Below are 72,089 nucleotides of genomic sequence, written 5' to 3' on the forward strand. Positions count from 1 at the left end.
AGGGGTAAGGTCAGCCTTGATGTCATGAGCTCAGGTAGTCCAAGGGGGGAAACATTAAAAAGAAAGAAATCTGAACCAAACTTATCAAATATTAATGAGTTGGGTAGAACTGAATTTTTTTCATAGAATTTATTGCGCTAACGTTGGCAGGCTGAAAGTCAGTTTCTGATTTCTTTCTTTCCTGTTACAGACCTTAATTTGATTCAGGCAAACTATTTTGCAAACTACCCAGCATTTCTATGTTTTCAAAGTGAAATTAATCATCCTTTCCACCTGCCCATCCTTAGGCTATCACTGTACTAAGGACACTGGTCAAGGAGTGCTTTTACAAATCCCCGAGTCAGGTGTGGCTACATGTGTGCAGTAGAGATCAGTGAGGAAAAAATTAATGGCCGGAGGAGAATATGACATCGTCATCATTAGGAAAATGTTGGTCAAATAACCTATTTTGTCTTTACATAACCAGCTGCTTTGCATAATTAGATAGCATCTTAAAATACATATTACGTGAAAAGATTATTTTGATAAATTTATAAAAGTCTGGATCTGATCCTTTTACCTCACTGATCTGAATGCTTCGTAAACTAAGCCCAGCTTCCATTCTCAGCCTCACCTCTGGACACAATTTAGTCATACTTATTTATTTGAGTCCATGCTTCTCAAATGAGGTGCAATGGCATAAACTCTGAGGTAGTAGTTTATGAGGTAGCCAGGACAACACAAAATTTATGAAGTAACCAGGACACACACAAAACCCAAGGGACGCACTTGATACATCTTCCCAGAGCTTCAAATATTCCTCAAGAAAACATTGATTCACGTGGCAAGCAATTTTAAAACATTATTTATAAACAAATACAGGTGAAGTTTGGACTAGAATTCCAGATACTAATCTTTACTAATTTTTAAAATAAAGCAAAAAACGTCAAAGAAATTCTACTTTGGTAAGATTATTTCCATCCTGACCCTAATCTTGCATAAAAACTTTCACTCTATTCTTTAGGGGTATTTAGGAACAGATATCTGAGAAGTACTTCATTAGCTCCACCAGATTATTCACAGGTTCCAGAGCATTCCAGACACTTGCTTGCCTCTGTACCTTTGCTCTAAGTAAGTTCCTTATTCTAAATAAGTTCCTTCTATTTAGAACCCTTGCCCCATCTCATTTCTCTTAAGAATCCTTACTAAAGCATTAAGTCTGGATCAAAAAAGTTTTCTTTTTTTTTTTTTTTAACGTTCCTTGAATACATCCCATCCTAATTTACAAAATAAACCTTTCTAACCCCTTAGCATTTTAATGGACAACTATTATTATATATATATATTATACTGTATTATAGTTACATATTTAACTTTCTTTCCTTAGACTTGAGAGAATTTTAAGAGAAAGGACCATGACTTTCTGGTTCCTTAGATCTTTTATAGTTATCTGTGTCAAGCATATATCAGGTGTTTCTTTTTTTTTTTTTTTTTTCCTTTGCGGCATGCGGGCCTCCCACCGCTGTGGCCTCTCCCGCTGTGGAGCACAGGCTCCGGACGCACAGGCTCAGCGGCCATGGCTCACAGGCCCAGCCACTCCGCGGCATGTGGGATCCTCCCGGACCGGGGCACGAACCCGCGTCCCCTGAATCGGCAGGCGGGCCCTCAACCACTGTGCGACCAGGGAAGCCCTCAGGTGTTTCTTGAATGAATAATGAATTTTATTAATCTAATAACAGTGACATATATATTGGCTCTCACACATGGTGGCTTCTGTGAGACTTCAGTTAATGTATTTAAAGATAGCAAATATTTTGAAATCAGGCCTGGGTTTGAATCTCAGCTCTGCTAGTTCTTATTTGTGTGAATTTGGGAAACCATTTAATTTATCTAAACCTCAGTTTCTTCATGTTCAAAATGGGGATAATAATAACTCCCTCAAGGTGTGGTTGTATGGATTCTGAAATGATCCATGCAAAATGTCTGGCACCTAGTAGGTGCTAAGCATTGTTTCCTCCTCTAGACCTATCAATCCCTGCCTACGTGATATAATTTGAAGAGTGATGAATAAACTCCTAGCTCTATAATCACCCAATCCCATTGAGTCGGAGTCTCAGAAACCATGGTCAGGAGAGGGAGTGGGCTGGTTGAGTCAAAGACTGAGCAACTGGGACAAAGGGATGAAGTAAATGAAATATCGTGTCTACAGTGGAATGTAAAACGTAGGCACAGCTCCAAAGCTGAAGTCCTACGAGTGAGCATCCTGACTGACTATAGATCCTAAACAGGACGGAATGCGTTGAATGGAGGAGCAGGTCTGCAGGCGCCCTGTGAAGCGTCAGTAGGGGTAGGGGGTCAACTTTGCTTGGAGCAGCTTTGACTGACCCCACAAGAAGAGAGAGGGTCTGTTAAAGCTTTTGAGATATTTAAAGACTTACCCAAAATACATCCCCAAAGCTTTGAATCTCCACCCATCGTATGTCCTCCTGGGGTGATTTGTGGAAATGGCCATTTTTTAGCCTGAATTAGTCAAATCTGGCGGAAGAGCAACTTGGCATTTGATCAGAGATTGTTGCATCAGATTTAAAGACATGACAACAATGCCTGCTGTCAGTCAAGCAGAAAGCAGAAGCTTGATGGGGTAAGAAAGAGAATGGGTAAATTTTGAGAGAAAAGGAAGTTGGGGAATAATTAAAAATGGGACATTGGATTCCGTTGGAATATTATCCAGCTATGAGATACACAGTGACTACCCGGAGGAGCTAAAAGGAGAGGGCTGTAGGATTGGGCAACTGCAGACAGGTGCTGGGAACATTGCGTCACGTCATATCACATCAGAGGGCCTCGTCAAGGCCCTCTCACTTCCTGCAAGCCCTTGTGAGGCTGGGAGCCTCTGCTTGGACCCCAGTCCACCATTCATCTGGTTGAAAATAAGAGGACTCGTTTATCCACTCAGTGGAAGTGGATTAAAAGAGTCCATAGTGGGTTTCTGAAGGATCATTCCCACACGTTATTGTCCTTTCTCTCTACTGTCCGTCAGATAAAGCCACGCTGTAGCCAGTTTGGTGTAATCCTGTGTCTGCCCTTCTCCTCTCTCTGCTCTTTCATTCACATCCTGTTTTCCCTCCATCTCCCTCCTGCCTCACAACAGTGCCACACAGACAGCACAGCAAGATGAACCTGTGTTTTCCAAATGTCAGGGCCTGAAATGGTATGTAGAGCAGCAGTTCTCTTTTCAGACTTTCCCTTGCCCTAACTTCACACCCTGAGTTCCTCTTCGTCCTCTACCCATTTACACTAATCCCGTGGTTTTAATAGAAGGTTCACTGACATCTGATATTTAAATGTTCCTTCTTGAAAATATGTAAACTTCAACTGATTAATGTAATTAAAGTAAAGCTCATGGGCACCACTTTGGAACTGGATAAAAATATTATTATCCAACAGAATAAGGATAAACTTGCTTGTTAACCACCAGTTCTCTTAGGAACATGTTCCCGCATGGGATCTCTGTAACTGGTATGGTTCTTCTGGTTTGAGGCAGAGATGCTTTAAGGTATCATGTTGAGCCACGAAGGATCAGTTACCCAGAAGAACTAAGGGGAATATACGGTGTCTTTGTTATTGACACCCAGGCTAAAGTCAGGGAACAATTCAATAAAACTAATTAATGCTGATTTGATTCCACCTACAAATGTCACTGGCATAGCATTTGCGGTCATCTTAAGAAAATGTAGTCATTCCAAGCATGGAAAAGCAAAATAGAGTACTTGTGAATTAAATAGCAAAGTAATTTAATAAGATACGATTCTTGAAAACACATTTGCTGAAAAATTCCATAATGTTACATAGAATTTAGTCATAACTCGGCACGATTCTAAACAATCACTGACTTATTAGCTTCGAAAGACGTTTATGGGGTCATCTAATTGAACTTCTCTTCAGCCACAGACGTACCCAAGATAGCTCATTTTCTAGCATTCTGCTAAGCATATTTGAGACCAGAGATTTTGCAGTTTTCCTCCAGTAAAACAGTGTGAGGTGGCTGAGTCATCCCCTGACTTTACTGAATAGCAGTGGCTCTGCACCACAGAGGTTGGAAGCGATCTGCTCCCTCCCAGCCGCAGAAAATAGCAGGAAGGAGAATGAGCTGCAGAAAGGAGAAGGCCAGGTGGGGCCAGCCCTGTGGAAAAGGCTGAGTGTGACTTGAGTTGCTGAAGTTTATTACTTGGGAGAGTTAGGAACATGCTTGGCATTTATCAGGGATCGCTTGATCTGATTTAAATATATGAGCACTGCCACCCACTGTTACTACTACCCACTGTCATTGGGGGATGTGGTTCCACACCCCGGCAGCTCATGCCTGTTGTTTATAATTTCGTGAAATTACTGAAACTTGCGATTTGGATCACTGGGTCTTTACTGGTAGCTTGAAATTCTTCCTGCAAGGGGATCTTGGTTCAGTTTGTGTGACCGTGACCTCCAGGTGTCCCACGACAGCCTCAATACTGTACAACAAGGCTTCATAGTCCTTTTTGGAGCAGAGCCTCCTCGTGAAGATGAGGAACACTGTATATATATATGTACAGGATACACGGAAAACTATGCAGACAGTTCCAGGAGGTTTGCAGACCCCTTGGTATCAGCCCGTTGGTCAATATCTGAGTCACCTGGGGCCACTGACATTACAGAAAGTAGCAAGTGCAACTGGCCAGACTGAAGACCTCACATTTTCTTTCTCTTTCTCTCTTTCTTTTTTTCTTTCTTTCTCTGATTTTAGAAACAGCACCACCAGGAGCAGGGACTTTCACATATACAGTAAAAATGTACAGTATCTTCAATGCAAAGTTGGACAGGTGCCAACCCCCTCCCCCTCCCCACCCAGAAGCATCTTCATTTGAATTTAAAGGGGTGGATGAGTGACAGCAAGACTCTGTTCTCCTTCTGACAGGGCTTTGGCAGATCATTGGTTGTCATCAAACCTATTCCATTTCTTGCTCCCTGCCAGGAATTCCACCTACATGCCTGATGGCAATTAGTCCCTCGTAGGTGCTAATGAATAAAACGCAGCACGTAGACTTCACGAGGATGAAAAAGCCTACGATCCAGATCCAGAGAGTCACTCCAAGTATCAGTCCCCCACGCTGGTCCCCCGTCAGCTGTCGCTCTCACCCTGTCCAGCACGTGCTGTGCCAGGGGCGGCAAGCCCGCCCCTCCTCTGCGCACTTGGGCACAGGGAGTAGAAGGGAGCTGTCCGATGAGGACACAACTCAGCAGAAAGCACGATTTTAGAACCTCAAGTGTTAACCTGTTTTTCTGTTGCTGTCACAGGCCATGATGCTACCAGTTTAGGACAGTCTGTGTTGGGGCATGCGAGCTGAATCTCCAAACCAAAAATGCTTTAGAAGAAGCATTTAGAGACCTCGTCAGAGAGCATTCTGCACTGGGTGGGTTTCGGGGCTTGTATTATCAGTGGTTCCCAAGACTGGCTGATAATCAGCCATCTCTAAGCAGCCTTTAAAAGTACAGATTCCTTGGTCCTGTCTCTGGAGAGTCTCTGCCGGGAGGTCTAGGATAGAGCCTGAGAATCTAACTTTTTAAAAAATCTTCCCAGGTGAATCTGATACTCATGCCGGGATCAATACTCTGGGATTAGTTGAGCTCCTGTATCCCGTCTAACTGGAAAACTCCAGGACTAGGTGTTGACTGAAAGATTCTCAAAGATTGTGCTCACTATTCATCTGCACCTTTACTATGTTTTGGTGTTTAAAACGAGCAAAACAGTTCTCTTTTGTAATGTGACCACCTATCAGATATAAATCAATGTTCAAAAATTATTTTTAAATGAAGCTGTAGGTGATTTTTAATTTTTTAATACTTTTCTTATAATTTCTAAATTTTATAACTTTACTGAAAAATGAACATGTATTTTTTTAATAATAAAAGCTCAAAAAATGTTATTTTTAAAGAGCTTTCTGCATCCCAACAGAAGCTAATTTGTTCACAGAGAAAACTATATTTTAGTACTGTTGACGTCTTTTAAATCCTATGTGTTTTGACTTATGCATTTAAAAATATTGCTTAGAAAAGGGGATTATAGACCTCACCAGACTGTCACTTAGATAGTCCAACTTAAAAACAAATGTTAAGGACCCCGATACACCAAAGACCAGTTTGTTATTCATATTTCGCATGTACACAAACATTGTCTTTCTAGGATCTCAAAATATGTTATCAAACAATTGCAGCTAAAAAGCCTTGGAGTGACACACATGCTTGCAGTTTGGTCTCTTCTGATGGTAGCAAACCAAAGAAAGTGATGAGAAAGAAATTTTTCTTCTAGTTTTCATGGGCTCCAAAAGTTAAGATAGTTTGAATAGGATTCCCTGGAGCATTTAAACTCCATCATGTTTATCAGAAAGAGAACTTAATCCAAACCCTTTGAGGTTTGTTCTTCTCTAGTCAATATCTATTACAGCAAAACAATCATGGTTCTAAAGTATAACAGTGAAGCGAGGAAGAAAAGAGAGATTTTTCTTTCTGATAGTGAAATGGGCAGGTGCAGTTGAAACTGAAAGGCCATAATTAAAACATTGTTCAGCGGAGGCATGGTAGAGGTTCATGCAAGACTGCACAAATCCTCCCCTGCCCCACACGGACGAGTTCAAGGTTTTGGCAGGAAAGGAAGCCGAAGGTGCACTGCCATTCAAGAAACAGAGTCCTGGAGCCTGAACTTTAGTACCCTTGAGGGACACATGGAAGAAATTCTACACTGCTGGACCTACAAAATTGGCTTGTTTAAATCCATACATTTTGAACCACCTAAGAAAGGAAAGGAAAACAAACATTTTTAATTGAACATATAGTTATGTGGCAGGACTTATGCATATAGTAGGTTTTCAAAGCTCTAATGGAATAAGTATTATTATTTCTATCATATAGATGGGAAATTAAGCCTAGTTGTATAACCTGTCCAATGTCAGAATCAGATATATTTTATTTTTTACTGGCTGAATTATAGGATGGCCATTGACTACATCTGTATATGATCAGATTAGAACATGCAGACTGAGAAAAGTGATGAGAACAGCGTTGGAAAATTCCTGGCACATCCTCTCAACTCATACCTGAGGCAGATCTTGTAAATCGATCACTGCGTTTTTTTTCCTTTCTGGCCCAGAAACGTGCCCAATGAAACATTCAAGGAAATCACTACAGATCAACTAGAGTTAGCACATGGGTAACACCTAACACCAGGGCAGCCAGGAGCGGCAGGCAGGGTGAGACCCTAGAGAAGGTAGTCAGGGGCTGGTTGATGGAGCCCCGATTTCTAACCTTTTCCCCGGGCTCCATGGAGGGGCAATTCCATAGCAACTCTGTACACTCCTTAAAAGATCACCTAAGTAACTGAGAAGATATTATCCTCTGATAATAGTTTATTGTGTTAGCTGTTCCACTGAATCATTTACAGGCTCTACATTCAAAGGAAATAGATTGCTTTAACACAAAGGATTTAGTCTCTGTGGAAGAAGTGACTTACTCCTTGACTAGAGGTTAAGGCAGCTTTCTTTCTTTCCTTTTATTTTTTATTATTATTTTTTAAAATTTGGTGGAGCATTCCCACATCCCTCGTGGGTAGCTGCCTCCTCTGCATATGTGTAAACCAGCTGTCCTTTGTTATGACACAGGCCCTCACAGTGTCATGGGTTAAGACTGGTGGGAGTTGACTGAGAACTTTGAACAGCGATGACGGGTGGAGGCTACTAGTAGTTCTGGGCCAGGTAATATTTTGCCAGGGTTCAAAGCCAGAAGGCCAAGACTTTTGACCTGGACCACCATCTTTCAGGCTGCAGGCCAAGGATTGCTGAGGCCTAATATAGGCAGGGAGTCAATCAGGAGAACTTAAGAGGGAAAAAAAAAAAAAGATTCTGCCTTTGCTTAGTTCTCCAGATTGGCTCTCCAGATGGCCCTCTTTTCTCTGGTAAATTATGCAACAAGCTGCTTCAGCCGAGTTTTGCAGACCTGGATGATCTTGAACTGATTTCAACAAACGGGCGGACTTGTGGGGTTGCAGGGCTTTCTCCTAGTCCTTTCATCTGAGGAAGAACACTGGGGAAAGAAAGCCAGACAATTTCTGGCACCAGTCATAGAAATAGAGCAATAAACATACATAAGCACCATTGCTTTATGTCCGCCTTCATAAAAGAAATGATTTTGAAGAAGCTAAGAGGCTGTCTCATTAGGCAAGGTTAGAGTTCATCATGATTACTCCACAAAGAGGAATTTGGCCTTGCAAATTCTCACTAATTAAATGCCAGAATCGTTCTCCAGTAATATTGCTGGAATTGGAAATGAAGAAGGGTTGCTTTTCAACATAAAGAGGTATGAGGGTCTCACTCTCTGCTGTTATTAACATGTCCTGGAACCAAAATCAATAGTGCATGCAAATGAGCCTCTGATTATTTCTTTGATTCGGAGAATGTCTCCTCCCACCGAACCCTCCTGATTGAGGCAAAACGGATTAAGCTCCTCAAGCCCTGGGACTGCTCTGAGTGCTGAGGAAGACGAGGTGGGGAGAGGCCACTCTGTGCCTTCCCACCCCCAGAAGCAGAATCGCAGCCCTGACACAGCTTCTTCCGGTCCCTGCACTGGAAAGTAGAGGCACTGGGACCAGATTTGCCACTGAGCAGGGAGGAAGGCAGAGTGAGAACAGGAGGGAGAGTCAACAGACCAGGTGGCAGGGGGAGCAGATGGGTAGGTGGTGGCTGAGCTCAAACTACAAAGTGAAGAGTCTTAGGAAAGAGGAACAACCCACTAAGAGCAACTTGGGAACTAAAATGAAAGAGGAAACAAATAGAAGATTCCATGGCAAAATTTTGAGATGATGAAAGTGTATAAAAGCCAAATTACAATCCACCCAGTCATCCATTCAAAGCTTGTTGGCAGCTTTCAGACCCTGCACTGTGTGTTGGAACGCAAATAGGAACAAGATATGGCCCCTGCTCATAGTCTTGGTACATAGGTAAGACCTTTAAAGGAGAATTAAAATATGATGTGATAAACTGCCTAAAGAGAAGCATCAGGTGATAGAGGGACACAGAGGGAAGAGTGACTCAATGGGTGAAGGTTACAGGAAACGCGACAGAAGAGGAGTTGCTTGAGTTGGATCATGAAGTTGATCAGGGTTTCCCAGATGACAAGGGGGAGAGAGCATTCTCAGCAAAGGGAGCGGCAAGGCAACGGCATGGATGAAGGGGTGGAGGACCCCACTCGAGGGTGAGACAGTGGTACTTCTGAGACAGTGATACTGCCTGAGAACAGGCTGTGGAGACAGGAAGTGGTCATCCAAGAATATGGAAGCAGGCTAGTACCAGCCTTACATGTCATGCTAGGAACTTTGGATTTTTCTTTGATAGTACAGCACATTTGGAAGAGTTGGAAAGATAAAGTGATAAGTTTACTTAGTAGAGGGTAAGATAAGGTAGGAAGGGAAAGGATTAATGAGTGTTTAAATTCTGGTTCCCCAAACCAGAGTGTCCTTAGTTTCCCTTCAAGCTGAAAGCCAATAAATACCTAGTAGAGTGGGGCCTGATCAATTTACTGACTCCAAATATAACTCACAGCTGATTTCATTATTAGTTATGCTTTTGAGAAGGACCACTGTAACCAAAGGGTGAAGAGAATGCTAGTGTGAATAATTACTATTTATTTATTCAAACACTATTCCTAGGAACACATTCTACAGGCCAAGCACTGTGCCTGGCACTGGTTAAATGATGAAGAACATTTTTACAATTGTGTTCTGTGACCTCTTGAAGCTTTTGTTGACAAGGGAAAAACAGTAAACATATAAGCAAATACATAATTATAAATCATGATACATCAAATGAAGGAAAAGACCAGAAAACCAAAAGAGAAAATAACAGGGTAGAGGGAGAGGACCAGTTTTACATGATATGTGAGTAGGAGTTTCATGAAAAGGGTAAGGTTGTAGGAGGTGGAAGGAGAAGGGTGTGTGATAGAATGAGTGAGATGACGTTGGAGAAATAGTGAGAACCAAAGTAGGCATGGACTTGTAGGCAGCTTAAGGGGATAGTCTATTATTCTCCATGGAATTGAAAACCATTAAATGGGATGCTTTAATTTTTTTAAAGATCACTCTGGCAGTGGTGTAAATGGATCAGAGGAAGGAAAGATTAGAGGTGGACAACACCAGCTAGAGGGCAGTGGTCTAGGGAAGAGAAAACAATAGCTTAGAAAAGAGTTGCTCACGGAGATCAGAAAAGCAGATGAGTATGAGTGTTTCCAAGGATCCAGTTAGAAGAAGCAACTAGAAAGCACTCTAAAGTAGAGGAAATGTAATCTATGGAGTTGCTTGTCAGGCAATGGAAGATAGGAAGCCAACAGGGGAGAGTGAGACAACCTTGAGCTTAAACAAGACACTTTCATCCCTCTCAGCGAGAGGGACCAGGAGAGAAGGTGGAACCACTGGAGCTCCTGGGCTAGAATCACCTGCTTGAAAGTTGGAGCCATTGCAAAGATGCCACCTATCATGGGGTGGAGGAAGAAATACCCTTTTCTCTCCCTTCTTCCTGTTCTCCATTATCCTATCAATGCCCTCCATTTATGCAACACAGCCAGAAGCCATCTGGCATGGGAGCCTGGAAACATAATTTTCAGGGTTAAATCCCCTATAGTACAGAACAGAGAAGATAAAAGGTAAAGAGGGACTCTGAGTACAAATAGACCCAGGACTGGTATGATATGATACTTGTATTTTAAGGTAGAATTGACATGACTTGGTGATGAGTAAGGAGTAGGGAGATGAGCAGGGAAGAAATGTCAAGAATGGTCGCTAGGTTTTTGGCTTGAGCTGCTGGTACCATATGCAGAACGAGGAAGATGTGGGACAGAAGTAGATTTGGTGAGGAAGAGTATAAAAAAAAATTCAGTTTGGGAGGGGTCAAGTGTAAGATGCCCATTAGATGTATATTCAAGAAGCCATTTAAATCAGGAAGTTGAATTTATAGATCTTGAGCTCAAAAGAGAAGTCAGAGCTTTTGGTTTCAAAGTCGTCAACATTTAGGTTGTATTTACGGCCATGAAAATCAATGAGGTCACCAAGGAAGAGAATTTAAAGTAAAAAGATGGGGGCTTCCCTGGTGGCTCAGTGGTTGAGAGTCCTCCTGCCGATGCAGGGGACACGGGTTCGTGCCCCGGTCCAGGAGGATCCCACATGCCGCGGAGCAGCTGGGCCTGTGAGCCATGGCCGCTGAGCCTGTGCGTCCGGAGCCTGTGCTCCGCAACGGGAGAGGCCAAAACAGTGAGAGGCCCTCGTACCACAAAAAAATAATAATAATAAAATAAAATAAAAAGATGGCTAGGACTTACCTCCATGAAGCCCACCATTTAGAGGGCAGACAAAGGAGGAGGAATAGAAAAGGAGATGGGGAAGCCCATGTTACCAAAACAAACAAAAAAACCCTACCACTCTTTTTTTTTTTTCCCAAGAGCAAATATATTTATTTTATGATAACATAAGAATGTAAGACAGGTCACTTTACAGTTATATTTTATAATAAGAACAATAAACTAGAACTTAAGTTAAATGAAATTCTTAATATGAAATAATTCTGAGAATTACCATAAACCTTTCTTCATAAAGTCTTCTGTAAAGAGTATGATACTAAAATTTCATGTGTAGCTTCATCTTTCCAAGGAATAGTTTGTAGAAGGAAATACTGAGAATAGCATACATGTATTCAGTACATTACTATTTTCAAAGCACTTAAGATTTTTTTAATTGATGTAAACAATAGTCCAGTGAGATATTTTTACCTCTCATTTTATAGATGATAAAGTTCAAGAGTGATAATATGTGGAGAATCACCATAATTTACTACTCTTTTCCGTTTTAATTGACCTGAATATTTTATTTATTTGCATTTTAATATTATGCTGCAGTCTTATAAGCAGATAAATATCCATTCACTCTGATAAACAGTAAAGAATAAAGGTTGCATAGGTAGTATTCCTTGGGAGAATGACAGAATTATAAAGAACCTTAATGAGCTAATTCAGTTTTTGATCTCTGTTTATGGGACTGTTCTAAATAGCAGTTTTTCCATGTATGCAAGGTAATTTAGCTTATAATCAAAGATAAAAAAGTAAGCTGCATTTTCCCCATTATTTCAGATAGCAAATAATATTGAGAACATTCAGTGTAAGGTAAAATAGAGCTGAGGCACATTAAATGAGAAGGTAGGTATTTTCATTTAGTCAATCAACTGAATCAACCTTCAAAGCAGGTGAAATTGTACTATATGAAATCAACCCCTACCACCCTTGACAGCAAAATGCCTTCTGGCTACAAGCTACTTTTCTGCTCCCTTTTTAAGCAGAACTTCTGATTCAGTTGTCTTTACTCACTATCTCCAATCCTTCTACTCACGTTCTATCCTGAGCTCTCTCTGCCCAGGCTCTTACCCCCATGGCCTCCACCGCAACTGATTATGTCGAAGTCGTTAACAACTTTCACATTTCTAAGTATGAATCAATCCTCAGTTGATCTTACTTGACCTACCATTTGGCTGACCACTTCACTTATAAGAATGAAAGGTGGTACTATTAATAACTATGCGAAGACAACAGGCATGATAGAAGACTGTGCTGGGCAAATCACGACCTGTAGTCTTCCTGTCTATCAGCAGCAGTAAACACAGGTTTTCACTCCCTGCCTGATGCATGTGTCTTACTTGGCTTTCAGTGTGCCACATCTAGTTTTCTTCCTGCGCCACTGTCAGTTGTTCTCAGTCTCCTGTGATGTTTCTCTCGTCCACCAAACCACTTTGGAGGGCACTCCAAAGTGGCCCCAGACTTCTTTTCTTCTCTATCAAAGCCCATTTTCTTGGTGATCTCATCCAATAGCCTTGCTTTCAGATCTACCCGTGTACTAGTGTCTCTCGAATGTATGTCTCTAGTTTGAAAATCTCTCCAAACACAGATATTCAATTACACTGGTATCCCATCTCTACAACCAAAAACTCTGAACGTCCTCCCCAAACTTGTTTTGTGATCCTTCCCATTTCAGCTAATGCAACTCTGTGCTGTTTTTGTACATGTCAAAAAGCTTGGAGTCATCCTTCTCTCTCTCTCTTGCTCACAGCCACATCTAACCCATCAAGAAATTCCAGCATCTGCACCTCCAGGTATTTTCAGAATCCAGATGCTTCTTACCACATCTACCATAACCACCCTGGTCCAATGACTGAACAATGGTATCCACCTCCTTGCTCCTGTCCCTGTCCCAGGTACTCTTCTCAGCTGGCTTTTGCCAGAGTGATTCTGCAAAACAGGTTGAATCGTGTCACTTATATGCTCAAAATAACCCAGATTTCGATGTCACTTAGAATACAAAGCCAAAGTCCTAACAAAAAGCCTACCAAGCCCCCAAATAACGTTTCTTCTCACCACCTTGTCCTCATGCCTGCCATTGCCTTCTTCTCCTTGCTGGTCCTCGACAAGCCGGGAGTGCTTCTGACACTGGGCATCTGCTCTGGCTGTTCCCTCGGCCTGAACAGGTCTCCCACCATTTACTCACGTGGCCCTTCCTGCAACTTTTTTGCTCAAATATCACTTCAGTGAGGTCTTCCCTAATCTCCCTTCTCGAAATTGAACCCCTTCATACCTCTTCCTAGTTTTTTCTCTTTTACCCTTATCATTATCTAATATACTGTACATTTTTGTATCTATTTTATCGTTTGTCTCCCCACACTGGAATACAAGCTCTGTGAGGTTGGAGTTTTTATCAATGTTGTTTACTGCTATATCCTAGCTCTTGGAATATAATGTAGAGTATAAACTCGATAAATATTTGTTAAATAATGATGAATAAGAGGAGCGGGTCATAGAAAGAAAGAAAACCAGGAGGGGATAGTGTTACAAAAGCCAAGAGAAGGGAGTGTTTCACAAAGAATAGAGTGATCAATGGCATCTAGTGCTGTTGAGACATCTCCTGACATGAGATTTGACATCATGTAGGTCCCCAGTTGTCAGTGTATCGGAGAGAGAAGTTTCAGTGAAAAGGTGGAGGAAGAATACAGGCTGGAGGGAGATACAGACTGGAGGTTGTGCCGATTGAGTGGGAGATGATGAAGGGGATATACTTCAGCACACACAGCCAAGAAGCCTGGCAGTGACAGAGCAAGGGAGGGGGATGAAGATGAGGCAAATCAATGCCGTCACCAAAACCCAATTAGCCAAGTTCCAAAACAAAGAAACAAAGAACCAATCATAAAGTCCTAACAACTGCATCTCAATTCAATTTAATTCCATTTCAGTTGTTAGAAAGACCTCTCAATCCTACTCTTTCTTTCTGTTGTCATAGTTCCAGCTCTTATTTTAACAGTATTTCAATGGATTCCTTACCATCAGTAAGTGAGCTAGCCTCAGGCTCATCACATTTTTGGAGTTCCCCTTAGGGGAATTAAATAGGCTATGATCACAAGATTAACAGAAGTAAGAACTGAAGATAATGGACCAGAATAGCAGGGCTAATCTTCGAGCTCTTACTCCATCAACCCAACAGTCCAAAACCATGTACAAAGAGGTGCATCAAATTTAGGCTCAACCCTTACCTAGATCAATAATCAGTGGGTAAGGAGCGTAGGGAAAATTGGGTGTGGTATCCAGAGCTCCAGGTGGCAGCTCTTCTCTGTATGTGGTGATTCTGCAAGCCACGGTAGGGCATTCACGTAAAGAAGTGAGAATACTGGTTGCATGGTGTATCCCTAGATAAAAAGAAACTGACAGGAGTAAATGGAGAGCTGATGGCATGGAACGATGAAATGGGTACAGAGAATAGAAAGAAAAGAGTGAATGGACACCTAGAGCTTGAACAGAGATTTCAGGCACAGACGGGTCACGTGGGGTGAAGGTAGACGGGGAGACTGTAAATCCCGGCTCTCGCCGGCACAGGACTCCAGGAGCAGGGCAGCAGGATATTTTCAGACCCTATTTTCTGAGGCAAGGAGACTCTCAGTGTATCACCTGGTCTAGTTTTCATTGAACCAGGCTCTGACCTGGTGAAAAACTTAATCATGGATGCTGAGCTTGGGCTGCAGCAGGCTGGGGCTGACACATGTCTTCACACCCTTCCTGCTCTCCTTTAGTTCCATTTCCCCCTCTTCGGGGATACCAGAGTTCTCTTCCTCAGGCACATTCTGATCACACCACTTTTGTGACATCAGTCACTTAATCATTTTCCATTTCACAGCCTGAGTCTAACTTAGCTTTCAAACCTTCATGCCCTTCCTAGTCTCATTTCCTAATCATGCAGAAAGGGCCACTCTTTACCTCATTAAGCTCATCTAATGCCTTTGCTACTGCAGTTCCCACTGTTGCAAGGCTTCTCCTTTTCCATTCTCTACCAGACAGACTCCTATTCATATGTCAAAGTCCATTTTACCATGTTTCTTCCCCAACCGTATATATTAATGTGTACTAATGAAGGACTACATCAAGTGCCATAAACTACAAGCGTCTTAACACTTTAAATAATTGCTCAGTGTTTTTTTATAGCATTTTAAAGCTTTGAAAATGAAATGACCCAGATAAAAGTTGCAATAAAAACACTAGCATTTAGCATCATCTTGTACTCAGGTGTTTATGCGACACAGCATGTTATGAGACCATGGTCCCATATTTTTAAACTCATTTTTTAAAAAGACATCTTTAGAACTCATTAACAGTATCCCTGGCCTTTGTATTAGGTGAAGGACGGGTATGTTTAAAACAATAGTTCTCAACTGGGGGTGATTTTTGTTATGCAGGGGACATTTGGCAATGTCTGGAGACATTTTTGATTGTTGCATCTGGGGAAGGGAATGCTACTGGCATCTCGTGAGTACAGTCTAAAGATGCTGCCAATATTAAGTTGTTATGGAGTAATTTATCTTAAAGAGAGCTTTGAGAAGCCTGGAATGAGCACAGTATAGAGACAGCTTCTGTCTGATGCAGAGGAGGGAGCAAGGTGGAGTCAGATGCATGAGAGCAGCTGACTGGGGCAGGAGGTGGCCCCAAGTGGACACTGCCAAACACAGCACTCCACAGAGCTCAGCTAGGAACCCACTAACGTAGTGAAAAGAAGATGGGGGTTTCATTCATTTAGATCTGCGTTATAATCCTGAATCCACCACTTAGTAATTTCATAAATTTGGCTAAGCTCTTTAATCGTACCAAGTCTTAGTTTTCTCCTCTGAAAAAGAAGAATGGCAGTGATCACTTCACGAGGTCATTGTGGAGGTTAAATAGAATGTTTGTAAAACTAAGCCATTGCCTAGGAAATGGCGCTTAATACTTTTAAATTTGTTTTAAAATAAATTCTTTCCATACTAAAGAATGCCACAGTTAGCCCCAGAAATACTGACTGAAAGCTCGTTAAAGTTTGAAGTTTATGATTATAAATTTCACTTTTACCATTTAAACTATTAAGAAATACTTTATAACAATATTATTTTTAAAAGGAAGACATTTCAAAATCTACAATTTATAGGACTACCCATTTACCAAAACAATCGACAAATTTTATAAATAATGATTGATTGCATATTTCTACAAAGCAGAGGCATGTGAGCTATTATGTACTGTAGACACACAAATTATGAATATAGATGTTATTGTAAGAGTGGGGCAGTAGACATCTATTGTTTCGCTTTCCTAGACTAGCGTACACCTTTCTGCTGGGAAATCTTTCTTCCGCTTTAACTCTGGGGTGTAAACAGGAGCTTCTCTTGGTTTATAAATCCCTCCCCCTCACCCACTGTTTATTGTTCCAGGGGAACACATATAATCCAAGCTGGAATGATATTCTTGTCACCCTCCAGCTTTTCTGTACAGGTATGGACTCCAGGTCCATATTATACCAATAAATCCCTTTCCTGGGATTGTTGAGCTTGAGATCAGAGAGAGAAAAAGCAAGTCTTAACTCTCTCTGGTGGTGAAATTGGAACATATAAATCAGCAGGTGGATTTCCTTCAATCTGAGAAAATGAAATAGGAAGCAGAGTTGTGGGCATGTCTGTATACTGTGCCGGGTGGTAGGGACAGTGAAAGACTTCCTCATTCCAGGCATACATCTGAGGCCTGGCTATGCACCCAGTGGAACGCCCTGCCTTTCCCCACGTGTGGGTGTGAGTCAAGGAGTTCTCCCTTTGGCCTAATATCGTTCTATTTGGATTTCTGTCACCTAAAACCATAAAAGTCTTTACTAATTCAAGTGAGTTATGCTTAGTCAAAAAATAAAAAACAGTCTCTCTCTGCAAGTATCTAACTGGAGGCTATTATGGTGAGGGCTGAAAGAGTAAAAGATTTCTTCAGATAAACTACAGTTTATAAGTTACAAGTTAGTTGTGGAAACTTTAAAAAGTTAAATAGATTAGTTAATCTATGTAAGTTTTAAGTTCAGTCGGGAGACAGAAACCACCCCAGTTATTTTAACAGAGAGAATCCAGTGTAAAGGTTTGTTAGTGAAAGGAGAATTCTAAGGTATCATGAGGTGGCAACTGCAGGAAAGAGCCACTGCCCACAGGCCCGGGGGAACCAAGGGAGGGTGGGAATTATTAACACTTCCAAGTGTAGAGGAGCAGCCTGCTGGGGCCAGAAGCCAGGCCTTTGAGAAGGTGTCCCTCAGCTAGTGCTGGTACCTCTGAGGGGGCTTCAGGAGACCCACTCTGCCAGTGTAGGAAACACTGCCAGCTAGATTCAGCTTCTGCTCCAGTGCACTGTCACTGCTGGGGTGAAGAAGCATTGCTCCGGTGACACTCACCGACAGGGAGAGCAAGCCCTGCAGCCTTGCAGTCCCTTTCTAGCTTTCTCTATCAGCAGAGCCTAATACGGAGCCCACTGACAGGCCGAAATGCACTTTCAGAGTCCCAGGCCCTGAACACAAAGCTGATCATAGAAGATGGATTTGAAGCTGAGGGACAACAGCTTAATAATTGGCAGTCTATGAGGATGATGAAATATACGTCAGCAGAATTGGGGGCATATTATTGACATTAGTCTAAGAAGAACATTGCCTGAAAAGGAGTAGTTGTTTCATAAAAATTGTGTCTCTTCTTCCAGTGAAAATTCAGTCTCATGAGGCCACTGTTAGAGGTGCCAAGGTCTTGCCCCTCCCCAGGGAGACACCAGTCATTTGTCTCCGTTAGGGTCCATGTGATGCCATCAGATCACCTTCCCAAGTTCTAGCTGTAATTATTCACTTCCAGTCTGTTTTCCTGCAATTCAGACTCACCTTTCTCTTTCATCCTTTGCCTTCATAGAATGTCTTTTTCAGCTGCTGTCTACCTTTAAAACCCAACACATATTCTTTTCCCTTTGGGAGCATTTTCCAAACTAAAGTGATTTTTCTGCCTTCTTATTTCCTAGTACGTTTTCTGTGTTTTTCCTTTTTTTTTTTTTTTTTAACAAATAATGGTGATATGCTTTGTAATGTGGCTGGGTCCATAGCCAGGCTCAGATCTCTCTGAACGAGAGAAAAAATTGGAAGGAACTGGAAGGAAATGTGAAGGAATTGGTGGGGAAAACTTGTGGCCTGGGCAGAAAGGCTCACCAGGCAGTCTGCATCCCGTGGGTGGGGCTAGGAAGTGAAGCTGAAGCAATCCGCTCTCACTGGTACCGAGTGCCCTGTTCACCTCCAAGCTCTTGCACCTTAGGCATGGGACACTAATAAACAATCTCCAGTTCCTAACTGTTCTTGAGGAAGAATGTAAGGCTAACCTGCTGATCCAAGTTTGCCTTAATTCCAGGACCGGGCATGTTTAAGGCTGTGCTTGAGTATCATTATGGGCTTCTGGAGTTTGGCTAAATTTGAGATTGCTTAGATTAGACAGTGCTTTGTATCCTCATAGGTCTTTACGTAGTTCTTTAATAAGGTACTCTGTGTAAAGGAATTATATCCAATCTTTCCTGTGAAGATCTGCCTCCCCTATGGATTGAGAAGGAGACTTCTAATCTTTTACCAGTTCTGTTCCAGGACTGAAACTAAATTAGGTCTGGATAAAATCTGAGATATTATCTTACTTATATGGAATCCCCACAGTTGACTAGGGACCAGACCATAATTACCAAAGACATTCTACTCATGGTAGAATCTAGAAACTATATAGAGGGGCAAAAAGTTCTACACATAAACACTGCATTCTTCCTGGACTAAATCCTTCCCATGGAAAGATTTCTTGTGACAGGTGATAACAGTCTTCCCCAATTACTTGTAAAAGTAAGTTGACAGTACAAAATTTCTTTTGAAGATACTCTATTAAGTACATCTCAACCAATGTTTACTGTCAAGCCAGGAATTTATGCCAGACAGGTAGAATCATTTTCCTTTATAAACCTATTATTAGCATCAGATAGACAAGCAGGCTGCTAAAAGAGTTTTCATTAGCATTTGCACATTACCAAGAGACAAATATTTTATCTCCTAGTCCCTCCATATACAATCCCCAGTGAAAAATATAACTACTATTTATCATGCCATGTACCAAAGCCTGTGCTAAATGGTTTATGCTTGTATTTGACACTAAGATCAAATACTTAAGTGGGTTGAAATCCATGGCCTTTGATAATTTTCAGGCCATGTACTTTATGTCAAGTGTGTTCACAGTTCATTGGTTTTGCTAGAAATACTTACTGAATGCAGTGATTTCCTCTTATTTCCTTGGTTTCTCCTTTCTAGGCAAGCAGTGAGTAGTGAAATGAGGAAAGATGGTTTCAAAACATACAAAACCTGTTCCTTGTGTAGATACAGCTTAAAGAATATAAACAGATGGGTTTCTCCCACAAGGACAGGTCATCATACCATCAGGGGAAAATGAGTTGGCTGCTGCTGAGTTAAGAAGCAATGAAGTCATTGCTATGCACATAATTAAAATGTGATATTTCAAGAGGAGTGAATCCAAGGAGGAAAAAAAGAAAAATTGCAGATAATACATACTGTGGTTGTGGCTTTGAATTAATATGTGCCTGGGTGCAGAAGAAGTAACGCAAACAAATGTCAGCCATTAAAAATAGGCAAAATAGGGCTTCCCTGGTGGCGCAGTGGTTGAGAGTCCGCCTGCCGATGCAGGGGACGCGGGTTCGTTCTCCGGTCCGGGAAGATCCCACATGTCGCGGAGCGGCTGGGCCCGTGAGCCATGGCCGCTGAGCCTGTGCGTCCGGAGCCTGTGCTCCGCAACGGGAGAGGCCACAACAGTGAGAGGCCCGCGTACCGAAAAAAAAAAAAAAAAAGGCAAAATAACAAGACAGTTAACTTGTAACGTTTTCCACCGCACCTTCCTCAACATACACCCTTAAAGCTAGTATTATTTACTTTTGCTAAGCTCCTTTGAACTCTATAAGTGTTGTTAGCAGACTGGATTTAGGACAGGTAGAGTTGCTTGATACACACGATTCTGCTGTCTAATAGAAGCCCTAGTCAGGCTGTAATAAGACAAACCAATCCAGAAAACATGCATCCAGTTCACACCCCTCTTGATGTTGCAAGGACAGCTCTTGCGTCTATATCTGAATTACTAAATGGACCCATTTAGGAAAGAAGCTCTTCTTGTCATAGCCATTATCTGGCTTACACAGGTATTCACCTTTCTAAGCAGACTTAGGCCTAAATAAAGAAAAGAACACTATAGGATTTTGAACAATGGATCCTGTGCCCTTCCTGTCCAGGAAGCTGCCTAGTGAGGAGAAAACAGCAGATGCACAAGCAACTGTTATCTTGGGTAAAAGAGATGCTTTTCTTGGGACCATATCAGTTTCATGTTTATAGCTCCTTAGAAGGCTATATCTATATGATGACAGGCTTTCTGGTGAAAGCTGAGAAATTCAGTTGCAAATCTGAATGCTACAAAATGTGTGGCTATTTGGCAATGGGAGGATCAAACATCTGGATCTTTGACTCAGTTTTTCCATTTTCACCCAATATTTTCATATCGTGAAAAACACCAATTAAAAAAAGCAGCCTGTCTGGTGCTTTGGCTTTCTTAACAGCCAATTTGTATCTCAGAATGGTTGGACCAATTGATTGTTCTGCTCTACATGGCCAAAATGAACAGATCAAGATAAAAATAGTTGGTCAGGTAGCTGTTCCGATTTATTTCAATTGCTATACTGGTATTGTGAACTCTAGCTCAGTGCTTTACAAATGCAAATAATTTCTGCCATCTCAGAATTCAGTCATCTATCAGGAGGTAGATAATTGTCATTTCTCTCCAGTTCTCCAGATAAAGAAATGGCACCAGGAGTAACATGATTTTCTTTGGGAAAAACACAAGTCAGTGTGTTCATCCTCTGTTAGAACTTGTGGGTTCCTCTCTCAGTGGGGCCTCAAACTGTCCAAATGAGACCAAACTACACATGAGTGTTCACAGACAGCACACTACAGTTTACTTCTGAGGCTCTGAGGAATAGAATTACTGCAAGACCAAAAAAAGAAAAGACAGAAAAGTAAGAGAAATTGTATTGAAATTCTGTTTTACAGTGTACTGTGTTGGAGTTTCCAAATATTCTAATTCTGGAGACTAGCCTACATTTTTTCAGGCTATCAAAGTTAATATACTAAATGCATTTCATTTAGGAAATTAAGGGGTATGTGGGTCAGGATAGAAATTATTGAGGTTATGATGCAGTTTAGGTACAATTTCACTTGAGTAATACTAGGTCTAATATTAAAGTGGTAAGAGCCCTAGTCAGGGAATAGATTGTTTTTGGTAGCATTTACATAATCAGGAAATGTTTTAAAAAGAAATGTAATTTATATACCTAAGTAAATCACCTTTGCATTATACATGCCATTCTTTTCCAGTAAAGATCACCTAGATCTACAAATACGAGTATAACCATTTTTGTAGGCCGGCATCTAGGTTTCCATATGATGATGATTCTATAGCTGCCTTCAAGATGACATTTTTTTTCCTTCTGGCAAGGAATATGATGCTATGGAAAGATTAAAAAAGAAAAAAATACTAAGTCAAAGAATAAAATTGAAATAATATTTAAGGAAAATTATTTTCTTTCCATGTATTTTTAAATTTTACAGCTTTCAAAATAACCCAGCATACAGTACCCCTCAGATTGACTGACTCATCTCCATGTCCACACACTTTCTTTAAAAACAGAAAAATCATTTTTGAAAATGATCAAAACATAACATTTTGCTGGAACAGATGCCGTGCCTGCGCTCTGTGCCACATTTTTGTAGTATTTAAAATGAATGTTTCAGTTTTAAACACCACGACATGACTAATCGCCAGTGAGGAGGAAAGGAAGGTCCTAGAGGAGTCAAAGCTGGGGTCCTCCTGTACCCCACTTGTGAGAAACACTGTAGCTCTGGTCTGTGTGCACCTGGCACGTGTCCTAGGGCCGCCCCTCTCATGCTTTCTTCCCAGCAAGAAGTGTTCGTGAAAATTTAACTATCTTGAGATTCAAAGAAAAGGGGGCATTTTTTTAAATGTCTAAGACTGATATGCACTTTGGGGGGGATCTGTTTGTAATTTAATTTTGCATCTCTTATTATAGTCCATGCATCCTTTTAAGTACCATCTGAATTTTAACTTTTCAGGGTATATGCTGAATCCCAATTTAGCATAATATCCCAATTTATATGTGCTTTGCCAGCAAAGTATTTACAATGGTCGTTTTCCCTTTTAAAATTGGCCTGATTTGGAAGATAAATTATGTTGTGACCCAAAGTACAAAGAGTCTCTGTCCAGGGAAAAAAAATACACGGTACATTATTTTTCTTGTTACATTTTTTATGTTAGTGGATTTAGTGATGGATGGATAAAAATAGATGACACTTTAAATCAGGCTTCTCCACATTTCTACAAGTTTGGAAGAACAGCTATGTGATCTTTTACTTTTCACCAGGGTAAGAGATCAATAGGGCTTTGCCCTCTAATATTCTGCTGATTGTCATATTACAGTTGACTCCTGTGACTGGCACAGTGGCTTTCCTCTTCTTCTTGCACTTCCAGCTCCACATGCGTGCCTCTGAAACCCAAGGAATCATTGAAGAAAACGTTTTCCAAGTAAAGGTTTTATAGGTCACTGTAGCATGTTAGGATCCTGTGGATATCCCAACCATGATGACAGTAATAATAAGTATTCTTCAGTATCAGTCTGTATGCAGTAGGACTAAAGACCTCCTTCTATTTATTAATAAATATTTTGCTCATTTCTAATCTTAACACACATGTAGGTTTTGGCCTGCTATGAGCTCCAGAGTTTTTTGTTGGTTGGTTGGTTTTGTTTTTGTGGGATTTTTGTTTGTTTGTTTTGTCCTCATGGAGTTACTCAAATTCTGTATCTTCTGGTCTTTGATGGGAAATGTGGGATTCATGGAGAGACACAATCAGACAATTCTGTCCCAATTTTTATATGTTTCTAAATGTGTAAGGCAAAATCTAGGATCTACCGTTATGCTATGCCAGTCCACTGGAATCTTGTAATAATTATTAAGAGTTAATTTACTAACAAGGTTTCAATGGAAATATGGACAGAATGTGGGTGCATTTCATGATCCACAGTGTTGCAGTTAGTGATAAACCACTGATACTTCATCTTCCTTACATAAAGTATTCGTCTAACCCTGTGTCTAGAGTATTTGTCAGGGACTCAATCACACATTACATAATACCGTATTTTCCAGAGAGGAGTCATGGCTCACACCCTCAGAGCAATATGGTGAATGTATAGAAGGGATATAGCCAGGTGTAGAGCCAGACAGGGATGGGGGCTATGCATTCATATTTCTTTACGTCATCCTGATTTATCATTTTGGGGAAAGTTCTATTTAAGTGGATTCTTGAATAGCACAAGAAACCCTATGTCTCTCCCTAATGGATAGTATTTATAAATGAGGAAAGGGTTGATCATAAGATAGAATATGGAAATGGAGAAATCGTCAAAACATTAACCTAAGCAGAAACTACCTAACTCTATTGTTCCCACTGAATCTCTGCAATGTAAAATGATCAATACATTTCTAGAAAGTATTTACATTTCATTTATTTTGTTTTGTGTTTTGTTTTTTGCGGTACACAGACCTCTCACTGTTGTGGCCTCTCCCGTTGCAGAGCACAGGCTCCAGACGCGCAGGCTCAGTGGCCATGGCTCATGGGCCCAGCCGCTCCGCGGCATGTGGGATCTTCCCAGACTGGGGCTCGAACCCATGTCCCCTGCATTGGCAGGCGGACTCTCAACCACTGCGCCACCAGGGAAGCCCTGTTTTCTTTTTTATACTAGAAAAACTTTGGGAAGCTTATACATGTACTATATGCAAGAGGAAGTCAGGAAGACTAAAAAATATGACTCTTGGGCATCTAATGACCTAAAATGCTGTTGAGAATCAGCAATTTGAACTTATTATGGGGGTAAATAATTATTTGATAAATAATGTCACATGAGAACATGTCACATATATTTGAGACTATCTCAGGTATTCCAGGATATCTCATATATTCCAGAATTATAATGATTTCTAATATTTTATTTCATTCTTTCATAGGTGCCTTTTCATCAGATGAACATTTTTTTTGGATTAGATAATATAATCACCGTTAATATAGCTTGGAAACCTTAAAGGCATCTAGAGAACAATTACATTAATGAATATGTGCATGTTTAGTAAACGCTTCAAGAAAGATAAAAAATAAGTTGGGACTTAGAGAATTACTGATTGGTTCAAGGGGAAAAGCTGAATATTTCTGGCAGTCAGAACAGAACAAGGAGGACCTAGGAAACTGGGAGATGGTAAGAACAGTAGTTAGCAAAGTCAGGGATTAGGGAGTGGAGGAAAATAAGGTTGGATGGACGGGAATTCTGGAAGATCTTTAAAATGAAGTAATGCAGGAAAGATTTGCCCTGGGGACCACCCCATGCTTTGATCAAGAAAAGTGACCACTTACTGTTGGACTTAGAAAGGTTGGTCTGATTGTGATGTGGAATAAAGCAGGGAAAGGGCAGAGTTGGGGCATCCAGGCCAGAAGTTAGTGTAATAATCTAGTTATGAAGTGACAAAGACCTCAATAGCTAATTTTTCTTTTCAGTCATACAAAGATACTTTGCTGTTGACTTATAACAGCCCAGCGTAATCAGTCACCTCGTTCAACAGACACAGGGTTGAGTGAAGGCAGTTTCTAAAAACCGAACCACCTCCTACCAGTGAGGGGGCTCTAGCCTGTAGCATTTCCAATCAGATTGGACCACAACACTTTTGTTCCATGTAGCATATCCTGGGACCAGGGGGCCACTGAACATAGTAAGAAAGGCTCGTATATGCAAATAAAAGAATGCAATATAGTCTCATGTGTGATATGGAATATAGATAAAATATAAAGATATATGGACATATAATTTCATTAGGATGGAATCATTTCATAACTGCAAGGAATTCAAGTAATTCAGCCTTTGCTAATTGCCTTTGGCTTTAAGGCTTGTCAGAATTCTTCTGCTCATTAAATTCATAATCTCTCCTTATGAGGGAGCATTGAGGACTCCAGTGAAGTGGTTCACCCACTCACAGCCCCCAAATCAGGCTGTTCATCATCTGAGTGTTTTTCTCCAAGCACACAAAGACACTATTTTCTTCTGGGTAGGGGCTTCCCCTGACCTCCCACCCACCCCTGTTAGGTAGGGAGTCATCCCCAGAGAGATGTGTCATTCTTGGAACGGAACATCCCTTGGCGAAGATTCACTGAGTAATCATTCAGCTAGAAGCATAAATCTACCCCGAGGGTCGGAAAAACCCATAGTGCATGAGAATAATGGGCAAAGGGAATTGCATTCCAGGCTATTAAAATAGACACAGACACTGAAGTGAATGTGCTGAGATGAAACAAAGGGAATTCTCCAAAATTCAGACATGGAACTCTGGGTGATAAACTCTTGCCTGGGTCGTGATTAACTCTTCAGTCACTCAGGAAGAGATCATTCTTGCCTTTTACTCAGGACAGTGAGGTGGTTGATCTACACTGAGCCATTTTCTGTTGACTTCATGGAGCCTATAGGGAACACAAGCTTTCTTCCTTTTCCTCTTTCCTTTCTTCCCTGCTCCCCTTCCATCTGTGGCTATCATGTTGACCCTGAAAAAGACATTAGACAAAGGATTAGTCAGACCTCAGGATTCTCTGGTGAGTCAGAGCAGCCTACCTGCAGCCAGACAGGCCTGGGGCAGGGAGCAGAGTTGGCACCAGCCCTGCTCTGTAGGTTGGAACAGGAGCTGAGAGAGCTGTCCTTGCTGCAGAGGCTGGCGGGGAAGTTACTGCTGGGTGGGCTAGGCACAGGCCCAACAGGGATCAACATGTTCCCGTCACGATTCAGACAGACGCCTGGCACCAGGGGGTTCCAAGCTGGAGCCACCCAACAGGTGGGCAGAGCACTGCTCAGAAATTCAGACTGGCCAAGGGCTTGATTATTAAAAAGACAGGATATGGAAGGAGTGAGAACATGGACCCCTGGTCTCATTTGCCTCCCTTCTAACTATGTGATTAGGCAAATTACTAAACCTTTCTGAACCTCAGTTTCAAATAATGTTACTAAGGCTTTTATTATTTAAGGGTGAAATGAAATAATAAAAATATCTAACATTTATTCAGCACTAACTGTATGTTAGGTACTATGCCAAGAGCCTGCTATGTATAATCATATTTAATCCCCATGGCAAACCTATGGGATAAATGTCACGATGATCTCCATTTCATATGTGAGGAAGCTAATACTCAGGTCATCAGCCGATAAGGGATGAATCCAGATCTGGCTTCAAGGACCAAGAGTTTAGCCAAATGTATATCCCCTCTGAAAAATCTAACTCTCCTACCACTGCTGTAGGGGTTGGGGATGATGTTCCTGGCCCAAGTCCCTAGTGTACAACTCCAGTGCTTGGGGTGAGAGAGAGAGAGCAAAAGATCATAGCAAGGCTCTGGTCTTCTTCTTAGTCCAGAGAGAGAGCTAGGGTCCTGCTCAGTTTGTTGGAAAGGGCACCAAAAACAAAGTTCACCCTTATAAACTGTAGCACATCGAAGGGACTTGAGTACTAGGATCCATCAATAGAACTCAGTCTTCTAAATGGGGTGCCATGTGGGTGGGCAGGTAGCAAAGGAGGAGCTCAGGGATCAGCCCCAGGGGCAGTGGCCCTGGGTGATCATCCAACACAATCAAGGAAATTAGGAAAGAGTAGCATAGACTGCTACATGGAAGGTAGTTGAATCCTAACGCCCAGGTCAGGAGGCATGGGAAATGTGGGACAGGATAGGGTCAGTATCAGTTCAAGGGCTGGAGCTGGACTGAGCTTGCAGGTTTGGGATATCAGCGGACTCCTGTGGATTAAATCTAGATGGTAGAACATTAAAATTTATTCAGGTTATTTCTTTAATATTATCATGTGTGATTTAGCATAGTGTACTGTAGTGTAGTATGTTATAGTGCAAAATAGTGATAACAGAGTAGGACAGTAGTGTGTGGTGTGATGTAGTGTTGTGCTGTGTGGTATAGTTTGTTGCAGGATAGTATAGTACAGCATAATGAGGTGTAATATGGTAGTGTAGTGTATTGTAGAGAAGCGCAGTGTAGTACAGAGCAGCGTTGTGCTGTATCGTGTGCTGTAGCGTAGTTTGTTGTAGTAGACTGTAATGTAATATAGTGAAAGAATCATTGAGCTAGAAGTCAGGGAACTTGAGTTCTCATCTTGTCTGTGCCATTAGTGGCTCTATGGCCCTTGGATAAATCACTTAGCCCTTTTTGGCTGTAGTTTCTTGTAACATGTAAAATGGGGAGGTTGGAAAAGATGATCTTGAAGGTCAGTTCTGAAACATCCCACAGCTTGGTCTTACTCATGAGACCTCTAACAACTTTATTTTCTGCCAAGATTTAGAGGTTGCTTAAACAGACTTTCCCCAAGTTTAGAATGCCAGATAATGTTCCTGGAAGAAAGTAGAAAAGGAAAAAGCCCATAAATAGATTTTAGTACCAATCTAACATTAGGAACTAAATTAAATGAAAGGTTAACTTATTGCAATCCAATTCTGGTCATAATTCTTTGTGAAGTGAAAGGCATTCTTAGCCAAAATACTGGGAGGTCTGGGTAGCTGGAAACCAGCTCCAGAGAGTTTCCTTTGTTATACCCTTGGTACAAGCACAACTGCAGTACCTGGACGTAAGCACTCAATTTGGTCAAAATTGCTGGACCAGATGATCCTACCAATCCAGATTACTGTTATCAGTAGTCAGTTTTGACTGATTTATCTGCCAGAAGAAGTATGAATTCTGTACAATATTTTCAACTGAATTATTAATTGATCTAAAAATAAATGTACAAGTTTTAAAGTTAAATCATATGAAGAGGCTTATTGAAAAGCATATAGGTTCTTTGCCTTACTCCTTTTCTCTTGCTCTAATCCTCCTGCCCCAAAGCAACCACTTTTGACTGTTTCACCTATTACTTCTGGTATTTACACATTTTCATATTTATTAAATAATGTTATAGTACTCTCTTTTGATTCATCAATTTTAGCCATTATCTGTTGACTTCCTGTGTTGATAGATTAGGCTTTAACTCTCTAACACCAACATTCCTTCTGAGTCCACTCTCCCACACTCATAACTTAGTACCATATTTTGAGATTGAATCAATATTCAGTGTTAACATTATTATGCTCCAGAAAATAGGGTGTACTGTGATTCCATTTCCTTCCTTCCTTTTGCTTTCCTTAATACAGGCCTTATTTTTGTTAATTTTCTTTGTATGTATTGTTAATTGTTTAAACATCTTCCAAAAACTTGTCTGTGGAGACTAATTTTTCACAAGGTAGATCACATCAGTTATCTTTCAATGCCTTGTTCTGTTTCTTTTTGTTTTGAGACATCTCTAGGTCTGTTTCATAACTGTCACCCTGGGATATCCCTTTGCCCATCATCCTTAGAATTCCCTTTCTCCTTATTTGGGCTTCCTGTTCCCTGTGTCTCATGATGCCGTCTGTAATGACATGCTCCTTTGTTTTGAAGAAGCAGTTCCTTTAGCCATTCTGTCAGATTACAAATATAGTATTAGAGCAGGCATCATGATGATAACATGCCCTCAACACGCCTGTCTTTTGAGTCACAGCGTTCTAATTTAGACTGATTTCTTCAGTTCTGGGGACCGTTTTGTCATCCTGGAATTTCCCTTCTTCATCATTTTGAATATTTCCTTGCTTCTCTTCTGTGTTGACTTGTCTGTTGTCTGAATCCTTTTTCTACCTATTTCTAGGTTACTACCTCCTCTGGTGGAGAACTTCTTCCATTAGCTTTCTGAAAAAAGGTACAAGGGAGGCAAAATATTTGAGACCTTGAATGTTTGAAAATGACTTTATTTTTACCCATACAATTGATTGATAGTTTGGCTAGGTATAGAATCCTAACAGGGAATTTCTTTTCCTTCAAAAGTTTAAAGAAATTACTCTATCACTTTCTTGCTTTCAGTCTGATCTAGAAAAGTCAGATTCCATTTTGATTATTGATCCTTTATGTGTATTTGGTTTTTTCTCTCTGGAGGCTTCTAAAACTGCTGGTTTTGTTCTTTTTCCTGGAAGAGTTCCTTAACTTTATTTTCTAACCCACTATTGAGTTTTTCCATTTCTGCTATCTATAATGTTTTTAATTTCCAAGAGATTTTTTTTCTATGAATACACACACACACACACACACACACACACACACACACACACACACACACAGGGTTGATCCTCCTTATTCACAGAATTTGTAGTGGCACTTCTGTGATCATTCATAGATGTGTAGAACTTCAAGAAAATTTGAGTAAGTGATGCACACATTCCCAGCTGAGGTCAAAAAAGGTGATACTTTGCCTTCTTTTTTCAGCTCTCATACCGTAAACAAGTGTGCTTTTCATGGTATAACTAGTGCCTCATATTCCACATTTTTGTGCTTTTTGTTGCTTATGTACTGATCAGTTGATGAAAATGTTGTCAGAGGCTCAAAGGAGTCTAAACCTGTATTTTCCTCTAGGGAACAATGATTCAGTATTCTCTACTTCAGAGTTGTAGTGACATTATAGAATATAACCACCACTAATAATGAGAATCAACTGTATATATAATATAATGTATGTCTGTGTGTGTATGTATATGTGTATTGATATAGTTTTCTTCTCCCTGCATAGTCTCTATTTCTTCCAAGTTGCTTTTCTTCTTCAATGTTAAGTGCCTCCTCGGTTATTTGATAGTATTTAGTTTCTTGATCATGATAAAAGTGAAAAACTAATAAGATGATTACATTCTCAGAGTGTGTGTGGAATCATGTTGACTTTGGGCTTCACTATTTTTGAAAAACCCAAGTATGTCAATATCCTTACAGTTATTTTTGGTTGGTCAGATTATCTAGAGATTACTTCTTTCAAAGAGTATACTTTTTTAGTTTTATGCATAATCGTAAAACTTTTCACCTCAATTTCCCTTTTCAAAATAAACCCTTAGAAAAAATAAAAAGGACAGATAAAAATTTAAACAATGGGGCTTCCCTGGTGGCGCAGTAGTTGAGAGTCCGCCTGCCGATGCAGGGGACATGGATTCGTGCCCCGGTCTGGGAAGATCCCACATGCCGCGAAGAGGCTGGGCCCGTGAGCCATGGCCGCTGAGCCTGCGCGTCCGGAGCCTGTGCTCCGCAACGAGAGAGGCCACAACAGTGAGAGGCCCGCGTACCGCCAAAAAAAAAAAAAAAAAATTTAAACAATGAATAGGTTCTTTGCAGTATAGTCATTTTGAGAAACTGTCAACAGCCTATATTCTCAATGATCAATTAAATAAGAAGAACATACAAAAAATTTCCAGTGGAATGTTACACAGTCATCAGCTATTATATTTACAAAGAAATGTTAACATCAAAACAAATGCTTATCTTATAATAAAAACAAAGAGAACAATGTAAAATATGGTGGGATCTAAACAATGCCAGAATACATGTATAGATGGAGTTATGTCTAAATAGTAGGATTATGAGTGACTTTTATGTTTTTCTGTGTGTTTCATCATTTATTTAGCAAGTTTCCTACCATAAGCATGCTTTAAAAAGAAGAAAAGTTTATATCTGAGAACTAAGTGCTAATAGTAGTCTGCTTTCCTTTACTCCCAGTTTTCTATAGGACATATTAGTAACCAGAACTAGGGTTAGCAACCATCTTGGTTTGCTTGGAACTAAGAGATTTCTAAGGATGTGGGTATTTCATTGCTAAAACTGGGACAGCTCTGGGCACACTGATTGCTGGTCACCTTATAACCAAAACCCTTAATGGCAGAAATATATGGCAACATGTAAAATTGTTTTGAAAACCGGATTATGTTCTTCTAAATATGCAAAAACCATAAAAATATGTTAACTCTGCACAGAAAACAAGTTTCATTGAATTATACTTACAAACACATTCAAGATTGCCTAAAAATTATAGCATCAAATATTTGAATTTGTGAAAGTTTAATTGTATTTTATGTTTTACTTTCTTTTATATTTGGTTGTATTTTATAGTTAACATGACACAGAGGGACTATGTTGTATTGTGTAATGCTAGAAAATGTTGGGAGCTTGCCTCCCTCTTGACTTCTTCTCAATTTCCTTCTCCTTCTTTGCTCCATCCACCCAATTCCAAAGTCCGTTCCTGTGGTCTCTTCATCTATACTCTATCAGTGACCCAAAGCTATAGCTTCAGGTCTCACCTTTACACAGAGACTCTCAAATTTATCCTTTCTTCTGATTTCCAGTATTTAATTTTCATCTCTATATTTCCTGTCATTTATCATATCCCAAACTACTTTTCCCTCCCTAAGTCACCAAGACCCTGCAGTTCTCCATTCAAATTAATCACTCTACCAACATTCAGGTTACCATCCATTTTCATTCATTCTGTCCCCTCACCATTCCCAAAGCAATCTATTGCTAAGTCTTGCCGATTTTAACTTCATAATATCTCTCTTCTTTGTCTATTTTGATAATTCCGGACGTTTTTGGCCACTGAGTGGTACTTCTAATATAGCCTCTAGAACTACTAGGAAGGCAAGCGTTTTGTTCTTTTAAATAGTCAGATGCCTGTACATTACTGTCTCTCCAGGTTCAGCAAAGTCTTCCTGCATCCCTGACCTCTTGCGTTTCTGAACTTGACTTCTCTGCTCCATTCTAATTTTTATATCCACACCAGTCTGTGCTGGGCATATCTCTGACCTTTGCTTTGCCCTTCTATTTGCCAATGTTTCCTGTACTATACTTTAGACAAACAAAATGTAGTTCTGTGGACACAATCTATGCCTCTACTTGCCACCTGGATGCATGCCAGACCTTGCTTGCCTGAGTATATCAGAAACTTGCAAAGGACACCAGGAGACTTTCAGGATTTCCCATGTACTTTACCCATATATGAAAGTCAGGAAGATACATTCTCATCTTCTTTCCATTGGATCCTGGAGCAGGAGGAATATTAAGGGTACAAAGAGGCTCCTGACAGAGCAGTAGAGTCCCTTCTTGAAAGAGTTCCAGAGGTATTTGGAGATCCTTCTAAGTGGCAAATTTCCAACTAAGCTCCATCAAAGGTAAATCTCAAGCCAAAAGGATACTACTATTTTCTGCCTCTTTTTTTTTTAATATCTTTATTGGAGTATAATTGTTTTACAGTGGTGTGTTAGTTTCTGCTTTATAACAAAGTGAATCAGCTATACATATACATATATCCCCATATCTCCTCCCTCTTGCATCTCCCACCCTCCCTATCCTACCCCTCTAGGTGGTCACAAGGCACCGGGCTGATCTCCCTGTGCTACGCAGCTGCTTCCCACTAGCTATCGATTTTACATTTGGTAGTGTATATATGTCCATGCCACTCTCTCATTTAGTCCCAGGTTACCCTTCCCCCTCCCCGTGTCCTCAAGTTCATTCTCTATGTCTCCGTCTTTATTCCTGTCCTGCCCCTAGGTTCTTCATGACCATTTTTTTTTTTTTTTTAGATTTATAGCACCTAAAGCAGAAATCATACCAGCAGAGTTAGGTGGATCACTACCTCCAATGAAATAACTTGGCCTATGAAACTCTGAAGCACATCAGGTTGGAAGGGAGTCACAGCACTTCATAAAGTCTCTTACCTGTGAACCTAGTACCCATGATTAGCCCATTTGGTCGCCTCAGATAGAGAAAACATGTAACACTTGTATTGAGATGTCAGGATCAAGCTATGAGTTTGATTCCCAAGGGTACATACAGAAAAATCTTGCATGCATGGCAAATACAGAAGTGGTTTTCGACAGGACATTTTTTAAAAAGTAGTGGAACTCTTTCTTTAACAATTTTATTTGAAATCAAAATGTAAAGCAAAATTGGAATTATGTGCTTAATGCTGGTTAGGCATCTCTTGGTAGATTCCATTATAACCTTTGGAGAACTCTAGTGTTCTAGGAAATTATAATTTGAAATAAATCATAATAAAGATAAACTTTGTCCACATTTCCATAGAGGAAAAAATTACATATGCAACTGTCCCCAAAATTAACTCTGTCCCCTTTCTCCAAATATCTTAATGACGAGTTCATGATGACTTGGATTTAATGTGCTTAAGCTGATTGGGTTGGTGGCCTAAGGCACTATTCAAACCCCCAAAATCTAAGTTGATGGGTCTTCACTGACCTATACAATGGCATAGACATAGATGCACAACCTCAGGGTCTGTGTGAGGAGTAAGAAAACCCGGTCCTAGTGCTTTCAGATCATCCCCACGTGCATACAACAATCAAACATTTTTTTCCATAACAATAGACAGGCTTATTATTTGCAGAAACGGAGGATTGCTTTATTCCACAACATTAAAAAAGAAAACACCTTGTTTTACCACAGAATACTTTTCACCAAAGAAATATTCAAACTTTCAATTTCTGTAGAATTGATGTCAGGTAACAGGAGTGGAGTGTACTTGTTGCCCAGTTTTAGACTCCTAGAAATGCCCTTGCACTTTGCTTTTTAAGTAAGGAAGAAAATTTTGTGCCTTGTTCTGGAAATTGAATTTCTTTCTTTCCTTCAGTTCTTCCTTGCCATACCAACAAATGGCATATCTTTAGAAAATAGGAAAACGTAGGAGTCTTCTCTTGAGAGATTGCCTACAACTTATAAAAGTCCAGTGATGCCTACAATTTATAAAAGTTCAGTGATATCATTTATCAAGTCAGCCAAATCACCCCTGTTTGTATCTATAAATTCTGGACATGAGTCAACAAGTTATTGTGTAGACTTGGATAACTGACCAAATAAAATGTGAATTCAAAGCCCCTTTTAATTCAGTTGCCCACTGATTTCTTCCTCAATTCTTAGAGCTGATGATCCCATAAACATAATTAGTAACTTCTTTTCATTTAAATTCTACTTTAATGTCAAAAGTCAGCAGCCCTTTCTTATTAATGTAGTTCATTCCAGAGTAAAATATAAATATGCTTTGCAGAACAGGATGTTAAAACTAAAATTTCTGCTGAAGTGACAAGATTCAGTCTTGAATCTCAAAATGAAGGGCCACACCAAAATGCAGAATTCATAAAGGAACTTATGGAGAACCAATCCCACAATACCTTCATCAAACTAAGGCCAGGAAGGGGGAATCAGAATAAGTAAAGGAGTTTTGAGGCATTGTCTTTCAAGAGAATTGTTATGTGAATGAGCCACTTCCAACCTTAAGGGGATTTGTTGGGGAGGTGGGGCTCTGGGAGTGGGATGTTACTGCGTACTCTGCCTCACTTATAGAGCCATATGCAGAGCTTGAAGCATGTTCTTGGAATATGGGTTCCTCTTGGATTGCAGCCTTTATTCATGCCTGTGAAGGCTGTATGAAGGAAGTGGTTTAAAATGGTTTATGGCACAAAAGAGAGAATAGAAGGTTGCATTTGGGAAGTACTCTCATTCATTCCAGGGCAAATGGTGTGAGAGTTTTTCTCAAGTACCACACAGAAAAGAGAAGGCCTAGAGCTATCTAAGTCCCACTTGAGAGGATGCTTGGAAGGAAGGAGATTCATCAGGAGAGAATGGGCATGGAAAGGACCACCTGAGAACCATCATCTGAGTGGGAAGGGGCCTGCTTACCAGTCACCGGCTGAATAAAATCTGGGGGGAAAGGAGAGAAAAGGCTAACCATCCCCCTTCCCAGATGGTAGGTGGTTGTCCAATATAGGCCTTAACAGGAGGATGGGATGGAGGCGTCTAATCTTAGAATGAAAACTGAAATTATAATTGTTATCTTAACCTGGACATTCTAATTTCTCAATTGACCAGTTTGCAATTTAAAGTGATTTTAGATCTGCCTATGACCCAGGATTGACTGGAAAAGTCTTAGTAGTAGAAGAAACAACCCCTTACCCCCAAATAAACTTTAAAAGAACAAAGGGAGACAAAGCAAAGATGCATTTGATTACATTTTGGGTACATTTTGGTCATGACTTTTCACATATTGATTTATATTTGGATTGTTGAATTCAATTCAGTGAATATTTATTAGGTCCTTACTACAAGGAAAATTAATATTGTTTAGTTTAAAAAAAAAGTATGTTCTTTGGGGTCAGAAAACCTGCCTTTGAATGCCAGACTTAACACCTAACTCACAGTATTGTCTCAAGGAACTTGACTTCTCAGAGCCTCAGTTTCCTCGTCTGTTGACTGAGGAAAAGAAATTGAGATTGTTTTGAGGATTGAATGGGATAGTGGAAAGACCAACAACTTCTTGGCATTTTGGAAAGTGCATTAAAATGGTCACTCTATAACACATAGTCCTAGGTATGTACTCTTTAAGTGAGCTCAAAGAAAGAATACTGGTATTTGTATCAAGAGATCATTTCTTTGTAATTTTGAACAAGTTCTTTCTTGTCTTTGGAGGAATTACTTTTCAAATGCATTAATTAAGCAGTCTGCAGACTCCTCTCCACAGTCATATAAGGACAGATATACACAGAATAACAGTAATCGTCAGTCGTATTAATACTGGTTAGCCACAATGACACACACCTCTGAAATGGTTATTCAAAAAGAAATGTTAGAAAATAACTTTTTAAACACATGTCTCATAATAATGACTACATCTTGAGTAGTGCCTAAAATAGACTGACCGTGTACTTTTTTTAGTGTCTAAAAAACGTAGATTCAGCACATCCAAAACCTCAAATGACTTATTCCAGGCTGTTGAAACCCCCGTCAGTGAAAAGCCACTCATATTTTGGTGAAGGATGAGCCTACAGATTCTGCTTATTTTCTTCTACATTTAAGATCCTGAGCTATAACTGTGTGGACATTAAGATGACTAATACAGACTCTCTGGTCCTCAAGGAACTTAACAACAGAGTTGGGTAAACACAGCCTGGATGAACACAGTTACAAAGAAAGACATTTTATGCCAAATTCCAGGGTGGGGTGAGGTGACAGGGAGGCAGGTAAGAAAGTACCACAAAAGTTCTAAAAAAGTCAGGCAATTATCATTCAAACTAACCATCTCTGGTCTCCACCTCATGCTTTATAATTATATGGTCCTCTGACCCCTCCCCAGCTAGCAGTTTCCAAAAGATGGTAGAAATGCTCCACTGTGGATGACGTCATCCTTTGGCATTACTCACTACACTTGCAAGCTAGCCGGGACAAGGAATGTGATCTAGCCCTGTCAGGAGGATGCTGTACTTTCTCTGACCTGACTGAATACTTCACGGTCCTCAGACCCCTTTTTCATCCCTGGCCATCTCCACACACTTTTAATCATAGTATGACAAGACACACTAACATAATTCATATGTAGCCTCATCAATCCCTTATAGGGGGCTGCAGTAATTTCTTTCCATTTACACTCATTCAGACTCTCTCTTTCTGGTTCCCAGTCTTCTCTTTATACTGTTTATTCTCAATCTGTGCTGGAGACTTGGGAATTTATTTTTCCAGTGCCTCAGAACTCTTTCTGTCCTAATGCCACTAAGCTTTATATAGTTCCTTTTTCTAGAACTTTGACCCTGTCTTCATTATTTGACATTTCTTCACATGGAATTTCATCAGTCAGTTATCAGAATATGTTTCCATTTGTCTTTTCACATCGTCCTGAATTTTACCACTGGTCTCCTCTGTAGGGATCTAATTCTTTACTTTCATCACCTTATTACAAATAACTTTCGTTGGGTAAAGTTATTCAGTAAGAACACATTTAAACATGCCCTTATTCCTCCTAGCAATCACTTTCCATCTTTCCTTCTATATTTAGAAAAGTCAACAAAAAATTAACCTCCTCCAAAGGCAATAGCATGTTCTATATATTTATGTGCAGATGCAAAGATTGCTGCTTAAATGTACCTGCTATCCTTAGGCATCATTCTCCCAGAGAACAAAATTCAAAGGAGTGTCTTTGGGGATACCATTTTTAAAAGGGTCATCAAAAACTGTATGTCTCCTTCTGTTGAATATTTTATTATAACCACTTTTCAGTAATTTATTCATTCACGGGTGCCCCTAATTTGCATCAAAGTATTAACTCCTTTATAGAGTCATTAAAGCTCTGATACCGTCTCTAACCCCTTAGCAGCATTTGACACAGTTGAGCACTGGCCTTGGCTTCTTTAACACCACACACATCTATTAGTCCTCATACCTCCCAACCACTCTTTCTTAATCTCTTGCTGGTTCCTTCTTCTCTGTCTAACTTGAATGATGAAGTCCTTGGGGTTTAGGTCCGGACCCTATTTTCTATCCACATTTTCCCCCTCGATGTTTTCTTCTTATCTCATAGCTTTAGATACCATCCATATGATGATATCTATCAAAGTAATGTCTGAATCTCTCCTCTGAGCTTTTTTAATTGAAGTGTAGTTAATTTATAATTCTATATTAGTTTCAGTTGTACAACATAGTGATTCAATATTTTTACAGATTATAGTCCATTTAAAGTGAGTATAAAATATTGGCTCTATTCCCAGTTCTGTACATTACATACTTGTATCTTACTTATTTTATACCTAGTAGTTTATACCTCTTAATCCCCTTGCCCTGTAATTCCCTCTTCCTAGAAAACTCTTCCCATAGTTCTTCTTATGAATGGGTTATTTTTGTATTTCAGGTCTTAACTCAGATATTACTTCCTCAGAGAATGTTCAGTGATTATCCTATTCTTCTTACTAGCACTTATCTTGTACAAGAAGAAAAACCACATGTTAATGTCAATAGATACAGAAATAGAATTTGGCAAAATCCAACATCCATTCTTAATAAAAACTTCAGCAAACTAGGAATTGAAGGGAATTTCCTCAACTTGATAAAGAATATCTACAAAAAACTTACAGCTAACACCATATTAATGGTGAGAAACTAGAAACCTTCCCATTAAGGTCAGGAACTAAGCAAGGATTTCCCCTCTTTCTACTCTTTCAACATTGTAATTGAAGTCCTAGCTAATGTAACAAGACAAGAAAAGGAAATAAAAGTTATACAGATTGGGAGGGAAAAAATAAAACTTTCTTCACAGATGACATGATCATCTATGTAGAAAATCTGAAAGAATTTTTTAAAAAACCTCCTGAAATTAGTAAGACATTATAGTAAGGTTGTAGGATACAAGGTTAATATATAAAAGATAAAAGTCAGTTGCTTTCTAATATTTATATCACTAATGAAAAAGTGGAATTTGGAATTAAAACACAGTGTCATTTACATTAGCACCCACAAGGTGAAATACTTATGTATAAATCTAACAAAATATGTAAAAGATCTATATGAGGAAAACTACAAAACTCTGATGAAAGAAATTGAGAAAGAACTAAATAAATGGAGAGATATTCCATGTTCATGAGTAGGAATACTTAACATTTTCAAAATATCAGATCTTCCCAGCTTAATCTATAGATTCACTGCCATCCCCAAATCCCAGCAAGTTATTTTGTAGACATAGACAAACTGAGTTTAACATTTGTATGGAGAAGTAAAAGACCCAGAATAGCCAACATAATATAGAAGGAGAAGAACAAAATTGGAGAACTGGCCATACCTGACTTTAAGACTTACTATGTAGTCAACTGAACTTTGACAAAGGAACAAAGGCAATACAGTTGAAAAAAAGTTAGTCTTTTCAGAAAACTGTGCTGAAATGACTGAACAACGGCAAGCAAAAAAAAAGAAAAAGTATCTAGACACAGACATTACAGCCCTCACAAAAATTTACTCAAAATGGATCATAGACCTAAATGTAAAATGCAAAAACTATAAAAATCCTAGAAGATAACATAGGAGAAAATCTAGATGACAGTGAGTATGGTGATGACTTTTTAAATACAACACCCAAAGGCACAATCCATAAAAGAAATAATTGATAAGCTGGACTTTATTAAAATTAAAAATTTGCTCTGTGAAATACATAGTGAAGAGAATGTGAAGATAAGCCACAGACTCAGAGAAAATATTTGCAAGAGACACATTTTGCAAAGGACTTTATCCAAAATACACAAAAATACTCTTATAACTCAACAATAAGAATATGAACAACCCAATTAAAATGGGCAAAATATCTGAACAGACACCTCATCATAGAAGATATACAGATGGAAAATAAGCATATGGTAAGATCCTCAACATCATATCTCAGGGAATTTCAAAGTAAAATAAGATCTTGCTCTACACCTATTAGAATGGCCAAAATCCAAAACACTGAAAATGCCAAATGCTGTCAAGGATGTGGAGCAACAAGAACTCTCATTCATTGCTAGTGGGAATTCAAAATGCACCGCCAGGGCTTCCCTGGTAGCGCAGTGGTTGAGAGTCCACCTGCCAATGCAGGGGACACGGGTTCGTGCCCCGGTCCGGGAAGATCCCACATGCCGCAGGGCGGCTGGGCCTGTGAGCCATGGCCGCTGAGCCTGCGCGTTCGGAGCCTGTGCTCCGCAATGGGAGAGGCCACAACAGTGAGAGGCCCAAAAAAAAAAAAAAAAGCACTGCCACTTTTGAGGACATTTTGGCAGTTTATTACAAAACTAAACATACTCTTACCATATTATTTACCAAACATGTTCCTTGGTATTTATACAAATGATTTGAAACATTATATCCACACAAAAGCCTGCACGTGAATATTTATAGCAGCTTTATTCTTAATTGCCAAAAACTTGGAAGCAACCAAGATGTCCTTCAGCAGGTGAATGGGTAAATAAAGTGTAGTACATCTAGACAATGGAATATTATTCAGCACTACAAGGAAATGAGCTATCAAGCCATGAGAAGACATGGGGGAACCTTAAATGTATATTGCTAAGTGAAAGAAGCCAGTCTGAAAAGTCTGCATATTGTACAATTCCAACTATATGATATTCTGTAAAAGGCAAAACTATATGGACAGTAAAAGAATCAGTGGTTTCCAGGAGTTAGGGAGGAGGAAGGAATGAACAGACATAGCATAGAGGACATTTAGTGCAGTGAAACTATTCCGTAGGACATTACATGGTGTGTACATGTCCTTATATATTTGTTGAAATCCATAGAATGTAGGCCACCAAGAGTGAATCCTAATGTGAACTATGTACTTTGGATGATGATGATGTAGCAATATTCATTGATCGTACAAATGTACCATTCTGGTTTGGGATGTTGTTAGTGGGGAAAGCTGTGCAAATGTGGAAGTGGGAAGTATATGGGAAATTTGTATCTTATGTTCAATTTTGCCGTGAACCTAAAACTGCTCTAAAAAACAAAGTCTATTTAAGGAAAGTTATATGTGATTTACATTGTCAGGAGAAACAGGATCCATCCCCCCACCCCACCCCGCCCTGAAGTCTGGGAAGTGTCCACTTGCCCTACTGTCAAGTTTGGAATCCAGCTTATAGGAAAAAGATGCCATAGAGAAAACAATAATCAACAGCAGTTAACAAGCTGTGATTGAACCGTGTACAATTTTAAATGACAGTAGAAGTCAAGTTGTATGATTTACTGGATTCAATAATCTGACACACAAACCCTTAAAAAATAAAAGTTGTATTTGAACATGTTAGAATACAATTTAGAAATAGTGTTTTCCCGTTTGGAAGTAGTATGATCCAAACTGTAGTTGACAAAAGTAGTAATAATAACAGCCCTAACATGTCTCTAAGAAATGACTGTTTGAGTCTCAATAGCTTGGTCATTCATTTTTAAAATCCTCCTTATATGTTGCAACATTGTGTACTTTTAACGTACAGTTTATTTTGGGAGTTTCAAAGTCTGTAAACCATTTAATGAAAAACATGAAACATAACAAATACAAAAGTCAAACAACATTTTTAAACAAACGTTCTTTGAGGAAAGAAAAAAAGTTGAATTAATTTATATAGCAATTTACTTTTAAAGCAACTCTGTAGTAACTAATACCAGTCATTTAACTGAAACTATTAATTGAATCAAAGAGAGGAAAAGGACCGTGAAGAGACATTTATGTCAGGTCAATTCTTCCAGATTGTAGGTTTAAAATATTAATTCACCAATCAATTTTTTTCACAAGGAAATTGAAATGCTTGACAATTCAGTTACTTTAGGCCCTGTTTGAAGTCTTGTGTGGTCTGAATTTGTGTGGCCATTCATCAATAAGATGATTCATCAGTGGTTTTAGCTTCCAACACACCAGAAGATTTTAACTTGGGCATTGCTAGGAGTTACTCATAAAGCTGGCTTCTCTACTCTGTAAAGAAAAGGAAACTGAGAATAGAACCTTTATTTTATTATGTAGCTATAATTTTTTACATACTGGTGGCTTTAAAATTTTCATTTAGAAGAATAAGTTGTATCTAGTGGGTCTCAGTCAGGGTTCAGTTTATATAGGGAGTTAACAAAAGAAAGAGATGAATCTTTCAGAAATCCAGAAAGTAGGTTGAAGGTAGTAGTGAGGACCTTTGACAAGCACTGATGAAACGAACTTCTCATCCTGAACTTCCCTGATGCTGTTTCCCCCACGTACTTTAATAATGCAAATCCATCGAGGGCTAGCTCTTAAAATTTTTCTTCCTTCTGAGTAAGTTGTTGCATTACAAGTTTGATACCCACTGGTCCAATTAATAGATCTGTAAATAATTGCTTTTATTTATTTTTGGTTATCTGTGCACTCAGGATGTATTTGTTTGATTTTGAATATAATTGAAGAAAATAATCCACTCATAGGTAGCTTTAAATTTACAGGGCATGGACACAATATAGAAAATTTAAATCTTCTACTAGGGCTTCAAGTTTAATTACATAATTGAATGCCTTTGTTAAATGATCAATAAGTAATCCATTTACAGTTCACTCTAGTCTATTTGACAAAGGAAAATTACATAATAGAGTTCCTTCTGGCTTGTGAATCCTCCTCTTAAAACATAAGCAGCCTTACTGACAGACAGACAACATAGGAATGCACGAACCCTCTTTGTGGAAACTACCATGGCAATTTCTAGCAGACAGAGACATATTTGCTCTGTTGTATCTGGAAGGTACTAGCAATACGTGTCAGTCTGACCTCTTTCTCTAGTCTCCTACATAGTCGGGCTTGGAACAAATCCCCATCTGTGTTACGGCTGTAGTACTTCTAATAGTTTGGCTTATGAGGTACATTTTTTTTTTTTTTCGGTACGCGGGCCTCTCACTGTTGTGGCCTCTCCCTTTGCGGAGTAGAGGCTCTGGACGCGCAGGCTCAGCGGCCATGGCTCATGGGCCCAGCCGCTCCGCGGCATGTGGGATCTTCCCGAACCGGGGCACGAACCCATGTGCCCTGCATCGGCAGGTGGACTCTCAACCACTGCGCCACCAGGGAAGCCCTTATGAGGTACATTTTTAAAGTGGGCTGCAGGCTTCCCTCCAGACAGACTTTTAGAGCATTAGAAGAATCCCAGAGCATCCCACACTTCTTCACAGTCCCTCACCAAGGGCCAGGTCCTTCAAAAGAGGTATGGCACAGGGCTCTCGTGAATGTCCGACAGAGGTTCCTCAGAGCCTGAGAGGACAGGGGCCTCAGGGATTGGTCAGACAACGGCACCATGGATCAAGTGTGCCTTAGTCAGAGGGTAATTACATCACACAAAGCAGCGAATGAGGAAAAGCTCAGAAAACAGCAATTTGCACAAATAGCATGGAGATTTTTAAAATAGATTACCCAATCTGCTTTTGAGGATTGAATGGGAAAATGTGTTCATTAACATCCTGCGGGGGGTGTGTGTGTGTGTGCGTGTGGGTGCGTGCACATGTTATTAATATAGTGTTGGAAATTTATTGTCCTCCAGGATAAACTGGTCACTCATGAGGAGATATTCAATGAATAGTTGATAGACATATCAGAATCAAAGTTAGATCTAGTATTGTAGTAGATAAAGTTAGTAATAGTAGATAGTAAATAAAGTTATAGGATTGGATTAGATCACCAAATGAGAAAATATGGAGACCATCTAAAAAGAGTACCAAAAAAAATAAGGAAGAGTACCTATGAGGATTGCAAGAGGCTTCATGTAGGAAGTGACATCTGAATTTAGACATGAAATACTGATAATATATCAGTAGGCAGAGAGGTCAGAAAGGAAATTTCTGGCAAAATATTCAAATGTAGGAATATGTACTCAATGTTCAAGGAAGAGAAAACTGCAATTTGGAAAGTACACAGGTTGTACAGAGGCTGTATTCAAACATACTGGTGTAAAGTTAGGTTGAGGGAAAATGCCATACTTGTCCTATTAAGGTAGAGATACTTTAAAGATTTGTTCATGCTACGACCAGTTAATATAAAAAATAGAGATGATAAGGGGAAGAGAGGAGAACAGAGGAAATACAGAAAAAGACAATAATATGAAATAAAAACTGGATAGTAGTAGGGAGAGAAAGACTCTAGAGGAATAGAGAAAACTAAACAATGAGACAGACGAGGCTGAGATAAAGGAGAGCCTCTGGGAATTTAAGATTAGCATTCGAGGCCCTGCCCTGGTGCTGTGCTGGACGTGAGGTCCTTGGCCATGTAAAGCATCTATTAATGACTGGTTAGGCATGGCTGTCGGACGGCTCTCCTCCTCAACTCGAGTCTCTCCTCTGCCTGATATAACCATGTAAACACCACAGCCTCTAGGAGAGTCATTCTTGTCTGCACTGAAGCAGAGGTGACCATGGCAGAAAAAACAAGTCTGAAGGTCAAGTCTGGCTCCTCAATCACAGGTTCCTCATCAAATACTAAACAGACTCAAAAGTTAGCAGTTTTGGGGCTTCCCTGGTGGCGCAGTGGTTGAGAGTCCGCCTGCCGATGCAGGGGACGCGGGTTCGTGCCCAGGTCTGGGAGGATCCCACATGCCGCGGGGCGGCTGTGCCCATGAGCCATGGCCGCTGAGCCTGCGCGTCCGGAGCCTGTGCTCCGCAACGGGAGAGGCCACAACAGTGAGAGGCCCACATACCCCCCCCCCAAAAAAAGTTAGCAGTTTTACCCAAATGACAGTCTGTCCTTCCTTGTAGGAAAGAAATCTCAGCCTCCAAAAGATGAAAAGAAAATTCCTTTTGCAGTCTGTAGACCCTGGCTAGTCAAGGATGATAACTATTGCCTGTACTTTACTCTATGGCACAGAGAGAGAAAATTCAGCAGATTACACATGGATTTTTTTGCCTTGTCACCAGTAGAGTCTCCATTTCTGGACCTCAAGTTAAAGTGCTGCCACATCCCTTGTTGTTGTTGTTGTTATTCCCATACACTGTGCTGAACCATGGGAAGCAGTGTGTTCTGACCAACCCCAGACCGCGTGGTCTGCGGTCTGGGCAGTGTAGGGTCCGCTAGACCCAGTAATGTCATCCCCCTGTAGTTGGTGCAACTGGAGACGGGGCTGTTATCTGTGAACTTGTGTAATCCCAAGATTTAATTCACCTGATTCATTTCTGTGCTGTGTTTTCCAAACTTACTTCTCTTTGCAGTTTATTGAGACTCAGAAAAGCAGACTTTTGCTTAACTGATTACGCTGAATAATAACTCTAGTCTAGTTTGCTTTCACATAGTTAACCTTATCACATTTCACACCAATTACAAATGGTTACTCACAATTGCAGCATTCTGCCCATCCCTAAACTACAGGACAGTTTCACACTTCTCCTGATAAGTTATTTCTCTAGCAGGCCAAAATACAATGTTCCGAGGGCCTTGAGACTGTGGATTGCCCTGTTTTTTTGAACTAGGAGGGAGTGGGTGGGGCTAGAGAGAATTTTCTAAGTGTTTTCTAAGTACCAGGCAATGAACTAGGCTCAGTACATATTTTATCTCATTAAATCCTCACAACTCTGCAAAAAAATATCATTATACTTATTTTATGATATAATGGATCCTTTATAGGTTGATTAACTTGCCAAAGATTTTACAGCTAGAAAGAATATGCTTATCAGTAAAGATCAGAAATCTTTATGATGTTATCTCAGGATTCTGAATCTAGAAGCAAGGCTAGAGTTGAACAACCCTGCAAAACAGGGACACCCAAACCCAGGATACCTTCTTGTGTGTGTGTGTGTGTGTGTTCGTGTTCGTGTGTGTTCTTATTCTTTGGGATTCTTGTGCTGCAAACCCACAAGTTTTCTTAATATATACAAGTCTCTTTAGTCACTTGGGGAAGAAATTTCTTTAGCAAGTAATCCAATATTTCAGAAGGCTTATTTGGGTCTATTTGCCATAAGCCAATTTGTGTTTTTCAGGAGTCCTGACCTTTGTGAGTAATTATTATTGAATTTGAATGTGTTAAACTTCTTACTGTGTATTCCCATTTTTAACTATCTGTGTGGTGCATATATTCCGTGAAGGTCAGATTTCTGTGTGGTCCATATATTCCCTGATGGTCAGATTTTGGACTTTCATATGGCAGCTATCCCTCACAGACCCTTCCAAAAAACAAACATAGAAACAAACAAATAAATCTTACATTTTACTGCACTAACTTCTCAGCGGGCTTTCCCACCTATTTTCTCATCAGGTCCCCACAAATTCTTGAGAGATAAATATGAGCTTCCAACCAAAAGACAGACCTGCCCTGTCCATTTTAACCTGCGATTGAAGTATAATTAGCGTGCCACTTATGCAAAATGAACTTGGCACAGAGTTCCAAATACAACACATTTTAAGGGGAAAAAAAAGCCACTGATTTCTAGTTTCTGAACGTTCCCAAACTCTCAATTACTGAGTTCATCAGAAGCCCCAAACTGCCCAGCCCTGAAACCATGGCCTTGGGCGTGAGGGAAGCTGGGTTGTTGTTGATAACTGGACATGTGTTTTTTCCACATGCTTTTCTCAAATCACAGCCTGACATGGCTTGCTTTTCAAAATCATTATTGTCCTTCCTCAAACCCAGAGCACTCATCCTCCAGTGCGTAGCTTTTTAGCAGTGGAAATAATAGTGCTAGTAATACTTTATTCACTCCAATAATCCCAGTGATTTTTCCATACATCACCTCAATTACTCAATTGTCTGCTTGTTAATCAGACTAGCTTCTCTCCAAGTGTGGCCTGGGGGTAGCTGTGGGTCCCTGAAATTCTATAGAAGATCCTTGCAGTCAAAACTATTTTCTTAATAATAATAAGGCATTATTTGTCTTTTTAAATTCTCATTTTCTGAAGAGTGTACAGTGGAGTTTTCTAGAGGCTGCTATAACACCAGTAGCAAAACAGATTGAATACAGAAGCAGATATAAGAACCTAGTGGTCTTCTATTAAGGAAGACATTGAAGAGATTTTGAAAAATGTAAAATCTATTTTTGTTTTGGAACATATAGTTTCTTAAAAATATTTATGTTAACATGGGATAGGTTTATTATTGTTATTTTAATAAATTATTAAACATTTTAGAATTTCTTCAGCTTTAATTTCTAATATGGTAACTATATAATTCATATAAACAAAAGCTCTTTTTAAGAGTGCAAAGTGGTCCTGAGACCAGAGAGTTTGAGAACCACTGATCTTAGACCAAGGTAAATAATTTCTTGTCAAGGAAGAAGCCAAAAACCTGATATGAGTCTGATTAAGTTTTTTTAGAAATCTTACTGATGAAGCAGCCAGAACAATGATATCTGGAAAAACTACTCCTGTCTCCACTGCCACCGTCCAAATACTTCCTCCTGAGTGTAAGCAAACTGCTTTTGCACACTCTTTCCTAAACCCCATCCTTGTAAATATATACATTCGCTCTGATTCCTCACTGTTGGAAGAAAGTAATTTCTTTTTACACACACACACACACACACACACCCTTATAAACATAATTCTCTACTTTCCTCTTGTAACTTTTCTCACCACTCAGCTTTGTAGGTCAAGGGTTCACTGTTAGGACTTGATTTGCACCCATTCCTTATGCCACTGGAGAAAATAAGGCAAGATTCAGGGGAAAAAAACCCCACTATTGAACAGTACGTAGAGGAAGGGATTTGGAACACCACAAAGTCCTTTTATTTTTGCCATTTGCACCAGACACTATGAGTTCACACCAACTGTGGACTTGCGGAAGGGCTGATTTTCTTTCTCTGTGACCCAGCAGTAATGGCCTGCTCGCCTCTCTTACCCTCTCTCTCAGAACCTGGGAGAGAACAATGCAGCATTCTGGAGGTGTCAGGTAGCAGCTAGAGCTTGCCAACATGCTTGACACCTGAGTCCTCTAGTGATGGATACAGTAACTCCTCCTTTGGAGGTGGCCAACTCGCTGGTGCCTGGAGACATATGGTGACTTCTTCCCTGCCAAAGAAACCAAGCCCCTGTGCCAGGGACTTAGCCAACCTTCCCAGGGGACGATAAGTGAGCACCCCCCGGCATTGTTGTTTGTTCGGAGTCCAGCAGCCCTCTCTGGGCTCCCGGGTATCACCGTGTCAGGCACACAGAAAAGGAGAGAATTCGATCGATTGATAGGAGAGACATGATAGAGAGGGCAGCATCCTTCTCTGATCTCTCTGCCGATAGGAGAAGCAACACAGTGGCGCCCACGTTCTGCTCCAGCAAGTCAGTCCCGTAGGCCAGCTCAGGAAAGGGGGCGCAAAGCAAAGGGCCTGCTGCTCTCGGGGGTTAAGTGACTTCAAGTTTCATCACTCCGTGCCATAGCGAGAGATTTATGCCAGCCTGGGTCATTTTTCCCTGGAGTTCCTGAGGACGCTTGGGATCCCTTCCTTTTTTTTTTCTTCTTTCGTTTAAATTTTCTTATTTGTTTCATCAAGAAAAATAAAAAATCTGCATATGGTTTTTAAAAAATCAAACAAGTACAGAAAGATAAAATGATTGTAAGTATCCCATATTCCAGTACCCAACTTTTTTTTTCTACCCCTGGTGGCTACAACTAATAATTTTTTGTATCTAGGAAATAACAGTGTGTGTGTGTGTGTGTGTGTGTGTGTGTGTGTGTGTGTGTGTGTGTGTCTCCCCACAGCACAGTGATTAACAGTCCACAGTGCAGGATTTAGACTTGCACTGCCTGGTTTTGAATACTGGCTCCATCATTTGCTAAGACCCTGGGTAATTTACCTTGGCATTCTGACGCACAGATGGCCTACCTTTTAGAGTTGTTTAAGCGTGTAAAGGGCTTAAAATAGTACCTGGCACACAGTCATAATTAAATAAGTGCTGGGCATTAATACTTTTTATTATTAATATAATTAATATAATTATGATTTACATATAACTCCTTTTAAAAACTTGACACATACTAAACATGATACTTTTAACTTTGCCTTATTTTTTCATCAAAATGAAATAGCTAAAGATATTTCCATGTCAGCACAGATCTGCTTTATTCTCTTGAAATAGCTACATGGCCTTTTATTGTATGCATATACACTTCAGAAACTTAATTAGACTTCTATTAACTGGCATTTGGGCGTTTCCAGTTTTTTTCTATTATAGACAATGTTTGGAAAATTATTAACGTATCTCAGTGGTAAATTTCTAGCAGTGGAATGATATGGTCAAAGAATAAATGTATTTTTTAAATTACTTTTTCACTTTTAGCATTTGAAATTTTAATCTATTTGGAATTCACTTTTGGTAAGCTGTGAGGTAGGGATTCAGTCTTGTTTTCTTCCAGATTGATGACCAGTCATGCAAATTTTATTAAATAAAACATTCTTTCCTCACTGAATTGAAAGCTTATTTGTTATATATTAAATTCTGGATCTTTTTTGAAAATTATATGTTTCAGATGTATAGCGTTATAATTTGACATCTGTATACACTGCAAAGGATCATCGTCACAAACCTAGTTACCATCCGTCACCACACAGTTCACCTCCTTCACCCATTTCACCCACACCCCATCCCCTTCCCCTCGCTAATATGATTTCTGTATCTATGAGTTTGTTTTGTTTGTTTTGTTTTTTAGATTCCACATAAGAGTGAAATCATATAGTATTTGTCTTTTCCCTTCTGACTTACTTCACTTAACATGATACCTTCAAGGTCCATCCATGTTGTTGCAAAAGGCACGATTTCGTTCTTCTTTATGGCTGAGCTGTATTCCATTATTGTATACATACCACATCTCCTTTATCCATTCATCCGTCAGTGGACACTTAGGTTGTTTCCATATCTTAGCTATTGTAAGTAATGCTGCAGTGAACATGTGGGTGCACGTATCTTTTTGAATCAGTGTGTTGTGTTCTTCAGATAAATATGAAGACGTGAAATAGCTGGGTCCTATGGTAGTTTTATTCTTAATTTTTTGAGGACTCTCCATACTGTTTTCCATAGTGGCTTCACCAGTTTACAATCCCACCAGCAGGGTATGAGTGTTCCCTTTTATCCACATGCTTTTCAACGTTTGTTATTTCTTGTCTTTTCAATAATAGCCATTCTAACAGGTGTGAGATGATATCGCACTGTGGTTCTGATTCGCATTTCCCTAATAATTAGTGATGTTGAATATCCGGGTCTGTTTTTAATCTTTATTCTATTTCAATGATCTATCTTGTTATTCTTATATACCATTTTCATTAGATGGTAAATACATTTAAAAAGGTTATAAGTTATGCCAACGTGGCTCATGGAAATGCTGGATCAATGCACAGCTCCCATTTTCCCACACATGCCCAGCTCTGGATATTATCAATCAATTTTTAATTATTTTTGTGAATCTGCTAGTTGGAAAATAGTATTTTTTTATTTGAATAATTCAAAAGTAGCATGAACTACTTTTTTTTTTACAAATTTTTCTACACGTTTTTACATTTTTATTTGTATCTTGGTTTCTATCAGGTTGTCAGTATTCTTCATATTTATTTTTAAATGTTCTTTCTATTTCAGTAAATTAGCCTTTAGTCAACAGTGTGTTTTAGTATTGTTTTAAAAATTTATCTTTTAATTTCACTTTTTATATTTTTACTATACATTAGTATTTTATATAATGTTTAGTATTTTCTTTGATGGGGTCATGATAGGGATTTCTGCTTATAAGGATTGTTTGCACTCCTATACACACACACATTATAGATGTATATCTCTCCCACAAATTGTCTTCTAGACCTTTTGAGATTTTATTTTTGTGTGTACCAAATTTTAAGGAACTGAAATTTCTTTTGGTATAAGACCTCACAGGTCTTCTTCACAAGCATTTTGTTTGTGTTTGAAATGTCCAGCCTGTTCTTAACATGGTTTGTTGACTATTTTGTCTTTTTAATACTGATTTGGAATTCCAGAATTATCAAATACTGAAATCCACATGTTTACATGATCTCCAGTATCAAAATGAATTCATTATGAGAGCTTCACAATATGATTAATATCTGGTTTGATGGATTACCTTCTTTCTGTTTTTCTGCATAATTTTGGTAACTATTCTTGCACATTGGATTTTTCCAGATGCAGTTTAATATCATTTTCTTAATTTCCCTAGCAGGAAAAAAAAATAATAAACAGGTATCAAATTGTGAGTCATTTAAACAAATCAAATTGTATAGGCTGGGTATTAAGATTATTAAAGTGTGTGATCCCTATAAAATATAGTCTGAGCATGTCTCTTCTCTGCTCACAACCCTTTTAGGGCCCCCGTCTCACTCAGGCTGCAAGCCAGAGTTGTACTTGGCCAAGGGACCTGATGTGGTTCACTCCTGGCTGTCTCTCTCAACCCATCTTTGGTTACTTTCTTTCTTACTCCACACCAATCATTTGGGCCTGCTTGCTGTATTTAAACACCTGAATCCTCTCTCCCTTCAAGGACTTTGCACATGACTTGCATCCTTGCTTCCTTTGGTCCCAGCTTTAGATGCCACTGGTCAGTGAGGGCTTCCCTGACCATCCGGCCATGCTGTTTGAAAGAACACACTTTTAGGCAAATCTTCAGCACTCTATCTCCTTCCGCTGCTTTACATCTCTTCACATCACTCATCCGCATCACTTATGGTATACTGTCTGTCTCCGCTCGCTAGATCCCCCTCCATGAGGTCAGGGACTTTTGTCTATTTTGTTCACTGCTGTCTCTCCTAGGCCTAGAACAGTGCTCGATGTATACCAGATCCTCAATAAATACTTTTTGAGCGAGTGAATGAATAAATGAATGAAGCTTTTCAAAATTCAGTGTCCCTATTCAAGACATGAGATGGTTGAACACTTGAGTTTTCTTTCAAGTCCTGTACTTACATAAAAATATATAATTCCTATTTTTCTATTGTACAGGAAACATTTTTTCCAATCTATTTTTAAGTGGGTATCATTTGCACCTAGAAAGGCTATTGATGTTTTTGAGTTTTAATTTTGTAAGTAGCTCCTTATTAAATGATATCATTCTAATCATTTTTCAATTCATTCTCTTGAGTTTTCTAGGTATCAATAGTATATTATGCAAATAATGATAATTTTTGCATCTGCACTCCAATTATTATACCTGATTTATATGTGTTCCTTAATTGCCTTAGCTACTATTTACAGAAAATGTTAACTATAGTAGTTACAAAGGGCATCCCGTCTTGATTCTTAATAAGAATGCTTCTAGGTATTTCATCTTTAACATGGTGGTGGCTTTTTGTTGCAGGTATTTATACATATACATATAAAATACCCACATACATGTACACACAGGGAATGTCACAGGAGTATCCACTGAGTTCTGTCAGTGCTCCTTTTTTTTAATTAGCAATTAATGTTGAATTTTATTTAATTATATTTTGATATATTTGAAATAATTACGTTTTTACCTTTTAATCTATTTATATGATGAATTATATGATTCATTCTTGAGGAAAAGCTATTCGATTATGCTGTATTTTTCTTTCAAGGTGGTGTTGAATTTTATTTGCTAATGTTTTAAGGTCCTTGAATTCATATTTATAAATGAAATTGATCCCTAGACTATATCTTCTGTACCATTTATTGGGTTTTCGATTTCAAATATACCACTTATCTTTATCTTAGTTGTTGCTTTCTAAAATTGTTTTAATCCCATTTTTTTCTGCATTCTTTCATTGATATAAAGCCTTTTTCCTTGTTTACTAATTTTCGATGGTGTCCATTTGGTTCTTGATATTTCTGATTTATTTAGTGATTCTGTAATTGTTTTTTTTTTTTTTGATCCTGTATTTGCTTCCTTAGCTTTGGAATTGTATTCTGTTGTTTTAATGTTTTGTTCTTGATGTCTTTCTTTTTTAAAAACCTTTTGCTCTGTTTAAGTTCCAAAAAGAAAAACACTCATTGCAGGGAATTTCCAGCCAGTTCCTGGCTGGTATCATCTTACAGAATGCAAGCATTACCTGTCTTAGGCCTACTTTTCCTTTCCTCCATACTTATCGCAGCAGAATTTTTGCGTAGTTACCATCAGTGGTGTGTGAAGCTGATTCACAAGTGTCAAATCTTCACATCTCTTCCCAACTTCACATTCAGTGATGTCACTTTGGCAGGTTGAATTGGCTCTGGTGGGAGTATTTACCCCATGGCAATTGGCAAATGTTACATATTGCTTTTTTTCCCCCCCAGAAAGCCTATTGTTAAAACATTTACCAGCATGATCCTAGTTACCATAATATAGACATTAATACCATGTAACCAGTTACCATATTTCTTTTCACCTCATTTATTACGAGCAAGGTCTAACATCTATTACATCTTTGTTCTGATAACATGCAGATGAATTCTCCTGGACATTCTGTCACCTTTTCTTGACTTTGCCCTTAGAGCTTCAGTTTGGAGTCAGGATAGTGTGTGTTTTCTTGAACTTTACCTCTCTTCCCCAAGAGTTTGGAGGGAGTAAGAGAAGGCGGCGCTTTTCTCCCTCAATAAGCCAAAGCGCCTGGAAGTCTGATCTTTGCTACGCCTCCACCAGCTTGGTTAAGGGGTGTGCGATAGGGTTCACTTCCCCTGGCCTGGGGCCTCTCCTCATCTCCCTCCCAGTACAGAAATCCCTTCTTCCACACCCCTTCAAGGTGGATCCTTAGAGAGGTGTGTAATCTGCTCTCAATGTTCCCCTCCTCCGCTTTACCCACAGATCTCCAGCAGCTTTCCCCTCCCCCTCCCTGCAAACTGAGGGGTCTTGCCCAGCTTTTTGCTTTTTGACCTCAGGTGAGATTTTGGAGCGTTAAAGAGGGTCTTCTAATTTTTCAGAGCTTTCCTCTTTCTCCCCATCTCCTGCCTATATACCTACACAGTCCCTCTTGTCTAAGTCTCTCTTGGTTGGGCGATATTCATGAAGTTTTATTCTGGGTTTTTTCAAATCTTTTCCCAAGACTAACTCTGAGGGTCATGACTAAGAAGCACATCAATTTCCAAAACTACTTATCTGTTTTTCTCTTTCCTCATTCATAACTTTGCAAAGATTATGATCTAAAGTTGTGCCTTTTTTTTTTTCTGTAAGGTTTTGTGTATGTTTGATGCTGTATACTCATTTTGAGTTCATTTTGTTACATTTTAGTAAATAGATATTATATGATCTTTTTTCTCTTTACCATATTTCCTGCCTGAAATCTCCTCCTTCTGGCCCCATTTTTTGATTATACTTGTCAAAGAAAAATAAGATATGATATTAATGATGTTATTGACTGTGTCACATAGAAATGGGTGAGCATTTTTCTTACCATTCTCCATTTACTCAAATACGGCTGATTCAAGTTCAAGGAAAAATGTGGCTTCCAGTTAAATGCATATTGACTGGTTTTAATTCACAAAAGCCTTTCAAGTGACTATGAAATTCAGATTGGATTGGAATTGTTCTGTGGGGAAAACAATAGTTCATTAACTGTGTATGATAAGATATTAGGAATTACATTTAGTTATTTTAGACAACACGAAAAGCTACCAATCTAGTATCTACTGTCCTACCTTGAAATGCACATATTTAGATCAAGTGATTTTTATGTCAAAAGTACAATTATGTATTTACAAGATATAAGTAAACACTTGCAACAATTCTGCCCATTCCATTTCTCTTGACCAAGTTTGAAAGTTCTGTAAGGATCAGAAAACCTAAAGATGCTAGTTTCTATTGCTATCAAGGCAGGCAAGACCTGTAAGCATTGCCCTAAATAATCTTTGGTACCTAGTGAAATTGGGCAGTTCAAACAAATTCTGCAACAACAGAAATTTTGTACTGAACTCTCTGTCTTATACTGGAAGAGAATAAAATGATAAGCAGAGGGATTTGAAATTAGTCCGCCGACACTGAGAAGTTTGATCAACATGTGCTGGGACCTACTTTCGATCACACTCTACATATCTTGTATCATTTAATTATCATGACAACTCTGAGGTGCAGGTGTTAGGATCCCCATTTGACAAGTATGGAAATGGAGGCCCGGAGAAGTGGTGGAACTTACTGTAGATCCAGGGCTAATAAGGGGTGTTGGCAGACTTTTGGTTTAAGTCTGAACCCTTTTGGTTGTTCTATAATGCTTCCCCAAGCAGTCAAGAACATTCCATCCTTGGAAACTGCAATTACTCTCAGGAATGAATTACTGGGGCTTCCCTGGTGGCGCAGTGGTCGAGAGTCTGCCTGCCGATGCAGGGGACACGGGTTCGTGCCCCGGTCCGGGAGAATCCCACATGCTGCGGAGCGGCTGGGCCCGTGAGCCATGGCCGCTGAGCCCACGCGTCCGGAGCCTGTGCTCCGCAGTGGGAGATGCCACAACAGTGAGAGGCCCGTGTACCGCAAAAAAAAAAAAAAAAAAAAAAAAAAAAGAATGAATTACTTAGTTCTTGTCTCTGTGGCCACAGAGTCAGACGTACAGCCACTGTAGTTGGTAGGACTTGTTCCTTAGACGCTATCTGGAGGCTATGAGGGAGATGAAAAGTAGTCAGCAAGAGTTAATGTTAATGACAAGGGACAAGGACAATTGACCTTATAACCTTGTTTTCATAGACTCACTGAATCTTTACAAAGGCAGCCAAACTAACGAAAACAGAAACTTTGTACATTTTGTCAATGTCTGAAGCATGCATACTTCTCCACCATGCAGGTAATGTCATGAAAGTTCACACAAGAATCATATATGACTATTTAGGTCAAGTGCCAGACTTAAGAAGTGGGTGTAAAAAGGAAAGAAACAAAATAAAACCAACCCTTCAATGTATTATTTTACCTCTATACTACTCTCCATTCAATATAGCTGATTTTGTTCATAAAATTTACTGCTTTCAATAAATGAATTATTCAGATGTTAGTCAAATTAAGTTAATTTTGGTCTATTGGTGCAAAAAAGAAAGTTGTGTCCATAACAAACATGTGCACCTACCATGTACTTGGAACAAAGGACACGAGGTGAGAATGACATTTCACTGTTCTCCAGGATCACCTCTACATATAAAAATACAGGAAAATTGTCCTTCTGTTGTTTGAAGAGAATTGATTTTTATCTTGCCTCCACTCTCTAAAAGGATGATGCTCAGTGTGTGACAAGGAGAAACAGAAATATCAGTACTCTGAGAGTGGGTTGCCATGAAAATTTGACTTCCAATAACTTGATTAGAGAAACATGGAGGAAAAGCCAGATGTGGAGTCTTGAATACTTAATGGGGAATCCCACTGCTCCCTCCAGTCAGAGAGCAAGACTGAGCCAGATTTAAAGCCTGAGGGAGAGAGCCAGGGGGTCAAGGCACAGGGAGGTCTGGCCCAAAGAGCCTGGAGGATGATGACAGGATGGAGGAAATATCTGCACAGAACAGATACACCCTAATACAGTCATCATACATTTAGCGTCTCTATTTAGGATGATCTCTTAAAACATTCAGGCTCTCCAGGGAAGCTCATAGACTCAGGAGAGCTATTGCTTTGTTCTAGACCGAAGTCTGAACTGTTACTTGAGGGTCATTGAGAATACATCACAAGGGTGTCATCTGTTCCAATGTTTTCATAATTTTCCCCCTATGCAAGGTTGACTGGGATAAAATCTAGACACAAAGGTAATGACCACATAGAGAAGGGAACAAGTTAGCTATTACCTTGCTCATTGGTTGGATATAAACAACAGTATCAGTGATTTCTGGCCACAAAACAGGCCTTCTGATCTAAATTTTCTAAATTTGTTTTCCCTAAAATGTCGGTTTATGAAAAATTCACCTCCAAGTTCGTCTATGTAGATTTACAAGGACTTTGAGTGTTAAGATTGATGTAAAATTTTGAAAACCATTAAAACGATGACAACTTTCTAGTTCCTGACAACTGGAACTTACTCAGCACAGGTGTATTTTGATGAGGATATTTACTTGTGACGAGTGCTAATTATAAAAGAATAAAATTCAATCTCATTTGTAATGGGTTTAAAAATGTCATTAAGTGCAGACATTTTCTCTCATTTCCTTCAGGTGAGAGGGAGAAAACTATTTTCCTTTAGGTATGTTAAAATTATGGCCACTTGCCTTGATCCAGTTGCAATCTCATGGACCAACTGCTGATCAGAAAGAGCATTTTTGGTGCCCAAAATGCCTGATTCTGATGGATTCCAAAGACACTATTACAACCTAAGATTCTGATAAAATGTGCACATGGTCAGGTTTTAAGAATATTGAATTCTGACAATCCACTAGCCTCAATGAAGTGGGCATTAGCCTGAGGAATATCAGATTCTTTCCAGTGAAAACATAATCAATCTCTTTGGTCACTGATAGAGCAAATAACCAGATGTTGATTTCCAAATTTCAACTTATTTGTAGACAGGCCTGAACTTCATTGGAATATTCTGTTGAGGCCAAAGACCAGGGGGAAATCTCCTGAAAACAAACAACAAACAAATACAGTCCTTGTAATGATAAGAAAATATACAAGAAGCATTTTTTTTTTCAAGCCTAGGCAAACAGATATATAGAAAAGGTATGGTGATTTTAGAAGTAACCTTATTCAGATTCATGATGGTTTGAGATCCTTGGGTGATCCTTAGTATGTACAAAAATAAATAAATAAACGGAGGAAGTACAACTTCAGGAGCTATTTGAAGCACCTTTATTTGAAGTTATTGCTATTACAATTCAAGATGTCAAATGCCAAAAGACATAAATTCAACATAAAGTTCAGCTATCTTGTAGTTGTCCCACATGTTAAGAGAGATTGGCTTATCTGTAAATGAAGAAACCGTGAGGACTGTATAGCTTTTCTTGTTTTGTTTCGTTTTGTTTTTCTTTTAAAACATTACTGAGCTACATGCAGTATAGCTTTGGCTTGTGGGAGGGAAAGCCGATGTGATCCTTGTTCTGCCTCAAAATGCCTTTTGGATGACTTCCTAACTCCTTCTTTACTCCTATACATTTGGCATTAATTGTGCTTAAGGTTTTGGATAAAGCAGGTACCCAGAAGGGACATTAAGTTGTATCACTCAATAAAGCATTCTCTGTTCAGCCTGATGCATGGCCTTCTGGATCTTGGTGGGGTCACTGTTGGAAAATCAGGGTCTTTCTGTCCTGGGATAGCAGGAGCCAAAGGAGAGCCAAGATGGAGACCTTCAAGTACTGGGCCGCATGGGCAAACTTGCAACTCTCTTGATTGGGAAAAAATAGCTGAAACTTGGCTATTGGAACAGCAGATCCAATTGGCCTGAGGAACAGCAGATCCCTGGTGCCTTCTTCGAAGTGCTTTCCACCTTTAATTTAGATATTTCAAGGGAAATTTAATCCATATGTTTTGGATTCATTTGGACTTAACTCATAAATACGCTTCATCAAGTACTGCCAAGCTCTGTGTTCACCAGAATCAAGTAGTTTCATGGGACAATAGTGCAGAAGGAGGAAACTTGATATACAAGGGTCCATCACCCAAACAAGGAAAAGAAACCCTCTGGTTCAAACCACTATCTATAAATAATCTTAGAGCAGTAATTTACCCTCCAACACTGTCATGGTAAAATAAACTACTTATGACTGCATGGGGCACGTACAAGTACACCTACAATAAATATATGCCCTTTCCCAGAGAAATATCACAACACATGGTCTTTCTCATCATCAGTTCCAGAAAAGTTAACAACTCTAAGAAGGAAATAGAGGGATCTACCTATTTTAGCAGCTTTTAAAGTCCTCGCAGACTCTTTTCTCTGTGTATCTCACTTTATGTCTCTTGCTTTCTGTCTCTGTCATTACATAAGACTGGGGCTCTGCCAGGCCACAGGCTGAGAACCCTTTTACCTTCTGTGTATTTCTATTTGGTCAGATAATTTTGACCAACTTTACTTTCCCCAATATAAAATGATATTATATCATTGAATATGCTTTCTTCCAAACTAAATCTCCCTTGCTCTGACATGATTTTACAGCTTCCTAGGGGGCTGTGCCCTGCAGGCTAAGAATCCTTGTGTGGTCACTGCTCAGAGTAATGCAAAGGAGAGTGGCTCAGTGAGAATAGTATCACAGTCCCTCCCCATTTGTTTTTTTCCCTACATATTAAAATGTGATAGAGTCAAGATGACCAGCTTCTATGTACTTTTAAACAAAAACTGTATTTCGGAGCAATATGTGATTTTAATATTGTCTGTGCTATAACGTCTCTGTTCAGAGTTTTCAAAAATAAAGAAAGGGAATTTATGGCCCATTTCCAAATCAGTTCAAATTCCTTGTGCCAATGGCACCTAATACCTCAAAGGATCCGAGGGCATCTAATAACCAAATACACTTCAGGTAGTAGAGAAGCCTTTGGCAGGGTTGTTATCTTCACATTCTCATATTATAGAAAGTGAAAGGGGAGAGAATAGTGCAGGGTGATATGTCAGATGGGATTCCCAGATTCACGCACGCTGAATTCTCACTTTTCAGTGAGGATGGACAGTCGTGCCATGATGGACAAAGCCCCGCAGTGCAGAGTTAAGTTGGCCTGGGTTAATGTTCTCATAGGCCACATTCCCTGAGCATTTCTTACCTAAGACGGTGCAACAACAATTATGACGTCTGTTGGTTAGAAAGTCTGATGACATAGATGAATAATAATCAGATTGGGCAACTAGATATTAATGTAAAATATTATATAGCTATCTTTTAAAATGCATAGCATCTTAGGCCAAATGTCCAAAGATTTTTGCCTTGTACAAAAGAACAACACTGCACATTTCCCCTTTCACAAGAAAGGACTATACATCTTTTTATTTTTAAGATTTTTTTTTTATGTGAACCATTTTTTTTTTTTTTGTGGCACTTGGGCCTCTCACTGTTGTGGCCTCTCCCGTTGCGGAGCACAGGCTCCAGACGCGCAGGCCCAGTGGCCATGGCTCACGGGCGCAGCCGCTCAGCGGCATGTGGGATCCTCCCGGACCTGGGCACAAACCCGTGTTCCCTGCATCGGCAGGTGGACTCTTAACCGCTGCGCCACCAGGGAGGCCTATGTGAACTGTTTTTAAAGTCTTTATTGAATTTGTTTTTTTGTTTGTTTTGAATTTTATTTTATTTGTTTTTTATACAGCACGTTCTTATTACTTATTCATTTTATACATATTAGTGTATATATGTCAATCCCAGTCTCCCAATTCATTACACCACCACCACTTCCCCCCCGCTTGGTGTCCATACGTTTGTTCTCTACATCTGTGTCCCTATTTCTGTCCTGCAGACCGGTTCATCTGTACCATTTTTCTAGGTTCCACATATATGTGTTAATATATGATATTTGTTTTTCTCTTTCTGACTTTCTTCACTCTGTATGACAGTCTCTAGGTCCATCCACGTCTCTACAAATGACCTAATTTCATTCCTTTTTATGGCTGAGTAATATTCCACTGTATATATGTACCACATATATTTGAATCTGTTACAATATTGCTTCTGTTTTATGTTTTGGTTTTTTATCTGTGAGGCATGTGGGACCTTAGCTCCCCGACCAGGGATCAAACCTGCACCCACTGCGTTGGAAGGCAAAGTATTTACCACCGGACCGCCAGGGAAGTCCCAGGACTATGCATCTTTTATTTTCAAGCTGGAGCAAGAAAACAGGTTCAAAACAACACAGAATTGGGCTTCCCTGGTGGCGCAGTGGTTGAGAGTCCGCCTGCCGATGCAGGGAACACGGGTTCGTGCCCCGGTCCGGGAAGATCCCTCATGCCGCGGAGCGGCTGGGCCCCTGAGCCATGGCCACTGGGCCTGCGCGTCCAGAGCCTGTGCTCCGCAACAGGAGAGGCCACAACAGTGAGAGGCCCCGCGTACCGCTAAAATCAAAAAACAAAAAACAAAAAAACCCCACAGAATCAACTCACATTGTTCTTGTCCTCAGGCAGAGCGTGTATCAGATGAGGCTCATTTTCCTCCCCTGTGCACTTTTACAGTCAGAAGCCCTGGTAGAGAATCTTCGAGGGGCCAACACGGAAATGGTGCTTTGCCTACAACCCTAAATCCTTCCTGGTGGGTGTGGTGATTTGCTGAGGTATAACAAGCTCTCAAGAAAAGGAAAGCAGAGACAAAAGATGAAAGGGAGAAGAGAAACCAAGTAAGTAAAGAATGTTGACTGGTTTCCTAGCTGGTGAGAGCCACCAAATCCCTTTCCTGGTTCCAATGCAAGACAGATTCACAAGGAAGGAATTGTACTTAGCAGCGGACTGAAGCAGCCTTAGCCTGCACAGCCAAACCCCGCCCAGAACCTTGGCCAACTTACCTGGGTTACTTCACCAGCCCTATCTACCTCCTTCTCCACTCACAGCCTCCAGGCATTAAACTGCTTCTGAGCAGCTGAGCTCAGCCCTACCCTGAGCCACACAAAGCAGCCATCTGCACATCGCCATGTCACCAGTAAACCCTTCACAGTGCGGCGGTGTCATCACGGTTGGCGGTCACACTCCTGTGTCTTTCAAAGGGCAGTTTCAGCTTCTAAAATTTAATTTTCTAGTTTTTGCAACACATCTGTGAGGTAGGGAGGTCCAAGGTATTTCCCTCTAATTGAATTTTTCATGTGTTAAAGGTGATTAGAAGTGGTTTCCATTTAACCTTGTGTGGGTTTCCCTTTTTAATACTCAGAAATGCCCCAAATATATTATGATTGAATGAGGTGGGATGTCTCCCCTCAACTGAGGTGGATTTCCCTGGAGAGAGGCTCCTGTTAAGGCCAAGTGCCATTCTAAACTGTGAGGCACTACATTTAGTGTCGCCTCTGGTTCCTTTTCGAGGATTACCAGAGAAGAGGGGCCTTTGTGGAGAATGCTGGGGGTGGAGAAGTAGTGGCAGAAGGAATAAGGTCTGGGGAGCTCTTAGGAGAAAACGGGGGAGCTGCAACCTACTAGCTCAACAAGGAAATAGCGCCATCAATCAAGAACCACGATGGGAAAGGTTTTAGAAAACCTGGGAACCCGCGCAACTTTGGTTTTATGCCCCTTGTGCTTGCATTGGGATCAGCAATTGAATCCTTGTCCTGCAGGAGACCCAGCACCAAGTGGGGAAGCTGGGGATACCATGCCACAGCTTGCCGAGGTTCTCCTCAAAGCGGACAATATCCCAATTCATCACTGGGATTGACATATATACACTAATATGTATAAAATGGATAACTAATAAGAACCTGCTGTATAAAAAAAATTAAATTAAATTAAATTTTTTTTTTAAAAAAAGCGGACAATTTCTAAGAGGAATGCCAAGTGAGCCCTGAGCCAGAGAAGCAACTCAGGCTAAAAGCAGACTGTGGGGTTCTAGGACCCTCAGTTTTACAGTGTGACTGGTGCAGAGTCGCCATCACACTGAAAGGAGGTAAAAGCCCAGTGGGTTGTGGAGCGTGGAGAAACAACACCCTTCTTGGTCAGAAGAAAACCAGTCATTTCAGCTCTTCGGTCCTGGGGGGTTTCAAGCTATTAAAGCAGACACTTGATGTGTATGTCCATCTGGACTCCATCCTTTCTCTTTTGGTAATAGCACCTTTATTTTCCCTGTGGAAACTCCCCCATTCTCAGCCCACCCCACTCTCCGTCTCGGTGTAGACAAGTACCCCAGCCTCAGTCAATTCATGCTGCTGGGCAACAGTGATTGGTAAAGGCTGGAGCATGTGAACGATTTGGGATCAAAGAGAGAATTGCTTAAGATTGTGTCAGCTGTTGGTAAAGAAAAGCTCTGTTCCCCTTGGACTTGTACTTGTGAGGCTGAAAGTCTGAAGTTTCAGGGACTAGGCAAGGTAAAACTGAATCCTCCTGACATCCTTTGGGTTCCTGAATCAACTCTGCTCCTGGACTTTCCAGTTAAGCAATCAGAAATAGTTCCTTTTCTGTTTCAGCTGGGTGCAGTCTGGTTTTCCATCACTTGCACCTAGAGATACTAATACAGAACAGCATCAAGTTAAAAAAAAAAAGAGCGGGGGGACTACTACAAAAGCATAAAATTAAAAAATGAGCAAGCAGATTAATTTAACTAGAGTGAGGGTCCATATAGGAGAGTAATGAGAAAACCATACGATCGTCTCAATAGATGCTGAAAATGCATTGGACAGACTCCAACACCATATGTGATTTTTTTAAACAAAAGACTTAAGGAGAAATGGATGGCTACTTCCTTATCATAATCAGGAACATCTACTTTAAACATCATACTTAGTGATGAAACAGTAAAGGCATTCTAATTAAAATTAGCCACAAAACGAGGTAGATAGATAGAACAACAATTTATAGATTTGATATTTGCACAAATTCCTGAAATGATTATTTTTCTTCTTTTGTTCTTGGAACTCTACCAAATGGTTTTAAAGTTCATGGGGAAATAAAGCAGATGAGAACTGCTAAGACTTACTCTAAAAGATATTAAAATATATTTTAGTACAACAACAATACAAATGGTATATTACGGTATAAAAATTGACTGTAAAATGAATCAATGGGATTGTTCAATAAATTTGATTTATGAAATTGGTGATTTGGCCGGAAATGAAGTTAACTTTTATTTATTAAATATTTAATATTTATCTGAACTTGCAATAAGTACAAACTTTCTAAAATTAAAAGATAGAAAAATAGGAAAGACAAGAATGTACAGGAAGATATTGCACAGGAAATGATTAGTAAGTTACCTGGGCTATATACAACACATCCTAGGAAAGCATAGATAAACATCAAACTGGAGAAAAGAATTACAACAAATATCTGAAGCTTAATATTCTTCATATATAAACTTTTTTTTTCCAATTCAATAAAGAAAATATGTATTTACTAACAGAATCCTAACTAAAGGAGATGAGATGATCATTCTCAGGGCAAGAGATAAATTGCAAATGATCAATACAGGAAACGGGAACTCCTGCAATCTGCTAAAGGGAAGGAAAACTGTTTCAACCTTCCTGGAAAGCAATTAGGTCATGAGTGTCAAGATGTTAAAGAGTTCAGACTTTCTGACCCAGTGACTCTGCTGTAGGATGCATCCTGAAGATACAATCAGAGGTCTAAACACACCAGTAAGAACAGGATAGTTCAGGGTGGCTTTACGTAGAACAACAAAAATGGACCCAACCGAATAAATACATTTTAATACATCCATTTCAATTTTTTAAAAATCACAAAGATATTTTCTAACAATTTTTGAAAGTTATATAATTTGTAACATTATAAAGAATATTATTTATTAAATGTAGGTGATATAATTATAGGTTATTTTCATTACTATGAAAGTTTTTTTCAGATCCTACATATAAGTGAAATCATATGGTGTTTGTTTTTCTCTGTCTTATTTACTTAGCATAATGCCCTTGAGGTCCATCCATGTTGCTGCAAATGGCATTATTTCATTCTTCTTTATGGCTGAGTAATATTCCATTGTATATATGTACCACATCTTCTTTATCCATTCATCTGTTGATGGGCACTTGGTTTTTTCCATATCTTGGCTACTGAAAATAATGCTGCAGTGAACATAGGGGTGCATATTTCTTTTCTAATTAGTGTTTTTGTTTTCTTTGGATAAAAACCCAGGAGTGGAATTGCTATATCTTATGGTAGTTCTATTTTTAATTTTTTGAAGAATCTCCATACTGTTTTCCGTAGTGGCTGCACCGATTTACATTCCTACCAGCAGTACACGAGGCTTTCCTTTTCTCTGTATCTTCACCAACACTTGATCCTCTGACTTCATTCATTTTATAGCCGAAAGTTTTTACCCTTTTACCAACCTCTCCTTATTTCCACTACCTCCCACCCCTAGCAACCACTTTTCTAGTCTCTATTTCTATGTTTGACTTTTTTTTGTCTTTGTTTTTAGAATTCACATATAAGTGATAGTGCACAGCATTTGTCTTTCTCTGTCTGGCTTATTTCACTTAGCATAATGCCCTCAAGTTCTATCCATATTGCAAATGGCAGGATTTCCTTCTTTCTCATGGCTGAATAATATTCCATTTTATGTACACACACACACACACACCCGCTTCTTTATCCATTCACTAAGTTGTTTTCTATTGTAAATAATACTGCAATGAACATGGGGGTGCAGATACCTCTTCAGTATCCTGTTTTCACTTCCTTTGGGTATATACTCAGAAGTGAGATTGCTGGACCATATGATAGTTCTATTTTTAACTTTTTGGTAACCTCCCTACTGTTTTCCCTAGTGGCTGCACCAATTCACATTCCCACCAACAGAGCACAGGGATCACTTTTTTCCATATCCTCACCCACGCTTGTTCTCTCCTTTTTTTTTAATGGTATCCATCCAACAGGTGTGAGGGGATATCTCACTGTGGCTCTGATTTGCGTTTCCCTGATGACTGGTGATGCTGCACACCTTTTCACGTACCTGTTGGCCATTTGTATGTCTTCTTTGAAAAAAAATGCTATTCATTTCCTCTGCCCAGTTTTTAATTGGGTTTTTAGGTTTTTTTTTTTTCTTTTTCTTTTTTTTTTTTTTTTTTTTTTGTGGTACGCGGGCCTCTCACTGTTGTGGCCTCTCCTGTTGTGGAGCACAGGCTCCGGACGCACAGGCTCAGAGGCCATGGCTCACAGGCCCAGCCCTCCGCGGCACGCAGGATCTTCCCGGACCGGGGCACGAACCCGTGTCCCCTGCATCGGCAGGCGGACTCTCAACCACTGCACCACCAGGGAAGCCCTTTAGGGGGTTTTATTTTCAATTGAGTTGTATGAATTCTTTATATATTTTGGATATCAACCACTTATCAGATATGTGATTTGCAGATATCTTCTATTCAGTAGGTTACCTTTTTATTTTGCTGCTGGTTTTCTTCACTGTGCAAACGAACAGACAAAACAGAAACAAACACCTAGATAGAGAACAAACTGGTAGTTGCCAGAGGGGAGGGGTGGTAGGGGGATGGACAAAATAGGTGAAGAGGATTAAGAGTTTTGTACAAACTCCCGGCTACAAAAGAAATAAGTCACAGGGATGTACTGTACTCATAGGGAATATAGTTGATACAACTTTGTATGGTGATAGATAGTAACTGTTTTTATTGCAGTGATCATAATGTACAAAAATATCGAATCCCTATTCTGTACACCTGAAATCAATGTAATATTGTATGTTAATTATAACAACTAAAAAAATTTTAGTTTTTTTTTTTATTACAGGAAGATCAGGAAGGAAAATAAAAGGCAAAACTGTAGTTAGTCATTTTAGATTGTCTCCTATTAATATAACAACCTAAAAGTGTCAGGATTTTTTATTTCCTTAATCAAATTGTACATTGATTATACATAAATGTGTGGAATTTTTTATGGCATGCATTTTTACTTTTCATAAATTGGATTTATTAACATACAGATAGTCGTACTTTTATATATTTTATTTAAAGTTAACCTCAAATTAAAAATGTCTTTTTTAGAGACATAATTTGAGATAGGATCACCAAGGTCAGTTGTGCATGAATTGTTTATGTGGATTATTTCTGTCACTTTAACTATAAAGGAGAGAGGGAAGGAATCACTCTTCTTCCAGAGGTCTCCTGATACCTGTGCTTAGACAACATCTATGGGGTAAAAGATTAAAGATTTAAACTTTGAAATTAAGTGTCTTTCTTAGGTGTTTAACTCTCTCATCATATGTGGTATCCTATTGGGTATTTATTCATTCAGTTAATCTGTAGGTGTATTAGCTAAGCAAATGCTTTAACCTTTCTAAGCCTCAGTTTCATCATCTGTAAAATGGGAATTATGTGACGCTATCAATGTCTAAAAGAGTGCCTGGTCACAGCAAGCACCGTGGACTCCAGCTCTGCTGACTCTCACTGGCATCCCTGGCCGATAGCAGTGCCACACGGCAGGTCACAGAAGTAGAGCAGCATGGTGCCAGCTCTGTGGCTGGGCCCATGTCCCAGATCTTCTTCTGCCCAGGCTGTGTTTCATTTCAGAAGAACATGACCTGGACACGCTCAGGGCAGAGGCATCTGTCCAAGTGGCTCTGATGGTTGGCCCCATGGTTAGAAATGCATTCTTTTGTAGGCCTTGTAAATCATTTACTGATAGCAGTAGTGGGTAAGGAATTCCCACGCTTGTTGCGCAGGTATTGTCTGTCACTCAAACACAAGGCCAGTGTACGTGAAGACAATTCATACCCTGGTTGCCATTGTTGGTCTTGCTTCATAATGGCCTAGAGTTTAGAATAATCTGAAGTTGAGAATGTGCTGTATTAACTGCTAGCAAACTACCTACCCAAGCGTGCAGGCATACTGCCTTGGGCCCTTTCCTGCATGTGGCCTGGGGCTGGGCTTTGGACTGGGGGGTTCTGATGGACAGAAGGAAGGACTTTATTGTTTTCTAAGTGATTCAATTTTTAAAGAAAGTTTTTGCTAACAATGCTACCTTATATTCCAGGAACAAGTGCCAGTATTAAGGTAATCTTTAGGCAGGTGCCATTGCCCATGGTGTGTTTACTTTCCTACAAGTCCCTTTTTTTTTTTTTTTTTTTTTTTTTTTGCGGTACACGGGCCTCTCACTGTTGTGGCCTCTCCGGTTGCAGAGCACAGGCTCCGGACGCGCAGGCTCAGCGGCCGTGGCTCACGGGCCCAGCTGCTCCGCCCATGTGGGATCTTCCCAGACCGGGGCACGAACCCGCGTCCCCTGCATCGGCAGGCGGACTCTCAACCACTGCGCCACCAGGAAAGCCCCAAGTCCCTTTTTAAGACCTCCAACTGAAGCACTGTTTTCAGTAAGTTAGAGACTAAAACCACTTCCTCTGTTAAAATGCAAATACACATGGGGTGGGCAAAAGACATAGTATACCCTGTCTATTGTTCCTACCTTCCTGAGGACAGTTTCTGTGAGCAGGCTTACTGGGGCAAGTGGTGCTAGTCTCCGGACAAGAGGAAATGGTGAGGATGTAGCCCACCACTGGGGAGGGACATTGGGAGGGGGCTGAAGACCTTGCCCTTTATCTCCCATGGCTGCTCCAGGCCACACCTTGCAGCACAGGGCACAGGGGTGTAGCCCCCTCTGCATGCACCCCCTCTCGGGGGCTCCACCCCTTTCATCCCTGTCCCTCTGTGACCCATGGCAAGCCCTAGGGATGTTTGTATGTTCTTCCTCATGGTTGAAGACATTTTCTTATTTCCTTCATAAAACCGGACGCTTGCACATCTTGGTCCCTGCCTAAGCTAGAGTTAAGGAAGCAAAATAAAAGGTCCTCTTACCCTTTCATCACATCTGGGTCAGAGACAAAGTGGGGAAGAGTGTTGAGAGTGCCCAACATCAGCAAGTCCCAGTATTATAGTAATCTCACTTTCTGTTTTCTCTAAAATTTGTTTAATCTTTTCCAGATTTACCGGCATAGACGATCACCTCATGGCCTGACCTTCTCCTGCCACACTGGAGGCTGGGCAAGGGGAGTGACTTCCCAGAGAAGAGGCTGCCCTTTAGCCAACGTCCATCGCTGCTCAGTTGTCCAGGAAATGGCCATTACAGTAGGTGCTTTTTTGAACTTTCTCATGTCCCATCAGCACCTTGATACCAGCACAGTTGGGGGCTTTTAAATATACCCGGTGGATAGGTAACTTATTCCCTTTTTCAAACTCAGATACTCTTGGCTACTCACTGTAAACTAAATACTTCTCTCCTTGGAAACCTCAGAATAGTTCTGTGTGATATCAAACACCTATGCTGGGAAGAACAGGAACAAACAAAGCCATAAGGGACTGCCTTTGAAATGGAGCCTGGGAACCCGTCAGCCACACTGAGTATTTGTTTGCTTCCCTTGTTTCCCCAGAACTGTGCTCACCTGGAGGCAACAGCCTGTACTTTGTCGTTTGTTGGGATGAGGCGGGGCAAGGGAAGGGACGCACTTTGGCTGGCTTGTCAAAGCATCCCCAGCAGGAGACGGTTTAAAAAGTTCCTATCTTGAGTAACCCTCAACCTGCTGTTCCTTTCATTGGGGGACATGCCAAGTGCTGCGGCTGACTCAGCTTGGGCCCAATTCTGCTGTCATTACTTAAACCCAAAGCTCCTGGTTCCCTGGCTTTGGTGGGGAGTTTGCCCACACAGAGAGGGTAGGGACAGCACCCTGGCTAGGACTGGCTTTGCGTTAGGTGCGTCTGAGGCTCTCGCTTTCCTCTGTGAGCTCTAATTTCTGGCATCAAAGGAATGAAGGAAGCAAGGAGCTCTCTTTTCCAGAAGCAGCCCAGTTGAGGACACATAGGTTCCTATGTCACTCGAGCAGGAGGGTGGAGAAGGGGACATTGACTCTCCTCCCTTGATAATGGAACAAGAGGCAGAGTCTTTTGAAGCTTTCAGGTGAGAACAGATGTAGTCCAGTCCCTTTAGTTGGGAGCTACTTCTTATAAGGATGAGAAAGGAAGGGACTGTTTGGGGTTTTTTTTAATTAAAAAAAAATTTTTTTTTTATACTGAAGTATAGTTGATTTACATTGTTGTGTTAGTTTCAGGTGTACAGCAAAGTGAGTCAGTCATACATATACAGATACCTATTCTTTTTCAAATTCTTTTCCCGTATAGGTTTTTACAGCGTATTGAGTGGAGTTCCCTGGGCTATTACAATAGGTCCTTGTTGGTTATCTATTATAAATATAGTAGTGTGTATCTGTTAATCCAAAACTCCTAATTTATCCCTTCCCCCCATCTTTCCCCTTTGGTAACTGTAAGCTTGTTTTAGAAGTCGGTGAGTCTGCTTCTGTTTCGTAAATAAGTTCATTTGTATCATCTTTTTAGATTCCACATATAAGTGATATCATATGATATTTGTCTTTCCCTTTCTGACTTACTTCACTTAGTATGGTAATCTCTAGGTCCATCCATGTTGCTGCAAATGGCATTTTCCCATTCTTTTGCATGGCTGAGTAATATTCCACTGTATTTTTGCCTATCAACAGTTGAATGGATAAAGAAGATGTGGGGAAGGGACCATTCTTTACCAGGGTTTGAAATGCCATATAGGACAAAGCACAGACCTGGCTGCCTCTGACTTTCTCTACTCCAGGGCTCTGCCATCAGGGTGCTGTGTCATCTCCCTATCTCTGCAGTCAAGTCATCAAGTTACTATGTAGCTTGGGTTCAAACTCCCCAAGGAATGATCTCGTTAGTCACCATCTAGTATAGAGTGTCCTGTTGACCAGAGCTTCTCCCTCGTCTGCCAGTTGGCTGACCTCTATCTAGATGGCTGCCTTTGGCCCCGATGCCCATCCCTGGCCCACAGGTGAGACCAGCTAGTGGGACCACGTGGTATGCTTCATTTATGCATGAGGGATTGCCATGGCTCATGGCCTTGGATGGGGGCCATAAGTGTGGCAAACAGTCGGTATCATATTTTGCCCAGTTCTGCAGAGGCAGTGTTGAGGTGGTGGTGGTGTGGGAAAGGGTGGTTGTTTGCTAAATACTCTAAATAATTTGAGGCACCAAAAGTTTGGCTTTGGTTCTCCTTTCATGGTCACGCGAAAGTAAGGTGAGAAGCATTTTCCTAATTCCTGGGAGGGACCCTTAGCAGCTTTGGCATATGGGGAATTTACCACAGAGCTAAGCTTTAGCACCCCAAGGATGTCAGTGCATCATAGTGAATGTGGCCCGTATGAGGGATCAGAGGGAGTGAAAGAGGTGACACTGGATGAGCCAAAGCAGGAGAGGGCTAGGATACTGGGTGGTTGAAGCCTGAAGAGAATGGACTGTGAGAACATATGGAAACCCTACAATGACTCTAAGACTTGATTGTGCGGCCTTTTGGGAAAGGCTGGGGCCCTAAGCCGGCAGGTATAAGAGGAGCCACTAAAACATGCGCTATGATAAGGAAAAGGACAAGAAACAGTCCAAAGAAAAGGAGTAGAGAAAGAAAGAAAAATGAAGTAAGGGGTAAGAACTTCAGCTTTGTACTGTAGGAATCAGCAGGCATTCTGAGATTTCATTCACTCAGGAGTTTAGAAAGAGATCCAAAATAAAGCCCAACCCAAGACCAATTACTGTCACTCTTAGAGCAGTGAAGAGACCCAAGAGGTCATGTATACATCATGCCAGGTGGGGAGCAGCGTGAGTGAAGTTATAAGGAAAGTGCCGTAAAGTGAAGGCTTGGGGCTAAAAATGGTGAGAGCTTTAGAGCTGGAATTGGCAGAGAACTCGTGTTGTAATCCTGTGTCTTGTGGAGCACACCGACTTGCCAGCCCAGTTGAAATCATATTCCATTATATGAGCTGCTGGCCTGCACTTCTGCACTCTAGACATCGACATCTTGACTATAATCGCCACGCCAACCCACTAGGCCATGTGTTTGCCTGTAAAAATACCTGCAAGTGTTCCTTAACTTGAGGTCTTATGACAATAAAAGAAGAGATTTGTTGAATTATATTTTAATATACTAGTCAATGCAATTAATATATACTATAAATCATTCAATGCTTTTTTAAAAGTGGCTCTAGGGCTTCCCTGGTGGCGCAGTGGTTGGGAGTCCGCCTGCCGATGCAGGGGACACGGGTTCGTGCCCCGGTCTGGGAAGATCCCACATGCCGCGGAGCGGCTGGGCCCGTGAGCCATGGCCACTGAGCCTGTGCGTCCGGAGCCTGTGCTCCGCAACAGGAGAGGCTACAACAGTGAGAGGCCCGCGTACCGCAAAAAAAAAAAAAAAGTGGTAAAACTGGCTCTATTATAAATTTGCAGTTTTTCTTCACTTAGGAGCTGTTGGGAACTCATACGCTGGGGATGGTCTGCTCTCAAGCTCTGCTGACTTTCCTCCACCTGTGCGGTGCTCTTCTTAACAAGTAGATCTTTAATCAAGACTCCGTTTTATTGTGTCAGGGCTTTTCCTCGTAATTCCTGCTGACGAAGTTGCTCCAAGTTAACTTTCAGGACAGTCTTCATCAGGAATGGCTAATACTTTTTCTTCCTGCCAATCCCATCTGGAAATATTGACAGTCTACTCTGCTTGGGGCCCCAGGGATTGGCATTCTCTGCATTTCCCCTCCAGCTCTTCCTCTTTCTGTGTGGTTCCAAATTAGCCCTGAGTTTCCTGCTTTGTATTCTCTGCCGCTGGTGGCCAAGGAAGGAGTTAAATTCTGCCCCTTGGGTTAGGTCACAGCATCCCTGATACTAAACAGAAATACGAACTTGATGCCCCTTTTTGTGTAATGCTGGCCGGAATCCCCTCAATAACTGCAACTCGGGAATTGTTTCTGTTGAGCCACTTTATACCTCCTTTAGTGAAGGTGTTGGTTATTTGAGCTTTAAAGAGGTTCAAGCTCTTCTACCACCACCCCCCATCCCCCAGTATTATACGTAGTTACTGAAATGTTCCATACATACCTCCCATTATAAGGACTACTGCTGCCTACGCCACCACTCCAACCATCA

Source organism: Delphinus delphis, chromosome 9, assembly GCF_949987515.2.
Source record: "Delphinus delphis chromosome 9, mDelDel1.2, whole genome shotgun sequence".
In the NCBI taxonomy this organism is placed as follows: domain Eukaryota; kingdom Metazoa; phylum Chordata; class Mammalia; order Artiodactyla; family Delphinidae; genus Delphinus; species Delphinus delphis.